Raw genomic sequence first — 72,089 nt, 5'->3', positions numbered from 1 at the left:
TCAACATTGTACTTGAAGTCCTAGCCAGAGCAATTCGACAACAAAAGGAGATCAAAGGGATACAAATTGGAAAAGATGAAGTCAAAATATCACTTTTTGCAGATGATATGATAGTATATATAAGTGACCCTAAAAATTCCACCAGAGAACTCCTAAGCCTGATAAACAGCTTCGGTGAAGTAGCTGGATATAAAATTAACTCAAACAAATCAATGGCCTTTCTCTACACAAAGAATAAACAGGCTGAGAAAGAAATTAGGGAAACAACACCCTTCTCAATAGTCACAAATAATATAAAATATCTTGGCGTGACTCTAACTAAGGAAGTGAAAGATCTGTATAATAAAAACTTCAAGTCTCTGAAGAAAGAAATTATAGAAGATCTCAGAAGATGGAAAGATCTCCCATGCTCATGGATTGGCAGGATCAACATTGTAAAAATGGCTATCTTGCCAAAAGCAATCTACAGATTCAATGCAATCCCCATCAAAATTCCAAATCAATTCTTCAACGAATTAGAAAGTGCAATCTGCAAATTCATCTGGAATAACAAAAAACCTAGGATAGCAAAAACTCTTCTCAAGGATAAAAGAACCTCTGGTGGAATCACCATGCCGGACCTAAAGCTCTACTACAGAGCAATTGTGATAAAAACTGCATAGTACTGGTATAGTGACAGACAAATAGACCAATGGAATAGAATTGAAGACCCAGAAATGAACCCACACACCTATGGTCACTTGATCTTCGACAAGGGAGCTAAAAACATCCAGTGGAAGAAAGACAGCATTTTCAACAAATGGTGCTGGCACAACTGGTTGTTAACATGTAGAAGAATGCGAATCGATCCATTCCTATCTCCTTGTACTAAGGTCAAGTCTAAGTGGATCAAGGAACTTCACATAAAACCAGAGACACTGAAACTTATAGAGGAGAAAGTGGGGAAAAGCCTTGAAGATATGGGCACAGGGGAAAAATTCCTGAATAGAACAGTAATGGCTTGTGCTGTAAGATCGAGAATTGACAAGTGGGACCTCATGAAACTACAAAGCTTCTGCAAGGCTAAAGACACCATCAATAAGACAAAAAAACCACCAACAGATTGGGAAAGGATCTTCACCTATCCTAAATCAGATAAGGGACTAATATCCAATATATATAAAGAACTCAAGAAGGTGGACTCCAGAAAGTCAAATAACCCCATTAAAAAATGGGGCTCAGAACTGAACAAAGAATTCTCACCTGAGGAATACCGAATGGCAGAGAAGCACCTGAAAAAATGTTCAACATCCTTAATCATCAGGGAAATGCAAATCAAAACAACCCTGAGATTCCACCTCACACCAGTCAGAATGGCTAAGATCAAAAATTCAGGTGACAGCAGATGCTGGCGAGGATGTGGAGAAAGAGGAACACTCCTCCATTGTTGGTGGGATTGCAAGCTTGTACAACCACTCTGGAAATCAGTCTGGCGGTTCCTCAGAAAATTGGACATAGTACTACCGGAGGATCCAGCAATACCTCTCCTGGGCATATATCCAGAAGATGTCCCAACCGGTAAAAAGGACACATGCTCCACTATGTGCATAGCAGCCCTATTTATAATAGCCAGAAGCTGGAAAGAACCCAGATGTCCCTCAACAGAGGAATGGATACAGAAATTATGGTACATTTACACAATGGAGTACTACTCAGCTATTAAAAAGAATGAATTTATGAAATTCCTAGCCAAATGGATGGACCTGGAGGGCATCATCTTGAGTGAAGTAACACAATCACAAAAGAACTCACACAATATGTATTCATTGAAAAGTGGATATTAGCCCAAAACTTAGGATACCCAAGATATAAGATACAATTTGATAAACGCATGAAACTCAAGAAGAATGAAGACCAAAGTGTGGACACTGTGCCCCTTCTTAGAATTGGGAACAAAACACCCAGGGAAGGAGTTACAGAGACAAAGTTCGTAGCTGTGATGAAAGGATGGACCATTTAGAGACTGCTGTATCCAGGGATCCGTCCCATAATCAGCTTCTAAACGCTGACACCATTGCATACACTAGCAAGATTTTGCTGAAAGGACCCAAATATAGCTGTCTCTTGTGAGATGATGCCGGGGCCTAGCAAACACAGGAGTGGATGTTCACAGTCAGCTATTGGATGTATCACAGGGCTCCCAATGGAGAAGCTAGAGAAAGTACCCAAGGAGCTAAAGGGATCTGCAACCCTATTGTTGGAACAACATGATGTACTAACCAGAACCCTGGAGCTCTTGTCTCTAGCTGCATATGTATGGAAAGATGGCCTAGTCGGCCATCAATGGAAAGAGAGGCCCATTGGACTTGCAAACTTTATATGCCCCAATATAGGGGAATGCCAGGGCCAAAAGAATGGGAATGGGTGGGTAGGGAAGTGGGGGGCCCTATGGGGGACTTTTGGGATAGTATTGGAAATGTAATTGAGGAAAATATGTAATAAAAATATTAAAAAAAAAGTCCCATTAAAGATACTACCACTGCTTGAGGTCCTAAGACCTGACACCATCACTGAGGCTATGGAGATCTCACAAAAAGGGACCTAGCATGACCACATTCCAGAAGACCCAACAAACTGCTGAAAGAGGCAGAGGCAGATAGTTGCACTCAACCAATGGACAGAAGCAGCTCACCCCTGTGGTTGAATTAGGGAAAGACTGAAAGAAGCTGAGGAGGAGGGTGACCCTGTAGGAGGACCAACAGTTTCAATTAATCTAGACCCCCGAGATCTCTCAAACACTGGACCACTAAACAGGATGCATACACTGATATGAGGCCACCAGCACACATAAAGCAGAGGAATACTAGGTCTGTGTTCATTCAGAGATGATGTACCTAACCCTCAAGAGAATGGAAGCCCCGGGGCATTTAGATATCAGGTGGCATGGGGGGGGGCATCCACATGGAGACAGGAGTGGGGAGGAGGTATGGGATGTGGAGTAGTAGAAGGGTAAATGGGGGGAGAGAAGATATGAAGTGGTAAATAAATATGTAATTTCTTTTAAAAATGAGACTACCACCCCTTAACAGTAAGGGGGAACCGGTCGATGCATCCAAGGGTCCCACAAAGGTACCAGTTTCTCAGAAAGGTGTCATATCAAGTCTGGGTGGATGTTCTATGATGATAGGGTTGGTCCTTAGGTAGTAGGAAGCCAAAGCCTTAAGGTATAGGGGGTCAAATTGTGATCATTGATGTTAGCAGTATGTACCCCATACTCCTGGGCTGTGGGAGAGCAGGAGTCAGGTTGACAATGTCCCCATGGGGTTAGAATTTCAATTATGGCCGGGCGTGGTGGCACGCACCTTTAATCCCAGCACTTGGGAGGCAGAGGCAGGCGAATTTCTGAGTTCGAGGCCAGCCTGGTCTACAGAGTGAGTTCCAGGACAGCCAGGGCTATACCGAGAAACCCTGTCTCGAAAAAAAAAAAAAAAAAAGGAAGAAGTTCAACTATGGTGAACCATGGTGAACCACTGAGGTAGGGAGAAGTCAAAGTCAGCATAGAGATAGATACCTCAGTTGGGTATTCATTGCCCCACTGCCCCACTGTACCCCTACAAGTAGAATGCCCACCATAGTTGAACTTCTAACTCCATGGAGATGTTGTCAACCTGACAGGGAAGATAATGGGGATGGAGATGGGGGAAACATCTCTATCCCCATTATCTTCCCTGAAGTTTTATTGCCATTAAAGTCCCCTACGGTGAGGTCCCTAAGTTGGATACAAGAGACCCCTTGGTTTCTATCACAAAGCAGATGGTCCCAGCGACAATTCAAATGCTGGTAATTTTAGTCTTCCCTCCCCCAGCCTGAAACCTGCTTGCTCAGGGGTGGAGCTTGCCACTCAATCATTCTGCCACACCCACTGCTGGAGCTTGCCACTTTGCTGTTCCAAAGCCATCACGTGATCACCCTGCTACTGGACCCCAAGATTATTTGGCGGGAATTGGGCCCCTTTCCCCTGCTTCATAACTGCGTGTAGAATAGTAAAATTGAGCTTTGATCAGAATGACTGTCTTAGCTGCATCTTTTTCTTGCCACCTAGCCCCTCTTCTCTTCCAGGTTTCCAAAATGCCTTTCCAGGCTAGAACCCAAACATGTGGTCGGCTGGCCAGACACAACATTTGGCGAACCAACGCGGGACTGAGAAATGGCAGAGGACATTTGAAAGAAACACTGCTGGTTTGGAGCTCCATAGAAGAAGAAAATAATTAAAGGAAATTCATACCAGAGAAGGTCGGTATGGCTAAGTTGAAACAGCGTTAAACCCGAGCGCTAATTCACTTAGATTCAGCAGTGAGGTTTATCAGGGACTAGGAACTATTAGGCGGTTAGCCGTAGCTCTCAGAAGCTACATTTTTAGGCGTGAGAAAAGAAAGGGTTTATTAAAAGGACATTTATAATCAGGCGGATTGCCTCAGTTAAAAAAAAAAAAAAACTGCATCATGCAGGAGGAAAATGTCCCAAAAAGCAGAGAGAAATTTCAGGAGTGCCATGCTTTGTTCTCTCTGGGCCTTATAGCAGAAGTACTCTGACCCTTTTGTGTCTTGTCTAATGTCTGGTGCACGAATCTGTTTTCATGTTCAATTCATGTATGTTCATGTACAGTCTGTATGAATGAATGATCTATGTTTTTTCTTGGATAATAAAGATGGTATAGCTCTTCTGGCCTGACCAGCACTGGGGTAGCTAGAGCACAGGGTCGGCTGACACCCGCCAGCTACCCACGACACCCGCCACAGGATTTTGAGACTTCTGGTGAGTGGAACACAGCTTCTGCTCCAATCCAATTGCGCACGGGACCTGAGACTGCATTAGTTAGGGAAGCAGAAAACCGGACTGAGTAGGGCCACAGGCCTCTTCCGGCCTGACCAGCACCGGGGTAGCTAGAGCACAGGGTCGGCTGACACCCACCAGCTAGCCACGACACCCACCACAGGATCTTGAGACTTCTGGTGAGTGGAACACAGCTTCTGCTCCAGTCCAATCGCGCGGGAACTGAGACTGCTTTGGTTGGGGAGGCAGAAATCCGGCCTGAGTAGGGCCACAGGCCTCGTCTGGCCTGACCAGCACCGGTGTAGCTAGAGCGCAGGGTCGACTGACACCCACCAGCTACCCACGACACCCGCCACAGGATTTTGAGACTTCGGGTGAGTGGAACACAGAGTCTGCTCCAATCTTTAAACAGTGACAACATTAACAACTAACCCCAGAGATTACCAGATGGCGAAAGGTAAACATAATAATCTTACTAACAGAAACCAAGACCACTCACCATCATCAGAACCCAGCATTCCCACTTCGCCCAGACCAGGGCACCCCAACACACCGGAAAAGCTAGACACGGATCTAAAAGCATATCTCATGATGATGGTAGAGGACATCAAGAAGGACTTTAATAACTCACTTAAAGAATTACAAGAGAACATGGCTAAAGAGTTACAAGTCCTTAAAGAAAAACAGGATAACACAATCAAACAGGTAGAAGCCCTTAAAGAAAAACAGGATAACACAATCAAACAGGTAGAAGTCCTTAAAGAAAAACAGGAAAACACATCCAAACAGGTGATGGAAATGAACAAAACCATACTAGACCTAAAAAGGGAAGTAAACACAATAAAAAAAACCCAAAATGAGGCAACACTGGAGATAGAAACCCTAGGAAAGAAATCGGGAACCATAGATACGAGCATCAGCAACAATATAAAAGAGATGGAAGAGAGAATCTCAGGTGCAGAAGATTCCATAGAGAACATCGGCACAACAATCAAGGAAAATGTAAAACGCAAAAAGATCTTAACTCAAAACATCCAAGAAATACAGGACACAATGAGAAGACCAAACCTACGGATAATAGGAGTGGATGAGAATGAAGATTTTCAACTCAAAGGACCAGCAAACATCTTCAACAAAATTATAGAAGAAAACTTCCCAAATCTAAAGAAAGAGATGCCCATGAACATACAAGAAGCCTACAGAACTCCAAATAGACTGGACCAGAAAAGAAATACCTCCCGACACATAATAATCAGAACAAATGCACTAAATAAAGATAGAATACTAAAAGCAGTAAGAGAAAAAGGCCAAGTAACATATAAAGGCAAGCCTATCAGAATTACACCAGATTTTTCACCAGAGACTATGAAAGCCAGAAGAACCTGGACAGATGTTATACAGACACTAAAAGAACACAAATTCCAGCCCAGGCTACTATACCCAGCCAAACTCTCAATTAACATAGATGGAGAAACCAAAGTATTCCACCACAAAACCAAATTCACACATTATCTCTCCACGAATCCAGCCATTCAAAGGATAATAACAGGAAAAAAACCAATACAAGGACAGGAACCACGCCCTAGAAAAAACAAGAAGGTAATCCCTCAACAAACCTAATACAGCCACAAGAACAGAATGCCAACTTTAACAACAAAAATAACAGGAAACAACAATTACTTTTCCTTAATAACTCTCAATATCAATGGACTCCCCGATAAAAAGACATAGACTAACAAGCTGGCTACACAAACAAGACCCAACATTTTGCTGCTTACAGGAAACTCATCTCAGAGAAAAAGATAGACACTACCTCAGAATGAAAGGCTGGAAAACAATTTTCCAAACAAATGGTATGAAGAAACAAGCTAATATCTGATAAGATTGACTTCCAACCAAAAGTCATCAAAAAAGACAGGGAGGGGCACTTCATACTCATCAAAGGTAAAATCCTCCAAGAGGAACTATCAATCCTGAATATCTATGCTCCAAATACAAAGGCAGCCTCATTCATTAAAGAAACTTTAGTAAATCTCAAAGCACACATTGCACCTCATACAATAATAGTGGGAGATTTCAACACACCACTTTCACCAATGGACAGATCATGGAAACAGAAACTAAACAGGGACACAGTGAAACTAACAGAAGTTATGAATCAAATGGATCTGGCAGATATCTACAGAACATTCTATCCTAAAACAAAATGATATACCTTCTTCTCAGCACCTCATGGTACCTTCTCCAAAATTGACCACATAATTGGTCACAAAACAGGCCTCAACAGATACAAAAATATTGAAATTGTCCCATGCATCCTATCAGATCACCATGGACTAAGGCTGATCTTCAATAACAAAATAAATAATAGAAAGCCAACATTCACGTGGAAACTGAACAACACTCTTCTCAATGATACCTTGGTCAAGGAAGGAATAAAGAAAGAAATTAAGGACTTTTTAGAGTTAATGAAAATGAAGCCACAACATACACAAACTTATGGGACGCAATGAAAGCATTTCTAAGAGGAAAACTCATATCTCTGAGTGCCTCCAAAAAGAAACTAGAGAGAGCACACATTAGCAGCTTGACAACACACCTAAAAGCACTAGAACAAAAGGAAGCAAATTCACCCAAGAGGAGTAGATGGCAGGAAATAATCAAACTCAGGGGCGAAATCAACCAAGTGGAAACAAGAAGAACTATTCAAAGAATCAACCAGTCAAGGATCTGGTTCTTTGAGAAAATCAATAAGATAGATAAACCCTTTGCCAGACTCACTAGAGGGCACAGGGAAAGCATCCTAATTAACAAAATCAGAAATGAAAAAGGAGACATAACAACAGATCCTGAAGACATCCAAAACACCATCAGATCCTTCTACCAAAGGCTATACTCAACAAAACTGGAGAACCTGGATGAAATGGAGAAGTTCCTAGACAGATGCCAGGTACCAAAGTTGAATCAAGATCAGGTTAATGATCTAAACAGCCCTATATCACCAAAGAAATAGAAGCAGTCATTAATAGTCTCCCAAACAAAAAAAGCCCAGGACCAGATGGGTTTAGTGCAGAGTTCTATCAGACCTTCAAAGAAGATCTAATCCCAGTTCTTCACAAACTATTCCACAAAATAGAAACAGAAGGTACTCTAGCCAACTCATTCTATGAAGCCACAATTACTCTGATACCTAAACCACAGAAAGACCCAACAAAGATAAAAAACTTCAGACCAATATCCCTTATGAATATTGATGCAAAAATCCTCAATAAAGTTCTTGCTAACCGAATCCAAGAACACATCAAAACAATCATCCATCCTGACCAAGTAGGTTTCATCCCAGGGATGCAGGGATGGTTCAATATATGGAAATCCATCAACATAATCCAGTATATAAACAAACTCAAAGACAAAAACCACATGGTCATCTCCTTAGATGCGGAAAAAGCATTTGACAAGATCCCACACCCATTCATGATAAAAGTCTTGGAAAGATCAGGAATTCAAGGCACATACCTAAACATGATAAAAAGCAATCTACAGCAAACCAGTAGCCAACATCAAAGTAAATGGTGAGAAGCTTGAAGCAATCCCTCTAAAATCAGGGACTAGACAAGGCTGTCCACTTTCTCCATACCTATTCAACATTGTACTTGAAGTCCTAGCCAGAGCAATTCGACAACAAAAGGAGATCAAAGGGATACAAATTGGAAAAGATGAAGTCAAAATATCACTTTTTGCAGATGATATGATAGTATATATAAGTGACCCTAAAAATTCAACCAGAGAACTCCTAAACCTGATAAACAGCTTCGGTGAAATAGCTGGATATAAAATTAACTCAAACAAATCAATGGCCTTTCTCTACACAAAGAATAAACAGGCTGAGAAAGAAATTAGGGAAACAACACCCTTCTCAATAGTCACAAATAATATAAAATACCTTGGCATGACTCTACCTAAGGAAGTGAAAGATCTGTATAATAAAAACTTCAAGTCTCTGAAGAAAGAAATTATAGAAGATCTCAGAAGATGGAAAGATCTCCCATGCTCATGGATTGGAAGGATCAACATTGTAAAAATGGCTATCTTGCCAAAAGCAATCTACAGATTCAATGCAATCCCCATCAAAATTCCAACTCAATTCTTCAATGAATTAAAAAAGAACCTCTGGTGGAATCACCATGCCGGACCTAAAGCTTTACTACAGAGCAATTGTGATAAAAACTGCGTGGTACTGGTATAGTGACAGACAAACAGAACAATGGAATAGAATTGAAGACCCGGAAATGAACCCACACACCTACGGTCACTTGATCTTCGACAAGGGAGCTAAAAACATCCAGTGGAAGAGAGACAGCATTTTCAACAAATGGTGCTGGCACAACTGGTTGTTAACATGTAGAAGAATGTGAATCAATCCATTCCTATCTCCTTGTACTAAGGTCAAGTCTAAGTGGATCAAGGAACTTCACATAAAACCAGAGACACTGAAACTTATAGAGGAGAAAGTGGGGGAAAGCCTTGAAGATATGGGCACAGGGGGAAAATTCTTGAATAGAACAGCAATGGCTTGTGCTGTAAGATCAAGAATTGACAAGTGGGACGTCACGAAACTGCAAAGCTTCTGCAAGGCAAAAGACACCATCAATAAGACAAAAAAAACACCAACAGATTGGGAAAGGATCTTTACCTATCCTAAATCAGATAAGGGACTAATATCCAAAATATATAAAGAACTCAAGAAAGTGGACTCCAGAAAGTCAAATAACCCCATTAAAAAATGGGGCTCAGAACTGAACAAAGAATTCTCACCTGAGGAATACCGAATGGCAGAGAAACACCTGAAAAAATGTTTAACATCCTTAATCATCAGGGAAATGCAAATCAAAACAACCCTGAGATTCCACCTCACACCAGTCAGAATGGCTAAGATCAAAAATTCAGGTGACAGCAGATGCTGGCGAGGATGTGGAGAAAGAGGAACACTCCTCCATTGTTGGTGGGATTGCAAGCTTGTACAACCACTCTGGAAATCAGTCTGGCGGTTCCTCAGAAAATTGGACATAGTACTACCGGAGGATCCAGCAATACCTCTTCTGGGCATATATCCCGAAGATGTCCCAACCGGTAAGAAGGACACATGCTCCACTATGTTCATAGCAGCCCTATTTATAATAGCCAGAAGCTGGAAAGAACCCAGATGTCTCTCAACAGAGGAATGGATACAGAAATTATGGTACATTTACACAATGGAGTACTACTCAGCTATTAAAAAGAATGAATTTATGAAATTCCTAGCCAAATGGATGGACTTGGAGGGCATCATCTTGAGTGAGGTAACACAATCACAAAGGAACTCACACAATATGTATTCACTGATAAGTGGATATTAGCCCAAAACTTAGGATACCCAAGATATAAGATACAATTTGATAAACGCATGAAACTCAAGAAGAATGAAGAACAAAGTGTAGACACTGTGCCCCTTCTTAGAATTGGGAACAAAACACCCATGGAAGGAGTTACAGAGACAAAGTTTGAAGCTGTGATGAAAGGATGGACCATCTAGAGACTGCCGTATCCAGGGATCCATCCCATAATCAGCTTCTAAACGCTGACACCATTGCATACACTAGCAAGATTTTGCTGAAAGGACCCAAATATAGCTGTCTCTTGTGAGACGATGCCGGGGCCTAGCAAACACAGGAGTGGATGCTCACAGTCAGCTATTGGATGTATCACAGGGCTCCCAATGGAGAAGCTAGAGAAAGTACCCAAGGAGCTAAAGGGATCTGCAACCCTATAGTTGGAACAACATGATGAACTAACCAGTACCCCGGAGCTCTTGTCTCTAGCTGCATATGTATCGAAAGATGGCCTAGTAGGCCATCACTGGAAAGAGAGGCCCATTGGACTTGCAAACTTTATATGCTCCAATATAGGGGAATGCCAGGGCCAAAAGAATGGGAATGGGTGTGTAGGGAAGTGGGGGGCGCTATGAGGGACTTTTGGGATAGCATTGGAAATGTAATTGAGGAAAATATGTAATAAAAAATATTAAAAATTAAAAAAAAAAGAAAAAAAAGAAAGATGGTATAAAAAAAACTTTATCTGCAAAGCCAAGAGCTGCCACATGCTTCAATCAGGAATCAGACACATGGCAGGAGGGTCCCTGCTGGAAAAACTGTTCATTTTAGGAAAAAAAGGGCGAGTCTACAGCCTCTTAGTTTCGGAGTAAAAAAGCTGATAAATTTTTCGTGATTAATGTGTTTGACAAATGATAAAGTGCCTTTTATTCTATGATTGTAGCTTGAAAAATTAATATTCTCTGATTGGTCTAAATGTAACTGCTTCATTCGGTTCTTTTTTTATTGTTAATGTGCTCTGCGTGTTTTCACAATCAGCTCATAAGTTGTTGGTTAAGATTAATAATTGTTACATTGCTACAGATGGTTAGTCTTAAAATTGATAACTCAAGTTTAGAGTCCTTCTGTCACGTGGCAGGCAGGTCAAGAGGCTGGGTTTCTAAAGATATTTCTAGTTTAGATAATAATTAATGTGGTTCTTATCCTAAAAAGTAAAATTTAAGATTTAAAGCAATGCCTCTTTATTAAAGCATTAAAGCTTACATGTATTCATAGGCATTAATTGGCAGCCAAACTTCATAATATGATAGTAATGCTTCTAATATTGATTTGATAGATGATAAATTGTTTTAAACTTGGGTTTTGCTTTCCCAAGGTTGTAGATATTATCCTAACATTGCAAAAGAAACTTGAAAATTATGGTTAAAACTGCCAGTGTTCCACTTACTGCAGCTTGCAGTTTGATTGCAAATTTAAGATATTCTACTCACCCATATATTGTTAATTAAGATTATTACAAGAGTAATCATCTTATGAGAGCACTAATACAGCTCACTTCATACAAACCTGGAACAGAGTTATCTAGCTATGTTTGTCTTTGTGCATAGATTAGACCCTCAAATAATCAGTTTGGCTATAGTTGCTGCCTGGCAGGAAACTGCAGTACAGGCAATTTTTTCACAACACTAAAGTTGTGAAGAACATTTTAACTGTAAGTCATCTTTAAAAAAGAGTATCAAAAATTAGAGGCATAGACAGTTAAATTGTTCCTCTAGAATCATTCCTTATTGCAGGAGGGCCAAGATGCTCAGATTAAAAAATATTTTACGGTTCAGTCAATGCAGGGCTCTGGGCAGCCCCAGAGTGGCTGGTGGCCTTCTTGTGTTTGGCAAACAGTGCCTGAGAAAGGTTTTCCCTGTGTTCTAGAAAATTTCTTTTTAACAGTGTTGCAGATCTATTCAGATGTTTAGAATAATGCTTATTGATTAAAAGTGCAATTAGTCACTGCCCCTTTACAGCCAAGTATTTAAAATGTTTTGTCAACAAGTTATTGATTCAAAAGATTAGATATTGTAAAACTTTAGCTTCTTAAAGACAAAAAAAGAGAAAAACTATATCCCCGTACATACAATTTAGTGCACACTATTTAAATCATACCTTTATTTTCAAAATTTGAAATTTAAATGTCAAAGAATTTAATAAATGCTTTATAGTATCTTAAAAGGATCTACTTATTGGCTTATAGATTGATCTTAAAACAGCTACCTTATTAGGAAAGGGAAAAAAATGTTCTGTCCACAGAACCTACAAAAGCATATTGGTTAATCCGTGTGACGAGCTGGCAGGTAAGTTGACTCAGTGTCCTGATTAAAATGACTAAGAAACTAAATTAGATTCATGTTTCAGATCCATCCTTGCTTACAATTTTTCCAGTTTAGACTAGCTTCTAACCTTTTAACTTTATGACAATAGTACATCAGAGACTGTATATTCTGGCTTAGTAAGATTAGTCATTTAATAGAGTCATAATGATTTTTCTCTTTTCTTCAGTGTGACCAGTCATTCTAACTCAATCTTAGAATTTAAGTCCAATATTAGAGATTCCTATATTCTTAATTACCTAGCAAGTTAATTCAGAGCACATCCCCCACTTCCAGAGAGTCTCTGGCCTTCTGGGCTTAAGAATTGCTAATTTGCAACTGAATAAAGTACCTGGACTTCCCCAAAAGAAGATTTGCATTGCTACCTTCTCGTTGTCTAGATCTTGATTTTTTTTTTAAGCAGGTCAATCAACATCCTCCAACCAGACTGCAGCAGGCGTGCATCCCCGCCCCCAAGAGCGTACAGGTGGTGACTATTATTCCAGCACATCTCATAACTTTGGGTCTGATTTGAGATTTAGGCTTAGCTAGAAAGGCAGATATTTGTAATACTAGAAGAGATTGGTTTTTATTCTGATAGACGGGCTTTGTCCCCTAGCTGGCCTCTGGTTTTCCACCCTTGGTGTTACTGCTAGGTCTCCTTAGTTCCTCAGGCTGTGGGAATAACAGAGATGAGGAGGATGACTTCCAGCTCCTATCTTAGCCACAAATCGTGGTGTTACTAATGACATAATTCTTGTCTAGGCCTTGCTAAATCTGAGGTTGACAATTCTCCTTTAGGAGCTGCACAATACTCAGAATTGTGCATACTGGTTCGTGATCATACGAATACAGTATGGGTATCACTTGGTGCAGAGATTTACTGCAGGGGAAGGTCCAACTTGACCATTTCTGGGTTCCCGGTGAGATACACCAGGTTGGATGGAGGTTGGTATCTATTTCCAGTTACAACCAAAAATATCTTTCTAAGGCTCTACCTCCCCTCCCCAAAAGATACCAAGAGCCACAGGTGTGGGTCATGACAGCACCCATGGGAGGAATTGGGTCAATTTTCACCCAAGTCAAGGTAAAAGCCCACTCATCTACGGATGAAAAAATCATTTGATCACCTCAGTTAAGCATAGCCTTATTAAACTTAATTAATAGGTGGGGAGAGAGGTTGGAGACCGTACTGTTGGAAGGACAAGCCCTTCACAGCCTTCCACCCTAAAAAAAGCCAATTGGTCTTGTACTACAGAGCCGATCTTAATCCCCTCCTCCCTGCCCCCCCCCCCGGTCATCCAAAAATACGGAGGAATATCCACTCAGTGTTATTCACAATAAAGTTCATTTCAAATTAGTACAGTCAACCTTTGCCAGGGATCCAATGCCCTACTTAAAATTCAACTAGAAAGTTACCTATTCAGTACTAATTAGCATTATAACGTCAGAGCCTACAGCTCAGGGCTTTTCTGTTAGTTGTTTACTAAGACAGAAAGGACAGTCTTATCCAGATATGGTTTACCATAAGAAAAGTTAGGAAATCCCACGGAGATGGGGTTTTTCTTTAGCCCTAAGAATTCAGGCAGAACGATTGAGCATAGATACATTTTTTTGCCTCAGGCGAGTGTGGACTACAGAAGTGAATAGCTTCTGGGACAGGTCCTGTTTCAGGCCTTCATCTTCAGCCAGGAGGCAAGTCTGAATGCCTTATTATATCTGTGCACCTTCCCTGAAAGTGGAGAGCCTGCCTGCAGAGAGTGCTCTGACCACTAAAACTCAGGAGAGAGCTAGTCTCCCAGGTCTGCTGGTAGAGAATAACAGAATCACAAGAGGAACAAGCTCTAACCAGAGACAACTATAATAACTGACTCCTATGATTACTAGATGGTGAAAGGTAGACATAAGAATCTTACTAACAGAAACCAAGACCACTCACCATCATCAGAATCCAGCACTCCCACATCAGCCAGTCCTGGGCACCCCAACACACCTGAAAACCTAGACCCGGATTAAAAGACATATCTCATGATGATGGTAGAAGACATCAAGAAGATCTTTAATAACTCACTTAAAGAAATACAGAGGAACACTGTTAAGAGTTGCAAGTCCTTAAAGAAAAACAGGAAAACACGACTCCAGCACCGGGGTTCCTGGCCTGGGGAGTCTCCGAACACCCGCAAGGACCCACACAGTATCCCCCACGGGATCCTAAGACCTCTGGTGAGTGGAACACAGCGTCTGCTCCAATCCAATCTCGTGGGACCTGAGACTGCATTAACTAGGGAAGCAGATAACCCGGCCTGATCAGGGGCACAAGTCCCTTCCAGTCCACTCCAGCACCGGGGTTCCTGGCCTGGGGAGTCTCTGGACACCCTCAAGGACCCACACAGTATCCCCCACGGGATCCTAAGACCTCTGGTGAGTGGAACACAACTTCTGCCAGGAGGCAGATTCAAACACCAGATATCCGGGCACCTTCCTGCAAGAGGAGAGCTTGCCTGAAGAGAGTACTCTGACAATTGAAACTAAGGAGAGAGCTAGTCTACCAGGTCTGCTGATAGAGACTAACATAATCACCTGAGGAACAAGCTCTAACCAGAGACAACTATAACAACTAGCTCCAGAGATTACCAGATGGCAAAAGGCAAATGAAAGAATCCTACTAACAGAAATCAAGACCACTTACCATCATCAGAACACAGCACTCCCACCCTACCTAGTCCTGGGAACACCAATACAACCAAAAAGCTAGACGTGGATTTAAAAGCATATCTCATGATGATGGTAGAGGACATCAAGAAGGACTTTAATAACTCAATTAAAGAAATACAGGAGAACACTGCTAAAGAGTTGCAAGTCCTTAAAGAAAAACAGGAAAACACATCCAAAGAGTTAGAAGTCCTTAAAGAAAAACAGGAAAACACATCCAAACAGGTGATGGAAATGAACAAAACCATACTAGACCTAAAAAGGGAAGTAAACACAATAAAGAAAACCCAAAATGAGGCAACGCTGGAGATAGAAACCCTAGTAAAGGAATCTGGAAACATAGATGTGAGCATCAGCAACAGAATACAAGAGATGGAAGAGAGAATTCCAGGTGCAGAAAAATCAATATAGAATATCGGCACAACAATCAAAGAAATTACAAAATGCAAAAGGATACTAACTCAAAACATCCAGGAAATACAGGACACAATGAGAAGACCAAACCTACGGTTAATAGGAGTTGATGAGAAAGAAGATTTTCAACTTAAAGGGCCAGCGAATACCTTCAACAAAATTATAGGAGAAAACTTCCCAAACCTAAAGAAAGAGATGCCCGTGAACATACAAGAAGCCAACAGAACTCCAAATAGACTGGACCAGAAAAGAAATACCTCCCGACACATAATGATCAGAACAACAAATGCACTAAATAAAGATAGAATATGAAAAGCAGTAAGGGAAAGGTCAAGTAACATATGAAGGCAGGCCTATCAGAATTACACCAGACTTTTCACCAGAGACTATGAAAGCCAGAAGAGCCTGGACAGATGTTGTACAGACACTAAGAAAACACAAATGCCAGCCCAGGCTACTATACCCAGCCAAACTCTCAATTAACATAGATGGAGAAACCAAAGTATTCCACAACAAAACCAAATTCACACATTATCTTTCCACGAATTCAGCCCTTCAAAGGATAATAACAGAAAAAAAAAAAAAAAAACAATACAAGAAAGGAAATCACACCCTAGAAAAAGCAGGAAAGTAATCCCTCAACAAACCAAAAACAAGACAGCCACAAGAACAGAATGCCAACTCTAACAACAAAAATAATAGGAAGCAAAAATTACTTTTCCTTAATATCTTTTAATATCAGTGTACTCAATTCCCCAATAAAAAGACATAGACTAACAGACCGGCTACACAAACAGGACCCAACATTCTGCTGCTTACAGGAAACCCATCTCAGGGAAAAAGACAGACACTACCTCAGAGTGAAAGGCTGGAAAACAATTTTCCAAGCAAATGGTCTGAAGAAACAAGCTGAAGTAGCCATTCTAATATCGAATAAAATAGACTTCCAACCCAAAGTTATCAAAAAAGACAAGGAGGGACACTTCATACCCATCAAAGGTAAAATCCTCCAAGAGGAACTCTCAATTCTGAATATCTATACTCCAAATGTAAGGGCAGCTACATTCATTAAAGAAACTTTAGTAGAGCTCAAAGCACACATTGCACCTCACACAATAATAGTGGGAGACTTCAACACACCACTTTCATCAATGGACGGATCGTGGAAACAGAAACTAAACAGGGACACGGTGAAACTAACAAAAGTTATGAAAGAAATGGGGTTAGCAAATATCTAGAGAACATTTTATCCTAAATCAAAAGGATATACCTTCTTCTCAGCCCCTCACGGGACCTTCTCCAAAATTGACCATATAATTGGTCACAAAACATGCCTCAACAGATACAAAAATATTGAAATTGTCCCATGCTTCCTATCAGACCACCAGGGACTAAGGCTGATCTTCAATAACAACATAAATAATAGAAAGCCAACATTCATGTGGAAACTGAACAACACTCTTCTCAATGATTCCTTGGTCAAGGAAGGAATAAAGAAAGAAATTAAAGACTTTTTAGAGTTTAAAGAAAATGAAGCCACAACATACCCAAACCTATGGGACACAATGAAAGCATTTCTAAGAGAAAAACTCATAGCTCTGAGTGCCTCCAAAAAGAAACTGGAGAGAGCACAAACTAGCAGCTTGACAACACATCTAAAAGCTCTAGAAAAAAAGTGAAGAAAATTCACCCAAGAGGAGTAGACAGCAGGAAATAATCAAACTCAGGGGTGAAATCAACCAAGTGGAAACAAGAAGAACTATTCAAAGAATTAACCAAAGGAGGAGTTGGTTCTTTGAGAAAATCAGCAACATAGATAAACCCTTAGCTAGACTCACTAGAGGGCACAGGGACAACATCCAAATTAACAAAATCAGAAATGAAAAGGGAGACATAACAACAGATCCTGAAGAAATCCAAAACACCATCAGATCCTTCTACAAAAGGCTATACTCAACAAACCTGGAATACCTGGATGAAATGGACAAATTTCTAGACAGATACCAGGTACCAAAGTTAAATCAGGATCAAGTTAACGATCTAAACAGTCCCATATCCCCTAAAAGAATAGAGGCAGTCATTAATAGTCTCCCAGCCAAAAAAAAAAAAAAAAAGCCCAGGACCAGATGGGTTTAGTGAAGAGTTCTAACAGACCTTCAAAGAAGATCTAATTCCAGTTCTGCACAAGCTATTCCACAAAATAAAAGAAGAGGGAACTCTACCAACTCATTTTATGAAGCCACAACTACTCTGATACCTAAACCACAGAAAGATCCAACAAAGATAGAGAACTTCAGACCAATTTCCCTTATGAATATAGATGCCAAAATCCTCAATAAAATTCTTGCTAACTGAATCCAAGAACACATTAAATCAATCATCCATCCTGACCAAGTAGGTTTTATTCCAGGGATGCAGGGATGTTTTAATATACGGAAATCCATCAACATAATCCATTATATAAACAAACTCAAACACCAAAACCACATGATCATCTCCTTAGATGCAGAAAAAGCATTCAATAAGATAGAACACCCATTCATGATAAAAGTCTTGGAAAGATCAGGAATTCAAGGCTCATACCTAAACATGATAAAAGCAACTTACAGCAAACCAGTAGCCAACATCAAAGGAAATGGAGAGAAGCTTGAAGCAATCCCACTAAAATCAGGGACTAGAAAAGGCTGCCCACTTTGTCCCTACCTATTTAACATAGTACTTGAAGTCCTAGCCAGAGCAAATCGACAACAAAAGGAGATCAAGGGGATACAAATGGGAAGAGATTAAGTTAAAATATCACTTGTTGCAGATGATATGATAGTATATATAAGTGTCCTTAAAAATTCCACCAGAGAACTTCTAAACCTGATAAACAGCTTCGGTGAAGTAGCTGGATATATAATTAACTCAAACAAGTCAATGGCCTTTCTCTACACAAAGAATAAACAGGCTGAGAAAGAAATTAGGGAAACGACACCCTTCTCAATAGTCACAAATAATATAAAATATCTTGGCGTGACTCTAACTAAGGAAGTGAAGGATCTGTATGATAAAAACTTCAAGTCTCTGAAGAAAGAAATTAAAGATCTCAGGAGATGGAAAGATCTCCCATGCTCATGATTGGCAGGATCAATATTGTAAAAATGGCTATCTTGCCAAAAGCAATCTACAGATTCAATGCAATCCCCATCAAAATTCCAACTCAATTCTTCAACGAATTAGAAAGAGCAATCTCCAAATTCATCTGGAATAACAAAAAACCTAGGATAGCAAAAACTCTTCTCAAGGGTAAAAGTACCTCTGGTGGAATCACCATGCCTGACCTAAAGCTCTACTACAGAGCAATTGTGATAAAAACTGCATGGTACTGGTATAGTGACAGACAAGTAGACCAATGGAATAGAATGGAAGACCCAGAAATAAACCCACACACCTATGGTCACTTGATCTTTGACAAGGGAGCTAAAACTTTCCAGTGGAAGAAAGACAGCATTTTCAAAAAATGGTGCTGGCACAACTGGTTGTTATCATGTAGAAGAATGCGAATCGATCCATTCCTATCTCCTTGTACTAAGGTCAAATCTAAGTGGATCAAGGAACTTCACATAAAACCAGAGACACTGAAACTTATAGAGGAGAAAGTAGGGAAAAGCCTCGAAGATATGGGCACAGGAGAAAAATTCCTGAATAGAACAGCAATGGCTTGTGCTGTAAGATCGAGGATTGACAAACGGGACCTCACGAAACTGCAAAGATTCTGCAAGGCAAAAGACACTGTCAATAAGACAAAAAGGCCACCAACAGATTGGGAAAGGATCTTTACCTATCTTAAATCAGATAGGGACTAATATCCAAAATATATATAGAACTCAAGAAGGTGGACTCCAGAAAATCAAATAACCCCATGAAAAAATGGGGCTCAGAGCTAAACAAAAAATTTTCACCTGAGGAATATCGAATGGCTGAGAAACACCTGAAAAAATGTTCAACATCCTTAATCATCAGAGAAATGCAAATCAAAACAACCCTAAGATTCCATCTCATACCAGTCAGAATGTCTAAGATCAAAATTTCAGGTGACAGCAGATGCTGGTGAGGATGTAGAGAAAGAGGAACACTCCTCCATTGTTGGTGAGATTGCAAGCTTGTACAACCACTCTGGAAATCAGTCTGGCGGTTCCTCAGAAAATTGGACATAGTACTACCGGAGGATCCCGCAATACCTCTCCTGGCCATATATACAGTTGTCCCAACCGGTAAGTTGGACACATGCTCCACTATGTTCATAGCAGCCTTATTTATAATAGCCAGAAGCTGGAAAGAACCCAGATGCCCCTCAACAGAGGAATGGATACAAAAAATGTGGTACATTTACACAATTAAGTACTACTCAGCTATTAAAAAGAAGGAATTTATGAAATTCCTAGCCAAATGGATGAACCTGGAGGCCATCATCCTAGTGAGGTAACCCAATCACAAATGAACTCACATTATATGTACTCACTGATAAGTGGATATTAGCCCAGAAACTTAGTATACCCGAGATATAAGAGACAATTTGTAAAACACATGAAACTGAAGAAGAACGAAGACCAAAGTGTGGACACTTTGCCCCTTCTTAGAATTGGAAACAATCACCCATGGAAGGAGTTACAGAGGCAAAGTTTGGAGCTGAGACAAAAGGATGGACCATCTAGAGACTGCCATACCCAGGGATCCATCCCATAATCAGCCTCCAAATGCTGACACCATTGCATACACTAGCAAGATTTTGCTGAAAGAACCCTGATATAGCTGTCTCTTGTGAGACTAGGCCGGGGCCTAGCAAACACAGAAGTGGATGCTCACAGTCCACTATTGGATAGATCACAGGGCCCCCAATGGAGGAGCTAGAGAAAGTATCCAAGGAGCTATAGAGATCTGCCACCCTGTAAGTGCAACAACATTATGAACTAACCAGTACTCAGGAGCTCTTGACTCTAGCTGCATATGTATCAAAAGATGGCCTAGTAGTCCATCACTGGAAAGAGAGGCCCATTGGACATGCAAACTTTATATGCCCCAGTACAGGGGAACGCCAGGGCCAAAAAGTGGGAATGGGTGGGTAAGGAAGTGGGGGTGGAGGGTATGAGAGACTTTTGGGATAGCATTGGAAATGTAATTGAGCAAAATACGTAATAAAAAAAATTTAAAAATAATAATAATAATAATATACGGAAATCCATCAACGTAATCCATTATATAAACAAACTTAAAGACAAAAACCACAAGATCATCTCGTTAGATGCAGAAAAAGCATTCGACAAGATCCAACACCCATTCATGATAAAAGTCTTGGAAAGATCAGGAATTCAAGGCCCATACCTAAACATGATAAAAGCAATCTACAGCAAACCAGTAGCCAACATCAAAGTAAACGGTGAAAAGCTTGAAGCAATCACACTAAAATCAGGGATTAGACAAGTCTGCCCACTTTCTCCCTACCTATTCAACATAGTACTTGAAGTCCTAGCCTAACCAAATCCAAGAACACATTAAAACATCTGGTAATCTCTGGAGTTAGTTGTTATAGTTGTCTCTGTTTAGAGATTGTTCCTCTGGTGTTTCTGTTACCCTCTATCAGCTGTCCTGGGAGACTAGCTCTCTCCTCTGAGTTTCAGTTGTCAGAGCACTCTCTGCAGGCAAGCTCTCCTCTTACAGGGAAGGTGCACAGATATCTGGCATTCGGACCTCCCTTCTGGCCGAAGATAAAGGCCCTAAAGAGGACCCTTTCCCAGAAGCTGTGTTGCTTTGGCCTGTCATAGAAGCTGTTAGATTCTGTGTGCACACTCTCACCTGTGCAGACTACTTTTTGGAGGAGTCCCGGAACCAAGATTGCTCCCGCTGATCCTGAGGCAAAAGCCTCCCAGGCTGGGCAGACACCTGTCCTCTGACCGGGAAGGTAATCGGATGTCTGGAGCCCAAAAAGGGCGCTGCCTCAGAAGCTCTGTGGCTCCCGCCTGACCCAGAATCTGTCAGCCTGTGTGTGCACACTCTCACCTGTGCAGACTACTTTTCGGCAGAGTCCCGGATTCAAGATGGCTCCCGCTGCTACTCCATGATAAAATTCTTTTTTTTTTTTTTTTTTTTTTTTGGTTTTTTGAGACAGGGTTTCTCTGTGTAGCCCTGGCTGTCCTGGAACTCACTTTGTAGACCAGGCTGGCCTCGAACTCAGAAATCCGCCTGCCTCTGCCTCCCGAGTGCTGGGATTAAAGGCGTGCGCCACCACGCCCGGCTTGAATTAGCTTTTTAGTCACTATCTTAAAAAGATCAGGAATTCAAGGCCCATACCTAAACATAATAAAAGCAATATGCAGCAAACCAGTAGCCAACATCAAACTAAATGGAGACAAACTTGTAGCAATCCCACTATGAACATGGACTAGACAAGGCTGCCCAATTTCTCCCAACCGATTCAATGTAGTACTTGAAGTCCTGTCCAGAGTAATTAGTCAACAAAAGGAGATCAGGGCCACCCATTTGCCTAGGAATTTCATATTCATTCTTTTTAATACCTGAATAGTACTCCATTGTGTAAATGTACCACATTTTCTGTATCCATTCCTCTGTTGAGGGACATCTGGGTCTTTTCCAGGTTCTGGCTATTATAAATAAGGCTGCTATGAACATAGTGGAGCATTTGTCCTTCTGATCACTTGGAACATCTTCTGGATATATGCCCAGGAGAGGTATTGTGGGATCCTCTGGTAGTACAATGTCCAATTTTCTGAGGAACCGCCAGACTGATTTCCATAGTGGTTGTACAACTTGCAAGCCCATCAACAATGGAGGAGTGTTCCTCTTTCTCCACATCCTCGCCAGCATCTGCTGTCACCTGAATTTTTTATCTTAGCCATTCTGACTGGTGTGAGATGGAATCTTACGGTTGTTTTGATTTACATTTCCCTGATGATTAAGGATGTTGTACATTTTTTCAGGTGCTTCTCAGCCATTTGCTATTCCTCAGGTGAAAATACTTTGTTTAGCTCTGAGCCCAATTTTTTAATGGGGTTATTTGATTTTCTGGAGTCCACCTTCTTGAGTTCTTTATATATACTGGATATAAGTCCCCAATCTGATTTAGGATAGGTAAAGATCCTTTCCCAATCTGTTGGTGGCCTTTTTGTCTTATTGACGATGTCTTTTGACTTGCAGAAGCTTTGCAATTTTATGAGGTCCCATTTGTCAATTCTTGATCTTACAGCACAATACATTGCTCTTCTATTCTGGAATTTTTCCCCTGTTCCATATGTTCGAAGCTTTTCCCCACTTTGTCCTCGATAAGTTTCAGTGTCTCTGGTTTTATGTGAAGTTCCTTGATCTACTTAGATTTGACCTTAGTACAAGGAGATAAGAATGGATCAATTCACATTCTTCTACATGATAACCACCAGTTGTGCCAGCACCATTTGTTGAAAATTCTGTTTTCCACTGGATGGCTTTTGCTCCCTTGTCAAAGATCAAGTGACCATAGGTGTGTGGGTTCATTTCTGGGTCTTCAATTCTATTCCATTTGTCTACTTGTCTTTCGCTATACCAGTACCATGAAGTTTTTATCACAATTGCTCTGTAGTAGAGCTTTATGTCAGGCATGGTGATTCCACCAGAGGTTCTTTTATCCTTGAGAAGAGTTTTTGCTATCCTAGGTTTTTGTTATTCCAGATGAATTTGGAGATTGCTCTTTCTAATTCGTTGAAGAATTGAGTTGGAATTTTGATGGGGATTGCATTGAACCTGTAGATTGCTTTTGGCAAGATAGCCATTTTTACAATGTTGATCCTGCCAATCCATGAGCATGGAAGATCTTTCCATCTTCTGAGATCTTCTATAATTTCTTTCTTCAGAGACTTGAAGTTTTTATCATACAGATCTTTCACTTCCTTAGAGTCATAGATTCACCATTCATGATGACCTGGATGGCATCATCCTGTGTGAGGTAACACAATCACAAAAGAACTCACATGATATGTACTCACTGATAAGTGGATATTAGCCCAGAAACTTCAAATACTCAAGATATAAGATACAATTTGCGAAATACATGAAACTCAAGAAGATCGAAGACCAAATTGTGGATACTTTGCCCCTTCTTAGAATTGGGAACAAAGCACCCATGGAAGGAGTTACAGAGACAAAGTTTGGAGCTGAGATGAAAGGATGGACCATCTAGAGACTGCCACACCCGGGGATTCATCCCATAATCAGCCTCCAAACACTGAAATCATTGCATACACTAGCAAGATTTTGCTGGAACTACCCAGATATAGCTGTCTCTTGTGAGACTATGCCGGGGTCTAGCAAACACAGAAGTGGATGTTCACAGTCAGCTATTGGATGGATCACAGGGCCCCCAATGGAGGAGCTAGAGAAAGTACCCAAGGAGCCGAAGGGGTCTGCAACCCTATAGGTGGAACAACAATATGAACTAACCAGTACCCTCTGGACCTCGTGTCTCTAGCTGCATATGTATCAGAAGATGGCCTAGTTGGCCATCAGTGGAAAGAGAGGCCCATTGGTCTTGCAAACTTTATATGCCTCAGTACAGGGGAATGCCAGGACTAAGAAGTGGGAGTGTGTGGGTGTGGGAGTGGGTGGGGCAGAGTATGGGGTACTTTTGCGATAACATTGGAAATGTAAATAAAATAAATACCTAATAAACAAAGTTGTTGCGGCCTGCCCGCAGTCCACAACACGAATGGTTCAACTGAGAATGGCAGTTCAAGCTGAAAAGAGAGGAATCTAGACGGGGCGGAAGAATGAATGGAGCTAAGACAACATTCTGATCAAAGCTCAATTTTACTATTTCCAGACACTCAGTTATAAAGGAAGGGTGAGGGAACCCGATTTCCCGCCAAGCAACTCAGGGTCCAGTAGCAGGACGAACACGTGTGTGCCTCCAGGCAGCAAAGGCAGGGTCCAGCAGTAGGCATGGCAGGACGAATGAGCAGGTAGCTCCACCCTTGAGCAAGCAGGTACCAGGCTGGGGGAAGGGAGGCCACATCTCCTCCCATTAGTTAACAAAACAAACAAACAAACAAACAAAAAAGGGCTGGCCTGAGGCAGAAAAATTATTTATGTTCAATAGTTCTGCCTGAGTTCTTAGGGCTAAAGAAAAAACCTGTTTCTGTGGGATTCCCTAACTTTTCTAATGGTAAACTGTATTTGGCTAAGACTGTCTTTATTATCCTAGTAAACCACTAACAGAATAGGCTCTGACTTTATAATGCTAATTAGTGCTGAATAGGTAACTACCTGTTTGCATTTTAAGTAGGGCGTTGGAACCCTGGCTGAGTTTAACTAAACAAATTTAGAATAACACTGAGCTAATATTCCTCTGCAATTTTGGATGGCAGGCGGGGAAACAGGGAGAAGGGGTAAGACTGGCTGGCTCCTAGTACAAGGCCAGTTGGCTTTTTTTTATTTGGGTGGGAGGCAGTGAAGGGCTTGCCCTTTCGACAGTAAGGTCTCCAACCTCTCTCCCCCCTATTAATTAAGTTTAAATAGGCAATGCTTAACAGAGGTGATCAAATGATTTTTTCATCCATAGATGAGTGGGCCTTTAACCTTGACTTGGGTGGACATTGACCTGATTCCTCCCGTGAGCATTATAACAACTCACATCTGTGGCTCTTGGTATCTTTTGGGGAGGGGAGGCAGAGCCTTAGGTATTTTTGGTTTTTAGCTGGAATCAGATACCAACCTCTTTCAAATCAGGTGTGTCGCACAGGGAACTCAGAAACGGTCAAGCTGGACCTTCCCTTCGCAGTAATCTCCTGCGCCAAGCGGTACCCATACTGTATTCATATGATTATGAATCAGTAGCGCAGTTCTGAGCTATGCGTGGTCTCTATATGAGACTTGTCAACCTCAGATTTAGCAAAGCCTAGACAAGAATTGTGTCAGTATTAACACCACTAATTTTGGTTAAAATAGGAGCTGAAAGTCTTTCCTCTTCATCTCTGTTATTCCCTAGCCTGAGGAACCAAGGACACCTTGCAGTAACAGCAAGGGTGAAAAGCCAGAGGCCAGCTAAGGGACTAAGCCCATCTCTATCAAAATAAGAACTAATCTCTGTAAATATATGAAATTTCTACTTCCCTAGCTCTCCTGGTAAATCTAAATCCTATCTCAGGCTGAAAGCCACATGCTGGGATGTCCTTGGAAGGGAGATTAGCAGTACCACCTGTTTGCTCTTAGGGGCGGAGAACCGGAGAATGTGGATTGACCTGCTTGAGAAAAGAAAGAAATCTAAACAATGAGAGGGTAGCAATGTAAATTTTCTGTTTGGAGAAGTCAAGGTACTTTATTTAGATGCAAATTGTAAAGCTAAAGCTAGTTTTTGGCCTCCTGTAGGGGATTTGGCTAGAGAGGTGAAACCTTTCATGATCACGTTGGGCCAGAGCAACAGGATTCGAAACTAAAGCTTCTCCTATTAGAGCTCTGTCAATGCGATCATTACCCTCGGCCAGAGGCCCAGGAAGACCAGAGTGAGACCGTATATGGCCAATATAAAACAGATTTTTCCGGGCAAGAATGATGTTTTGCAATTCTGAAAATAAGGATCCTGATGGCGTATTGAAGTTAAACGTGCCACAGGTTTCTAATAAGGGTACTGACTGAGCAACATATAAACTGTCAGTAAAGATATTAAAAGCCTCATGTACAGACTGAAAGACCTTTAGCACTGCTGTTAATTCGGCTAGCTGAGCCGAGAGACCAGGAGTCTCTACGATAACCTGTTGATCATTAATAAGATATCCAGCTCGCCCTTTAGAGGAGCCATCAGTAAAAATCAATAGAGCATTATTTAAAGGCTGTAAAGAAGTCATCTTAGGAAATATCATATCATGTACATTTAAAAATTTTATTAACCTATCTTGAGGGTAGTGGTTGTCTATAATTCCACTAAACCCTATTTGTGCAAGCAACCAATCTGTACTATGCTGTTTCAGCCAAGTGTCTTGACTTACGCTGTAAGGCTGAACAATGATATCTGGCTCTTTTCCGAAATAAGTCAATGCCTGCCTTCTTCCAGTGATAATCATCTGAGCCACTGCTTCGTGATATGGCAAGATACTACGTTTGGGAGAAATCCTCGAATGTATCCACATTTATCAATTTTTGAGTTAAGAAGATCTTTTTCTGAGGAGGCCTTCTCTGATAGGCACTCCTCCTGAGATACCACAAGCTCCGCCTGAGGGCAATTTAGCCCTGGAGAAGTTGCATCTTTTATAGCATCATTTACAAGCACCCAGAGGCCTAGGGTAAAATTATCTGTCTGAGCGATATTCAAGGCCTCACCAACTTTCTCCCAGGTTCCACAATCTATCATTTCTTCTTTCTTGAACCATGGACAACAGCTATCTATCTTATCTAAAAAATTTCTTACTAATTGTACTTCAAGCCTTACTCCTCTGGCCTGAAACAACTCCTGAAAACTAAAAACAACCGCCTGATCCATGACTTTAAACCCTTCCTTCTTCCACCTAAGCAGCTTTCTAAAAAGCTGCGGCACACCGCCTGTCTCCGTATCTAGTTCCGATTAATGAGCTGCTGACCCCAAGCAGAAACAGTGTTGGGTCAGCACTGATTCAAACTTGATTCGTATCCTACCGCATCCTCAGCAACACTTTACAAAACTGAAATTTTAGGCTAGCGCTAGCATGTGTACCTGTCCGTTGCTCCGATGCTCCGATACGAAGATCCTTTCCTTTCTTGTGGAGCTTCACACAGCAGTCGTTTCTCTTAGCATCCCTCTGCCATTCTTCAGGTCCCAGTTCTGGCGCCAACTGTTGCGGCCTGCCCGCAGTCCGCAACACGAACGGTTCAACTGAGAATGGCAGTTCAAGCTGAAAAGAGAGGAATCTAGACGGGGCGGAAGAATGAATGGAGCTAAGACAACATTCTGATCAAAGCTCAATTTTACTATTTCCAGACACTCAGTTATAAAGGAAGGGGGAGGGAACCCGATTTCCCGCCAAGCAACTCAGGGTCCAGTAGCAGGACGAACACGTGTATGCCTCCAGGCAGCAAAGGCAGGGTCCAGCAGTAGGCGTGGCAGGACGAATGAGCAGGTAGCTCCACCCTTGAGCAAGCAGGTTCCAGGCTGGGGGAAGGGAGGCCACACAAAGTAAAAAAAAAAAAAAAAAAAAAAAAAAAAAAAAAAAAAAAAAAAAAAGATCAGGGGAATACAGATTCGAAAGGGAGAACTCAAAATATCACTATTTGCAGATGTTATGATAGTATATATAAGTCACACTAAAAATTTCCACCAGAGAACTCCTAAACCTGATAAACAGCTTCAGTGCAGTAGCTGGATATAAAATTAACTCAAACAAATCAGTGGCCTTTCTCTATACAAAGGATAAACAGGCTGAGAAAGAAACTAGGGAAACATCACCCTTCACAATAGTCACAAATAATATGGCGTGACTCTAACTAAGGAAGTGAAAGATCTGTATGATAAAAACTTCAAGTCTTTGAAGAAAGAAATCAAAGAAGATAGAAAAATCTCTCATGCTCATGGATTGGCAGAATTAATATAGTAAAAATGGCTATTTTGCCAAAAGCAATCTACAGATTCAATGCAATTTCCATCACAATTCCAACTCAATTCTTCACAGAGTTAGAAGGAGCAATTTGCAAATTCATCTGGAATAACAAAAAACCTTGGATAACAAAAACTGTTCTCAACAATAAAAGAACCTCTGGTGGAATAACCATGCCTGACCTCAAGCTGTACACCAGAGCAATGTGATAAAAGCTTCATGGTACTGGTATAGCAAAAGACAGGTAGATCAATGAAATAGAATTGAAGACCCAGAAATGAACCAACACAACTATGGTCATTTGATCTTTGACAAAGGAGCTTAAAACCATCCAGTGGAAAACAGACAGCATATTCACCAAATAGTGCTGGTTTAACTGGCGGTTATCATGTAGATGTATAGGAATTGATCCATTCTTATCTCCTTGTATTAAGCTCAATTCTAAGTGGATCAAAGAACTTCACATAAAACCAAAGACACTAAAACTTATAGAGGAGAAAGTAGGGAAAAGCTCGAATATATGGGCACAGGGGGGAAATTCCTGAATAGAACACCAATAGCTTGTGCTGTAAGATTGAGAATCAACAAATGGGACCTCATAAAATTGCAAAGCTTATGTAAGGAAAAAGACACTGTCAATAAGACAAAAAGGCCACCAACAGATTGGGAAAGGATCTTTACCAATCCTAAACCAGATAGGGGTCTATTATCCAATATATATATATGGAGAGAGAGAGAGAGAGAGAGAGAGAGAGAGAGAGAGAGAGAGAGAGAGAGAGAGAACTCAAGAACATGGACTCCAGGAAATCAAATAACCCTATTAAAAAATGGGGTACAGAGCCAAACAAAGAATTCTCAACTGAGGAATACTGAATGGCTGAGAAGCACCTGAAAAAAAAATGTTCAACATCCTTAATCATCAGGGAAATGCAAATCAAAACAACCCTGAGATTCCACCTCACACCAGTCAGAATGGCTAAGATCAAAAATTCAGGTAACAGCAGATGCTGGTGAGGATGTGGTAAAGAGGGACACTCTTCCATTGCTGGTAGGATTGCAAGCTGGTACAACCACTCTGGAAATCAGTTTGGTGGTTCCTCAGAAAATTGGACATATTACTACCTGAGCACCCAACAATACCACTCCTAAACATATACCCAGAAGATGTTCCAACTGGTAATAAGGACACATGCTTCACTATGTTCATAGCATCCTTAATTATAATAGCCAGAAGCTGGAAAGAACCCAGATGTCCCTCTACAGAGGAATGGCTACAGAAAATGTGGCACATTTACACAATGGAGTACTACTCTACTATTAAAAACAATGAATCTATGATATTCTTAGGCAAATGGATGGATCTGGAGAGTATTGTCCTGAGTGAGGCAACCCAATCACAAAAGAACTCACATGATATGCACTCACTGTTAAGTGGATATTATCCCAGAAACTTAGAATACCCAAGATACAATTTGCAAAACACATGAAACTCAAGAAGTAGGAATACCAAAGTGTGTATACTTCGTCCCTCTTTAGAATGGGAAACAAAATACCCATGTAAGGAATTACAGAGACAAAGTTTGGAGATGAGACAGAAGGAACGATCATGCAGTGACTGCCCCATCGGGAGATCCATGCCATAATAAACCACCAAACGCAGACACAATTACATATGCCAGCAAGATTTTGCTGACAGGACCCTGATACAGCTGACTCTTGTGTGGTTATGCCAGTGCCTAGCAAATACAGAAGTGGATTCTCAGAGTCATCTATTGGAAGGAACTCATGGCCCCCCAATGAAAGAGCTAGAGAAAGTACCCAAGGAGCTAAAGGGGTCTGTAATCCTATAGGATGAACAACAATATGAACTAACTAATACCCCCTGAGCTCATGTCTCTAGATGCATATGTAACAGAAGATGGCCTAGTCGGCCATCATTGGGAGGAGAGACCTTTAAGCTTGCAAAGATTTTATGCCCTGATACAAGGGAATACCAGGGCCAGGAGGTGGGAGTGGGTGGGTTGGAGAGCAGGGTGGGGGAGGGTATAAGGGACTTTTGGGATAGCATTTGAATTGTAAATGAAGAAAATATCTAATAAAAAATCTTTCCAATGATATAGCTTCATAGGCTCTGTAAAATTACAAGCTCACTAAAAGCAAACCTTTTACAATCACCAGGATGCAAAGGAACAGTCTAAAAACCCTCCTCCAAGTCCATAATAATTCTATGTGAGTTCCCTGGAATGGTAGCTGGAGTAGGCAAGCCAGACTGTAGTTCTTTTGTAAATTCCTAATTTCATTAACTTTTCATAAATCTTAAGTTTGAACATTGTTTTGGATAGCACCTGGACAGATCTGTAATACTTTTATAATAATACTGCTTCAGCCTAGAAGTAATCCCCAGGTCCCTGTGCTCTGTCTTTAGAGTCAACAATAGAAGGAAATACTGGGACAATCAATGCTAGTTAGCTGGAGATAAGAAATTAGCAGTGATTAAGAAGAGACCAGCATCACTGAGGTGAAATCTTCCAGGAAGTATTTTCTGAAAAAAAAAAAAAAAAGGAACTATGTGGAGCTATGTTCCAGAGATAGTCAAAGTTGTACCTCATGCTTCAGCTGGATTTGTGGTTTTGAAGACATTGGGGGTATCATGAAAAACAGCTGAGGCTTGACACTGTGGGAGACCAGGAAAGGCCATTGGTGAAAGTGCAGCCTCAGTCACAGTTGATAGCCCAAGACTGAAGGGGCCATGAAAAAAAAAAAGTTGAAGTTTGGCATCATAAAGAGAGTCTATGAAAGGCTATTGATTTTTCCTAGTTACAGTGAGAAACCCCAGTGTGTTAGAGACACCATTATCATATGGTGACCACCAGGAACAGCAGCAGCATGGAGTAGATGTTGAGGCCTACTCCTTTTAACATAACTGTAGCCATTTTGTATTTTATCTCCATTTTCTCATAAGATGAAATTAAGTTTAGGGTCTCAGACTACACTTCCCAGCAGTAATTGTCCATAACTGACACTGAAAATTTCTCCCAAAAGGTCAAAATAGTATAGCTGTAATACTCAGTTTCTGCTATCTCAATGTTCTGAAATTTGCCTGTTCACCACCTGTCCACCATCCCTCTTTCCTCATTTATGATCAATCATTATAAAGGTTAGCTGATAATACTTTGTCTAGTTAGCCAATATGTAGTGTTGTCTCCACCCATGCCTTCTGAACTTCTGAGCCTGGTATTTCCTATAATAAAGTCTACCCTAAGAACAGACTGTGCCACAATTAGGCTGCCAAGTCCTTTTTTGTGGTCCTGTGTGTTCAATCTTGGCATGTCCATTCAATAAACTATTCTTACTTAGCTGTTCAAATGATTTGTGTAGCAATTTCTGAACCACAACAGTGGAGTCAATCAGACCCTGAAATGCTACAAAGGGCAGAGCTAGAGATATGACCCAAGTCCTTTGGAGGATCCCAGAAGATAATGTGTGGATCCCAGTCACTGGAATAAGAAGCTATAATGCTGATGTTGCATTGGAGACCCCAAGATGTTTGAGATGCCAGAGTTGTTGGATACCTGCTGAGAAAAGCCACTAACAGGGAGTAGAGCCAGCCAAAGAGAATTGTCTTATAGTAAATAGAAATGAAAAGAATTGAAAATCTGAAGAGCTCTTTGACATCAAATATAAAGATGCAGAGTTTGGAGTTTGCCCAGCTGGATTTTTGGTCTTGCTTTGGTCCAGTATTCTCTCACTATGAAATCTGGAATGGTAATGTGTATCCTGTGATGTTGGAGGTATGTAATCTGCTTTCTGATTTTGATTGTTATAGGGCATTACAGCTAAGTGATTGGATGAGTCTCAGTAGATACTTTGAACTTTAGACTTTTAACATTATTGAGACTGTTATAGATTATGTGACTTTTGAAGTTAGACTAAATATATTTTTCACTATACCATGAGTAGGTGTGTTCCCCATATACTCATGTGTTTGAACAAGCCAATGGGGGCCAAGGAGTGTAATGTGTTATTTTGAATATGCTTGGCTCAGAAAGTGGCACTATTAGGAGGTGTGACCTTGTTGGAGTAGGTGTGGCCTTGTTGGAGGAAGTGTGTCACTGTGGGGGTGGGCTTTGATACCCTCCTCCTAGCTTCCAGGAAACAGTCTGTTCTTGGATTCCTTTGCATGAAAATATAAAACTCAGTTCCTCCAGCACCATGCCTGGATTCCCACTACGATGATACTAGACTGAATCTTAGAACCTGTAAGCCATCCCCAATTAAATGTTGTCCTCTGTTATGGTGTCTCCTCACAGCAATGGAAATCCAAGCTAAGACACAATCAAAGAGAATTGTCATAAGGATACAGAAGTGTAGCTCTCCACAATGGATGGCTTCTGATGGGTGTGAAGTGAGGAAATCCTCAGTTTTCTTTAAGAAGCTGGCCCCAGGAGCCTGACCAATGGCAGCACAAATTAAACTTGTAATTATCATTATTAATTATTATTATCATCATCATTATTATCATTCTTCTTTGTCATCTTCCTCTTCCTCTTCCTCTTCCTCTTCCTCTTCCTCTTCCTCTTCCTCTTCCTCTTCCTCTTCCTCTTCCTCTTCCTCTTCCTCTTCTTCTTCTTCTTCTTCTTCTTCTTCTTCTTCTTCTTCTTCTTCTTCTTCTTCTTCTTCTTCTTCTTCTTCTATTGGAAGGTGTTATAGTTGGGGGAGTGGGCCTAGAAGAACTGGGAAGTGAGCGTGCTCAGAGTTCATGATATGAAGCTCCCAAATAGTAAATTAAAATATAAAACTAAAATCTTTAAATATAAAGTCCCACACTGAGCAAACGAAATCTGCAAAGAGATTTTAGTATGAACTGGATAAAAATAATAAAGAGGAAGAAGGAGATTCTGATAAAAGTATAGGAGGGAAAAAGAGTCAGAATATGGGCTTTATATAAAACATTTTATTGAAATAATGCTTATAAAACAATAAAAGCAACTAGAATTGTATGAATGGTATACCTAAATAAGGACTGTTACCCAAAATATGCACAGAATGTGAAAACTGTAAAAAAACTAACACTAAAAGCAAATACATATCAACCCATGAAAAGATGTGAAAGAAGCTTAAATGCCTATTACTATGTGAAGGGGATAATATAAAAAGAAAAACCTATTGTCTGGTCCTAAATATAATACTGGGTGAATACAAACCTGTGAAGAGACTTAAAAAGAGAAGAACCAGGCAACCTGGATATGTGAACCAGTGAAGGATGTAGGACTCCTTAGGGCAGTGAAATTATTCTGTACGCAGCAGTACTGCATACATGTCATTATACACTGACTGCAAACTACAAAACTTAAACTGGAGTTGAAGCTTAATGTGAACAAACTCTGGAATTGGTGATTCTTCTGTGTCAGCATAAGTTCATCTGTTGGAATACATATGATGCTAGTGATGTTGCCAGGGAGGAAGTCTCTCCACGAGTAGGAGTAGAAGGTATATGAGAAATCTGTGGATTTTCTATTTTTTAAGTTATCATTTTTCAAATGAAAAATACAGAGAAAAACAACATATTTTTTATTTTGTAGCATTTATAAATTAAAATAATATACATTTATGAGGTTAAATAACTTGGACAGATTCATTCATGTAGTAATTGGAGAAATTTGAATTCAAATATGAGTTATCTAGTTTAGTGAATTAAAGTAATAAAATATTTTAGAAAAGGTAATATTTGCACAAACTACATAGCTTCAAAGATGGAGCCTACAGAAGAATTTTATCAAGTCCACTTGCAGGAATTGAACTTTCAAGTCCTTCTTCAGATTATGGTACCTGCAGATGCAAATTTCAGGATGGCAGAAGCCATCATCTTTCTCTTCCCCAAGCAGGCACACATATAGCCTAAACACAGACATGAACAAGTATAAATAGACAGGTACACAGAGCATAAACATATATGTATGACTAGAATCTACTCTGCTGCTTCATGAATCTAATTCTCTTCTCAGATATCACAAGTGACACTTTTGGAACCCCAGATATCCTACTTCTTAGACTCTGCGTATCAGAAAGGTCCCCCCTCTTCTGGGAGAACTTCAGGACCAAACCTCTCAGGGCTCTGGTGTGCAAACAGACCTGGCCCCTGGGTTTCCTTTTCTGTCACCAACTCCCATGGTAGGCAGAGTCACCACATATCTGAAGCTAAATAAGCAGTTTAGAATGTTCTTTCTTCTGAGCTTCCAAATCTGGTCACTTCTACAGGTAAGCTGTCTGTAGGGTCTTTGGCGATGCTAAAAGTGGAAACATCTTGTCTTTCTCCCTTTTCTGTCCCATTTTCTCTATTCCATTGAAAAAGCAAACATGACCTTTCCCTATAAATCATATGATATTGTACCTTGATCAAATATCAGACCCTTGAGGTAACAACTCTATGAAAGACATCACCAAAGGGAAAGCCTTAAAAGGCCCATCACCTACACTACAATTCGAGTGTCCTCTGTGAAACTGGGTGATGAGACCAAGGCAGTTAAGGGAACGCAGAACTCATGACAGCCCATTCTGGAATGAACTCTGCAACACATGCCTAGTCACTTCAGTTCTCCAAACTTCATTTCTGTTCCATGGAATATGGAGTGTTGTAAAAAACTAAATCTCTCTCTCTGTTTGTGGAATTTTTAGATTATTTTCTGGCAAACACAGGAAGACAAATTTGAGCTCATGATGGGAAATCAGAGTCCTTCCCCCCAAGGAACTGGGTAGCCTTCAAAGATTCTAAGCCCATTTTCCATGTAATTGTGGGAATCAGATAATTGCAGTCATGTGAATCAAAAGTGACAGAGGTGAATAGCAGACAAATTAAATATCTGTGGCTACCAGTCAAGTAACAGTCTCTGAGAAGCCACATTGCCCTATGGTACAGAAGGCAATGTATGTTCTTTATGTGTTATCAGTAGCATTTATGAATCCTGCTGATTACAGCTAAACTGCATACACATCAATACAACTGACATCTTTCAACTTTAATTCTTTGGATAATTGAGAGTGACAGAGCCAGGCAATTAGGAAACTCGTGATAAGGAGTAGAAAAAGAAATGGAGAAGAAGGAATAAGAGTTGCTTAAAGACAGGAACATTGTGTTGGATAAGGAGTCTGATGATTTAAGGCTGCCCTGGGAAGCTTGCAAATAAAAATAAGTGGAATATAAATTTGGACAAAAAAATCCCACCTTCTATGGAGCCAAAAGACATGAGCTATGGATCTCTTCAAATACTCAGAAGAGCAAGATTTCAGTGCTGAAATGAGGACCCAGCAATATTTCTAAGCAGGATGTATCTCTTTGAAGTTGCTCTACACAATCACTGTTATAAGTGTGGAAATGATACAGACAGCTGAGACCTAATGACCCAAACCCAAGGCAAATTCAGGACAAATGATAGAACATTAGGAGTGATCAGTCTGAAGCCTTGAGGAACTCAAAAGTAAAAAAAAAAAAAAAAAAAAAAAACACCTACATATGTATATTGATACAGGCTTCATTGTCTGTGCTTGTGTATGTTTGGGAAAACTGAGGCGAATGAAACATGAAACTTAGAGCAGGGACTGCCTGTGTTTGAACATTAGGTATAAACATCATCAGCTCAGTGAATATGAACTTCAGTCTCTTTATTTAATGAATGTGGAAGTGCTGTTTCCATCATAATGTTACACTGAGAATTGCATAAGACAAGAGATAGCATAGAACCTACCCAATACATTTACTTGTCTGCATTCCTTCAAGGAGTACTGTTTATATATACCCTCATTTCATCTGTGCTGGCTACCTAAGTGTAAGAAATCCACCTTGAGAATGGAAATGTCTTTTTTTTTTTTTTTTTTTTTTGGTTTTTCGAGACAGGGTTTCTCTGTGTAGCCCTGGCTGTCCTGGCACTCACTTTGTAGACCAGGCTGGCCTCGAACTCAGAAATCCGCCTGCCTCTGCCTCCCGAGTGCTGGGATTAAAGGCGTGCACCACCACGCCCGGCGGAAATGTCTTAAAACTAGAAAATTTCTATGGAGATGTACAGAAATATTCTATGTTCCATGTCATTCATATATATGTAAAATGCTGGATTTAAGGAAATGATTTTCATTTCCTCACCTTCCCTAGCTTCTAACTGATGGTTAAAAAAAAAAAAAAAAAAACTTATCAACACTATATCATTTCCCTAGTTTTCTTTATGAACAAAAAGAATAGCCACTTGTTAGAAGAGTTTGTCAATGCCAATGCTTCACTGGATTGTCTTTGAGTCTTCAAACTGCAATGGTAAGCAAGGTAGAAACTGCATATGTGCACAACCACAGTTACCAGACCATTATCTATATGGAAGTAAAATGGAGACCAAGGCATGAGGAAATATACTGACCATATCCAGATAAAGAGAAAGCCTGATAAGATATTGCTTTTTAAAAAAACACCACAGGAAGAGAGACTTCCAGTTTAAGGATCAAAAACAACTGCATAGCTTCTGTTGACCATAGAAAATTCCAGAAGTGAAAGGAAAAATGCACAAGGTAAAATGAGTACTTCTAATAAAGCGGTGAGCTCCTCAAGTTGAGAATATATCTTATGCTTTTCAATGTTCTAATTTACCATCTCATATTTCAGAATCTACATGGTGCCATAATTCTCAAAAGTACAAAACCAAACTCACACACAGTGCAAGACACAATCTTCTCTAACAGTCTAAGAGAGACAAAAATTATGAGTGATATGACCCCAAATGTATTTATAGTGTGGATATAAATCAATAACAAGGAAAAATATGCACAATAAAAATGAAAACAATAGTGTTAAATCTAGACATTGCTCTGACCTTCTAATCTTATTTCAGAAGACTGCAACATGTACAATGCATGCATGTAACAACATGTAAGAGATCCCATTGTACAGAGCTGCATTGGTTGTTCTACAGCTTGCTTTATCAATGAACATATCATTACAGATAGTACAATAACAAAATAATCCAGTTGAGCCAGAAAAATCTAAGCTCCATCCTCAATCAGATCTGCCTGCACTCAAAACCCAGCTCTATAACTTCCAGATGCAGAGTCTGCTAAATTATTCAGCTTTGCCAAACTCTCATTTTTTGTCTATGAAAAGCAACATAACAGTGTCTTTCTCTTGGAGTTTGGAGAACTTAAAATGATTTTTTAATGAAAAGCTTTTAGTTAATTATTTGCTGTATAAATGTTAGTAGGCATTATTAGCCACTTAATATCCTTGGCATGATGTTGAACAAAAAGAATACACTATAAATTATTTAATAATTTATATAATAATTTATTTAATAATTTTTAAAATAAATCACATTTTGGTAGATATTTTAGTGATTCCAGCCTTCTACTCTTTGGTTTGTTGGTTTGTTTTGTTTGATTTGATGGGAAATGTGCCAATACAACTATATATACAAATCTTTGTTCTACACAAATGTGATTATTTCAGCAGGATAGATGTCTTAAGCAAAGTTATTGGATAAATAATGCAAGCTTCTATGTTTCTAATAAGAGACAGAAAGGGGTTGATCTGGATGGGAGAAAAAGTGGGGAGGAGAAACCATAATCAGGGTATATTACATAAGAAAAAGATCTACTTTCAATAAAAGAAGAAACAAAGGAATAATAGTCTTCCATCCCTGGTATGGAGTCTAAAAAGGGATATTCTGATTTACCCAATCATTTCCAGGTGCACTGAAAGTAATTCTGATTGATGAAAATTGTATTCAGTTTAACTGGTGTTTTCTAGTTAGCAGTGGGGATGAGCTTGTTCATTGCTAAATGTGTTGCAGGAGTTTTCTATGTTATATTTTAGTTTTGATCATGATCCCTTCCAGCACAGTGTTCAATGTTCAAAGTATAATATTCTACCATTCTTCCAGAGCTCATTTCTTGCTTCAATTAATATCCCATTGTAGAATCTCAAAAGATCCTTTTTTCTTTGGGGCTAAAACTTATTTTATGATTTATAATTTTTACTTTTAGTTTAGTTTTCTGACTTTTCTGTGTATGTATGAGTTAAATAGATAGTCTCATTTTTACAAATATTCAACTAATTGTAAAAAATAGCACTGGTGTAATTAATGTGTCATCTGTTTTATGTTGCTATGAAAGTAATCCTTATTATCTATTAAGGCTAGACCAAAATCCCTTTCCACATACAAATAAAGATACATGTAGTTCATTACATGCTTCATTTATTTTCCTCTCAGTATGCACTCACTGTTTTGTTTTATTACATGCTTAATTTGTAATTAAGAAAGTTTCTTGTTGTTATTACATTTTTTCAGAATTATCCTGTCTGTTCTCAAGCATTTACTCCACTAGGTAAACCTTAGCACAACTCTCTCAAATTCCATTAAAAATTCCCTTGGGGTCTCATTAAGAGATGCATTGAATTTTCATGATTTGAGATTTATGTTCTCAAAATCCTTTCCTTTTAAATTTATGGTATGTCCACTTATTTCAGATCTCCCAATACACTCTGTTATACTTTCTCACTCATTTCTTTCCTTTCTTCAGGCATGTTCTCAACTAATTCTATGTATTTTTATGTCATTTTGAAGTTTGCTTGAAATACACTTTTGTAATTCAGAAAGCCTGTTAATGTCTTTAGACTTATCTGAATTTGAGTGACTTGGTAAAGTCATGATGGTTACAAGTTGTTTTCCTGTGTTTTCTACATGTACGTCACATTGCCTGCAAAGGGTGGCAGATTCAACTTTTTAAAATATTTATGATCCATGTTTCTTTAGATTTCTCTTGTGTACTGTCTTACTCTGTTATTTGAGCCAGATGGCTTCATGGTACCAATAAGTGTCATTCCTGTGCCTTGTTTCCTAAATAATAGTGTGGATTGTACTTTTACACACAACACAAATGTTTAGAATGAGACTCCATAGCAGTCCTTTTAATTGCTTGATAATTTCATGCATGTGTACTGAGTTTTGGGCATTTTCACTTCCCATTTCTCTCTCCTTCCCCATAGCTTACTGAAATGTTTTCTGTTCCCAATAATCCCTCTTATCCTTTGATGTTCTTTTGTTTTTGACCCACTGAGCTGAATTGTTAGTTGCTTGTATGACCATGAGTGGAACGTTATTTACCAAAACATGAGAAAGTTATTGTCTACACCATTGAAGAAAAGGACTCCCACCCAGTAGCCATTAGCTTCAGATAATCCCTTATTAGTTACTTCCCAGTGAATAATGAAATAGCATTCTTTGTTTGGGTAACTACAGCATCATCAAAGGTACAGCGTCTGCTTTACAACTTTAAGGCATTGTTTCACTGCACGTTTCTCCAACTTTCTTTCTCCCCTATCTTCCATAGTGTTCCCTGACCTTGATAGGAATGAAATAGATGACCTGTTTAAGCCAGATCACTCCACATTCATCTAGTCTCTGTACTTTAACCAGCTGTGAGGCCTGCCCACCACAGAAAGAAGCTTCTCTGCTGATGGCTGGAAGTAACACTAATCTATAAGTCTAGTCATTAAGAAAGCAATTTGAACTTGTGATTATTTAGAAAAACAACAGTAGTAGGTTCATAAGACCTTCATAGCCACAGGCTCTTTTATTTATTTTTTATTTTTTAGATGTTTTCTTTATTTACATTACAAACTTTATCCCTTTCCTCATTTCCCCTCCAAAATCTTCCCTATCCCATTCCCCCACCCCCTGCTAACTAAACACACCCACTCCTGCTTCCCTATCCTGGCATTCCCCTACACTAGGTCATCAAGCCGTCACAAGACCAAGGGCCTCGCCTCTCATTGATGACCCACAACTCCATCCTCTGCTATATATGTAGCTGGAGACATGGGTCCCTCCATGTGTACCCTTTGATTAGTGGTTTAGTCCCGGGAGTTCTGCTGGTACTGGTTAGTTTATATTGTTGTTCCTTCTATGGAGCTGCAAACACCTTCAACTCCTTGAGTACTTTCTCTATCTCCTTCACTGGAGATTCTGTGCTCAGTCCAATGGATGGCTGTGAGCATCCACCTCTGTATTTATCAGACACTGGCACAGCCTCTCAGGAGACAGCTGCATCAGACTCTGGTCAGTTAGCATTTGTTGGCATCCACAATAGTGTCTGGGTTTGGTAACTGTATATGAGATGTATCCCCAGGTGGGACATTCACTGGATGGCCTTAACTTCAGTGTCTGCCCCAAACTTTGTCTCTGTATCTCCTCCCATGGGTATTTTGATCCCCCGTCTAAGAAGGACCAAAGTATCCACACTGTGCTCCTTCTTCTTCTTCAGTTTCATGTGGTCTGTGAATGGTAATGGGCTAATATGCACTTATCAGTGCGTGCATACACTGTGTGTTCTTTTGTGACTGGGTTACCTCACTCAGGATGATATATTCTAGTTCCATCCATATGCCTAAGAACTTCATGAATTCATCATTTTTAAGATATGAGTAGTACTCTGTTATGTCAATGTACCGCATTTTCTATATCCACTCCTCTGTTAAGGGACATCTGGGTTCTTTCCAGCTTCTGTCTATTATAAATAAGGTTGCTATGAACATAGTGGAGCATGTATCCTTATTATATGTTGGAGTATCTTCTGGGTATATGCCCAGGAGAGGTATATCTGGGTCATCAGGTAATACTATATCCAGTTTTCTGAGGAACCTCAAAACTGATTTCCAGAGTGGTTGTACAACCTTGAAACTGTACCAGCAATGGAGGAGTGTTCCTCTTTCTCCACATCCTCGCCAGCATCTGCTGTCGCCTGAGATTTTGATCTTAATCATTCTGACTTGTGTGAGGTAGAATCTCAGGGTTGTTTTGATTTGCATTTCCAAGATGACCAAAGATGTTGAACATATCCTTAGGTGCCTCACAGCCATTTGATATTCCTTGGTTGAGAATTCTGTGTTTAGCTCTGTGCCCCATTTTTTAAATAGGGATATTTGATTCTCTGGAGTCTAACTTCCTGAGTCCATTGTATATATTGGATATTAGCCCTCTATCAGATATAGGGTTGGTAAAGAACTTTTCCCAAACTGTTGGTTGCTGTCTTGTCCTATTGAGTGTCCTTTGCCTTACAGAAGCTTTGTAATTTTATGAGGTCCCATTTGTCAATTCTTGATCTTAGGGCATAAGCTCTTTGTGTTCTGTTCAGAAAATTTACCCTGTGCCATGTGCTCAAGGCCCACATTCTTTTCCATTAGTTTCAGTGTATCTGATTTTATGTGGAGGTCCTTGATCCATTTGGACTTAAGTTTTGTACAAGGAGATAAGAATGGATTGATTAGCATTCTTCTGCATGCTGACCACCATTTGAACCAGCACCATTTGTTAAAAAATGCTGTCTTTTTTCCCCCTGGATGGTTTTAGCTCCTTTGTCAAAGATCAAGTGACCATAGTTGTGTTGGTTCATTTCTGGGTCTTCAATGTTATTTCATTGATCTACCTGCCTGTCACTGTACCAATATCATTCAGTTTTGTATCAGGATTGCTCTATAGTACAGCTTGAGATCAGAGATGGTGATTGCCCCAAGTTCTTTTACTGTTGAGAATAACTTTTGCTATCCTGGGTTTTTTGTTAATCCAGATGAGTTTGGGGAAATGTTCTTTCTAACTCTGTGAAGACTTAATTTGGAATTTTGATTGGGATTGCATTGAATCTGTCGAGTGCTTTTGGCTAGGTGGCCATTTTTACTATACTTATCCTGCCAATCCATGAGCATGGGGGAATCTTTCCATCTTCTGAGATCTTCTTCAATTTCTTTCTTCAGAGACTTGAAGTTCTTATTATACAGATCTTTTACTTGCTTAGGTAGAGTCACACCAAGATATTTTATATTATTTGTGACTATTATATAAGTTGTTGTTTCCCTATTTCCTTCCTCAGTCTGTTGATCCTTTGAGTAGAGGAAGGACACTGATTTGTTTGAACTAATTTTATATCCAGTCACTTTGCTAAAGTTGTTTATCAGTTTGGAGTTCTCTGGTAGAATTTTTAAGATCACTTAAATATACTACCCTATCATCTGCAAATAGTGCTATTTTTACTTCTTCCTTTCCAACATGTATCCCTTTGATCTCCTTTTTTAGTCTAATTGCTCTGGCTAGGACTTCAAGTACTATACTGAATATGTAGGGAGAGAGTGGGTAGCCTTGTCTAGTCCTGATTTTAGTGGGATTGCTTCAAGTTTCTCTACATTTAGTTTGATGTTGTGTACTGGATTGATGTATATTGCTTTTACTATGTTTGGGTATGGGCCTAAAACTCCTGATCTTTCCAAGACGTTTATCATGAATGGGTGTTGGATTTTGTCAAATACTTTCTCAGCATCTAATGAGATTATCATAATTTTGTCTTTGAGTTTGTTTATATAATGAATTACATTGATGGATTTCTGTATATTAAACCATCCCTACATCCCTAGGATGAAGCCTACTTGATCATGATGGATGATCATTTGGATGTGTTCTTGTATTGGGTTTGGGAGAATTTTATTGAATATTTTTGCATCAATATTCATAAGGGAAATTGGTCTGAAGTTCTCTTTCTTTGTTGGGACTTTGTGTGGTTTAGGTATCAGAGTAATTGTGGCTTCGTAGAATGAATTTGGTAGTGTTCCTTCTGTTTCTATTTTGTAGAATAGTTTAAGGAGTATTCGTATTAGGTCTTCTTTCAAGGTCTGATAGAATTCTGCACTAAAGGCATCTCGTCCTGGGCAATTTTTGCTTGGGAGACTATTGATGACAGATTCTATTTCTTTAAGGGATATGGGACAGTTTGGATTGTTTATCTGATCCTGATTTAATTTAGGTACATGATATCTGTCTAGAAAATCGTCCATTTCATTCAGCTTTTCCAGGTTTGTTGAGTATAGGCTTTTGTAGTAGGATCTGATGTTTTTGGGATCTCCTCATTTAACATTATTATGTCATTTATGATTTTGTTAATTAAGATACTGTCTCTGTGCCCTCTAGTTAGTCTAGCTAAGGGCTTATCTATTTTGTTGATTTTCTCAAAGACCAGCTCCTGGTTTGGTTGATTCTTTGTATAGTTCTTTTTGTTTCTACTAGGTTGATTTCAGCCCTGAGTTTGATTATTTCCTGCCTTCTATGCCTCTTAGGTCTATTTGTTTCTTTTTGTTCTAGAGCTTCTAGGTGTGCTGTCAAGCTGCTAGTGTATGGTCTCTACAGTTTCTTTGGAGGCACTCAGAGCTATGAGTTTTTCTCTTAGCACTGCTTTCATTGTATCCCATAAGTTTGGGTATGTTGTGACTCCATTTTCATTAAACTCTAAAAATTCTTTAATTTCTTTCTTTATTTCTTCCTTGACCAAGTTATCATTGAATAGAGTATTGTTCAGCTTACATGTGTATGTGGGCTTTCTATTAGTTATGTTGTTATTGAAGACAAGCCTTAGTCTGTAGTCATCTGGTAGGATGCATGGGATAATTTAAATCTTCTTGTATCTATTGAGGCCTGTTTTGTGATTGATTATATGGTCAGTTTTAGAGAAGGTACCATGAGGTGCTGAAAAGAAGGTATATTCTTTTGTTTTAGGACAAAATGTTCTATAAATATCTGTTAAATATAGTTGGTTCATAAATTCTCTTAGTCTTACTGTGTCTCTGATTAGTTTCTGTTTCCATGATCTGTCTGTTGGTGAAAGTCGGGTGTTGAAGTCTCCAACTATTATTGTGTGAGGAGCAATGTGTGCGTTGAGCTTTAGCAAAGTTTCTTTTATGAATGTGGGTACCCTTGCATTTGGATCATAGATATTCAGAATTGAGAGTTCATCTTGATTTATTTTACATTTGATGAGTATGAAGGATCCCTCCTTGTCTTTTTTGATAACTTTCGTTTGAAAGTCGATTTTATTCGATATTAAAATGGCTACTCCAGATTGTTTCTTGGGACCATTTGCTTGGAAAATTGTTTTCCAGCCTTTTACTCTGAGGTAATGTCTGTCTTTGTCACTGAGGTGGGTTTCCTACATGCAGCAAAATATTGGGTTCTGTTTACATAACCAGTCTGTTAGTCTATGTCTTTTTATTGGGGAATTGAGTCCATTGATATTAAGAGATATTAATGAAATGTAATTGTTTCTTTCTGATATTTTGTTGTTAGAGTTGGAATTCTGTTCTTGTGGCTGTCTTCTTTTAGGTTTATTGAAGGATTACTTTGTTACTTTTTCTAGTGTGTAGTTTCCCTCCTTGTGTTAGAGTTTTCCATTTATTATCCTTTGAAGGGCTAGATTTGTGGAAAGATATTGTGAAATTTGGTTTTGTCATGAAATACTTTAGTTTCTCCATCTATGGTAATTGAGAGTTTTGCTGCATATCATAGCCTGGACTGGCATTTGCGTTCTCTTAGGGTCTGTATGACATCTGCCCAGGATCTTCTGGCTTTCAGAGAGCCTCTAGAGACAAGGCTGGTGTAATTCTGATAGGTCTGCCTTTTTATGTTACTTGACCTTTTTCCCTTACTGCTTTTAACATTCTTTCTTTGTTTTGTGCATTTGATGTTTTGATTATTATGTGACAAGAGGAATTTCTTTTCTGGTCCAAACTATTTGAAGTTCTGTAGGCTTGTTGTATATTCATGGGCATCTCTTTCTATAGATTAGGGATATTTTCTTCCATAATTTTGTTCAAAATATTTACTGGCCCTTTAAATTAGGAATCTTTGTTCTCTTCTATTATCCTTAGGTTTGGTCTTCTCATTGTGTCCTGGATTTTCTGGATGTTTTGGGTTAGAAGCTTTTTGCATTTTGCATTTTCTTTGATTGTTGTGTCAATGTTTTCTATGATATCTTCTGGGCCTGAGATTCTCTCTTATATTTCTTGTATTCTGTTGGTGATGCTTGCATCTATAGCTCCTGATCTCTTTCCTAGGTTTTCTATATCTAGGGTTGTCTCCCTTTATTGTCTCTACTTCCCTTTTTTGATCCTAGATGGTTTTGTTCAATTCCTTCACCTGTTTGGCTGTGTTTTTCTTTAATTCTTTAAGTGATTTTTGTGTTTCCTCTTTAAGGCCTGTTTCCCTGTGTTCTCCTGTATTTCTTTAAGGGAGTTATTTATGTCCTTTTTAAAGTCTTCTATCAGCATCATGAGATGTAATTTTAAATTCAAATCTTGCTTTTCTGGTTTGTCAGAATACCCATGACTTGTGTTGTGGGACAACTTGGTTCTGATAATGCCACATTGGTTTCTGTTGGTAAGGTTCTTGCACTTGCCTTTCACTATCTGGTTATCTCTGGTATTAGTTGGCTTTGCTGGCTTGAGCTTGTTCTTCCTGTGGGCCTGTAAGCCTGTGTCAGAACTCCTGGGAGACCAGCTCTCTCCTTGCAAGACCAGTGCACAGAGATCTGTGGAACAACCTCACCTCCTGGGTGAAGATGGAGGCAGGAAGGACCCTGTCTCAGCAGCTCTGCTGCGCCTGTGGCCTGTGGGGTCCTGGCTGGTCCTGCCTTAGACAGTCACTGGAGAGAAAATCACCACGTCTGGGGCAGTAGGCTGTGTACAGACAGCCTAGTCTCCAGTCAACCAAAGGTTTGGAACCCCGGGGACCATATGGGTGGTGATTTCCACCTACATGGGACTGAAGGAGTTTGATCATGTCTCCGGGGCCCCTGACTCCTGTTGAAGTTACCGCCTCCACACACCCCCTCCCCCCGCAGGATATGTGTGTGGCTATCAGTCACATAGGAGCAGCACCAAGCCTTCCCACATGCAAATAAGGTTTCCCCCAAGCTCTCAGTCCAAGCCAGTACCTCCTATAGAACCCTGAATCACCCCCAAAACTGTATATAAATCTTAACCAGTGAATTAAAGGTGTGCGAGAACTACTCCATCGTCTGAACCTTTTGTTCCCAGAACTGTAACACCTGGAAGAGATCTGCTTTCCCGAAGCCTGAGGCTTCACCTGAAGCTCTGCCACACACCTCATTGGATAGTCGGCCTCTGGACCAGACTCAGTGCAGGGCGGCTCAAACTTAATGAGTGACCCGGAAGATACCCGGGCAGAGACTTAGCCCTGCTGCTCGCACTCACTTCCCTTCACCAGAACGCTCACACCAGGCCTGGCCAGAGATCTCAGTAGAAAGCCTCTGGTATTCAGGCCCACCGCCACAAGCTCTTAATAAGTTTACGGTACAAGATGTAAGTTCTCTCCTATATAGTGGACTTTAAAACCAATCAGAGAGAAGCTGATTGCCCCTATAATAGCAGTGCCATCATTGTACTGGCAGCCAAATATTACAGGGTAGGTAATTATTGGAAGTCATGGACTCCAAGTTGAGTAGGACTATTGGTATCTCTTTTCCCAAAACAGTATGCAATGTGAAAGCTACTCAGGATGGACAAGGCTTCAATTTCAGATTGAGTTTTATTTCTCAGTGTCTTACAACTCAAGTAAGTAGTAGTATCTTCGAATAAAATGGTCTCATGATCTAGTTCTAATAGGAAATTAAGATCATTGGCAATTGTTTGTAATTCTTGAAAGGTCTCTGGGGCCTCCTTGACCCAGAGCTGGAATGGAGATATCTCATACTTGCTGCAGGAATTTTCATTTCATAATGCTTACCTTCTGGGAAGAGCATTATCCACACATTCAGTGTCTTTGTTCAAACTTTTTTAAATTATGATCTTAATAGAATCACAGAATAGGAGGGCCCCATGGGGCTTTTCATACATCCTTAGTCTTGTTTAACCTTTCTCCCACTTTTTCCTCTCCCCTATTCCTATGGCATCATTCCTGACTAAACTTATCCACTCCAAGTATTCTCCTCTCTCCAGGTTTATAACACATGTATATAAATATGTATTATAATATACAAACAATATTAAAATAAAGGCTAGTAAATTTTTCTTCTGCAGGTACAAGAAAAACTCATCTGAATTCTGTAGATTACATGGGGCATTAATGGGTTCTGATGTTCATTCACCTACATTCCTTGCTATGACCACCATCTCCAAAACTATGGCAAGAAGACCATGAATGGGAGGGCTTTACTGATGAAGATCTTTTGTAAGAAAATAAACTGTTTCAAGGGAAGTACAACTTCTTACTTTGAAAAGAAAATGAGGAGGCTAAGGACTTGGTCAAAAAACCACTTGTGACAAATGTACAGAAATGAAACTAGCTCAGGTAAATTAGGTAAGACAGACATTACTAACCTGGAGTGACAGACCTTCAGTTTGTAGTTTAGTAAATAACAGAGGTGTCACTTTGTATTTATTTGTTAGATATTCATCTAATGTATTTCTCTGTCAAATCTTAGAAAATATGCTTCAAACTCATAACAAATGGTAATAAGGGTTTTTTAAACAGACTTGGAGTTAGGGAAGAAGTTATACAGATGAAAAATTCCTCTCACATCTTTCCTACAACTTCTCCAAAATTTATCCTGAGACAGAGACATGAACAACCACAGCAGCAGCAGCAGCAGCACCTCAGACTTCATCTTGCTGGGTCTCTCTACCAATCCCTGGATGCAGAAACCCCTTTTTGGCATCTTCATCATAATGTACCTGATCACAGTGATCGGGAATGTGCTCATCATCCTGGTCATCCGCTCTGACTCCAGGCTCCATACACCCATGTATTTTTTCCTCAGCAACTTGTCATTCATGGATATCTGCTTCACAACAGTCATTGTACCCAAGATGCTAGTGAACTTGCTCTCAGAGACAAAGACTATCTCCTATGTGGGATGCCTAGTTCAGATGTACTTCTTCATGGCCTTAGGGAACACTGATAGCTACCTGCTAGCCTCCATGGCCATTGACCGACTGGTGGCCATCTGCAACCCTTTACATTATGATGTGGTGATGAGGCCACAACGCTGCCTCCTCATGTTGCTGGGTTCTTGCACCATCTCCCATCTGCATGCACTGTTCCGTGTCCTTCTCATGTCTCGCCTCTCATTCTGTGCCTCCCATGTCATTAAGCACTTTTTCTGTGATACTCAGCCTGTGCTGAAGCTATCCTGCTCTGACACATCCTCCAGCCAGATCGTGGTCATGACTGAGACCCTGGCTGTCATTGTCACCCCCTTCCTATGCATACTCTTCTCCTACATGAGAATCATTGTCACTGTGCTCAGGATTCCCTCTGCAGCTGGAAAATGGAAAGCCTTCTCTACTTGTGGCTCCCACCTCACTGTAGTGGTCCTGTTCTATGGGAGTATCATCTATGTCTACTTTAGGCCTCTGTCCATGTACTCAGTGGTGAAGGACCGGGTAGCCACTGTTATGTATACAGTAGTGACACCTATGATGAATCCTTTCATCTATAGCCTGAGGAACAAAGATATGAAGAGAGGTTTGAGGAAGTTAATGGGTAGAGTTCACCCATAGACAGATCAAACTGAGGGACTGAAGAGATGACTCAATAATTTAAAATGTGCTGTTGCAGACGAAATGTTCAGTTCCCAGTACCCATGTCAGGTGTCTCACAGGGACATGTAACAATGTCCTTCTCTGGCCTCAGCAGGTACCATCACACATATGTGCATACTCATACACAGACACACACAGACAAACAGACAGACAGACAGACAGATGCACACACACACCCACACCATAAATTTATGTTTTTAAAAAAGCAGGATATTTCATAGTTGATATATCATCTAAGACATCAATAGCCTATTCTTTCTTTCTATACATTTTTCTCATAGGTGGCATTGGATCCCAATAAGGACATTAACCTAGAAACAAAATGTTTGGTTTCTAACAATAGTTTGGGCAAAATACATGTTAATACCACATCATGTACTACTTGGTGCCCAGTATTTATCAATAGTCTAATGTCCCAGTAGTACAATAAGTATTTTGTATGAATAACAATTCAATACTTTTGACAATGCACATACTCAAGATGTTACAGATTACTGTTAGTATTCAGATGAGGAATATATGCAAATTTAGTGTAGAGTTGAAAAGGACTTCTTAGAGGAAGTAGTCAAGGAGTGAGACTTGATGTTTGACAGGGGTTGTTTCAAAAGGTAAAGAAATGATCAGAACATTTTCAGTAAAGTGAAACTCACCCAAATGTAGGATCAATAAATATTGGAGTAAAGTTTTGTAAAGTTTCTTCAATCAGCTTCTAGCTGTGTAAAAAAAAAAAAATCACAGCTAGAAAAGTATAGAAACTATTTTTAAAAAGTGTTTATTCTACTTATTAGCATCTAAGTATCAAGACACTGCAAACTCTCCATATCTAATTCTCACACCTACATTCTTAATTCTTTCTTTCTCTTCAAGTCTAGAATTGTCAACAGGATCCCTCTCATAGTCTGTAAAATACAATTTCAGGAAAAATGTGCTATGGAGCAAAACAACAACAAAAAATTGCAAAACCTTAATTCTGCACTTTACTTCAAATTTACACTGTATGTACATCATAGAAAAGCATAAAACTGATAATTATTCTGAACGGTCAAGAAATCCAAGAGTATAGTGCTAGCACTGCTAGCATACTTTCTTAGCTATTTTATTGGGTTCTTCTATCACTCTTTCAACACTATGCCACCCTAATCTCTTCCAACCTCCAATACCAGGTAGGAGAGAAAGGAAATTAGTGAGAATATAGGGAATAGACTTCCTGCAGATTACAGGCATCAGGTTTCTAGGGACAAGTCAGAATAGCAATCCAGCAATCCAGCAGTCCAGCAGTCCAGCAGTCCAGCAGTCCTGCAGTCCTGCAGTCCTGCAATCCTGCAATCCTGCAATCCTGCAATCCTGCAATCCTGCAATCCTGCAATCCTGCAATCCTGCAATCCTGCAATCCTGCAATCCTGCAAACCAGAAATCCAGAAAATGCAACAACAGAAACCAGCAGCATCAAGGAGAGCAGCAGAGGGAGCAGCAACTGCCACAGAGGACCCATGGCTTCTCAAAACACCCATAACACTCTTGTGGCTCTCATGTTTATATCCTCTCAAAAGTTCTTAGAATCCAAACTTGCAGAAAGTACCTGCAGCTTGCAAAACCATGGCACTGCTAGTGTACAAGGCAAATTACAATCACCTGCTGAGAAGAAGAATCTTATCCTACAACTGAGATTAAAACAAAAACATATTCATATAACATACCTGGGTTTTTCAAGAAACCAAATTCTACACATAACTTTGATGACCATTAGTCATCATTCTAGTCTAAAATGAGAATAGCTCTTGAAGAATTCATGCTGCCAAGTAAGTACTCTTGTGCAGAAGTAATTCAGACCATTTATGACCAGAACTTACTAGCCAGGTCATCCCAAGACTCCATCCAAATAAAGAGATCCAATGAGATCTGACTATGTTCTTATAAGGCACCAAGAAGTATTTAGTGACAATATTAATGACAATTACAGAACTGTAATAATACACAAATTCTCATTTTATTTATCATCTACGTGTCTATCATCTATCCATTTCCACCTATCTATCCATCTATTGATTCATCTCCACTCATTTATCCATCTTCTACATATTCATCCATTCATTTATTCATCTATCAGAGCATATATCCATCTACCTGTTCATCAATCTAGCTAGCCAGCCAGCTATCCATCATCTTTCTATCCATCTTTTCATGTATTCATCTATCAATCCATCCATCCATTTATCTATCTCCGTCTTTCTCAAATTCATTAAAATCTCACAAATGCCAGTTCTTCTGGATCAGAAACTTTTTTAATAGTATCACATAAGACACTTGGCATTAAAGATGTAGTAAGAAATATATGGGATGGGATGGAACACAGGAAAGGCTAAGTTGTAACATCAAGGTTCCTGCCATTGCTCTCTTTGTCATCTTCCAGTAATCAGGAAATAACCATCAAGTAAGAAATGAAATGAAACTTACACTAGCTTTCATATCTGTACAGGTTCACCTGGAATTCATTTATATCCCACCTAGCTCTTAGTTCCATAATGCCATCTATAATATTTGTACAATTCCCAGTGAAATAATGCCATCGACAAGATTTGTACAATTCCCAAGTAATCTATTAATGTGATAAATTTTTAATGCTCAGTTCAGTATGGGACATTTTAAAATGTAAGTCCTGGAATTCATCAAATAAATAAATTCTTAATCATATCTCCCATTATCTTATAAAGCTAAGCCCTTTGGCCGTCAGAACAGTAATTTATTTGTTTAGCCCAGCCTCACTCTACCATCAGTGCTAGATTTGTTTTTCTCAATAAAAGCATAGCAATTTCACAGATGAGACATGATTAATCCTAACCTCATGGAGCCATTGGATCAGTAGAGAAACAACTGGGTCGCCATCACCAGAACAAGGGATAAGGATAGCCAACATCTGATGATAAGTACCTTGGAGCATAAAACACCAGGAAAACATTAAAGAAATACTCTGATGTAGTCTTTCCCCAACAAACAAGAATGAGTAAAAGTTATAAAAATAAGGTATCTCTAGATTTGAACCTATATCCATAAAAATCAACACCTTCAATTGACAACTAGATAATGAAAATATGGTACATATATGCTATAGAATACTCCTAATTGTGAAGTCTGAAGGTAAGTTAATGGACCTAGAAAAGATAATATTGAGTGAGATAAACCAGATCTAGAAAAACAAGCACAGGTTCTCTGTCATCTAATGTTCCTAGCTCCAGTTTCTCAGATGGACATGTATAACCTGGAGTAACTGTGGAAAGCAGGAAAGTAAAATGAGAGTATGGGGTGGGAAGCAATAGAGAGAGGAATATCAAATTACAAGAGATCTGATGGGGAATGTGAATAAAAAGAGGATCAAATTAGAGATATGGAGATAAAAAACAGAAAAAAAATGGGGGAAGAGGTAAAATCACAGCCAGAATATGAAAACATTATAAAGAATACACTATCGCGTTCAAGTTACAAGATGGCGGCCCCAGGCGCTCTCTTCACCGTTCTGTAGCAGCTTCAGGCTGAGCGGATGTCTCTTCTTATCCTCAGTGTCAGACTCAGAATCACACAGAACTCAAAGTTCTGCTGATCACGAAGTCCCCGGAGCCGCTCGAAGCACAGGAATCTCCCAGCAGCGGCGACTCCCACCTGGGCCCTGCTCGCCACAGCGCCAGGACTCCAGCGTGATCTGCGGCAGCAGTCAAGGTTCACAAAAATGGCGAAGAGAGTTGTGGAGAAGGAGTTAACTGAAAGGAACTGAGATGAAGAAGACGAAGTTGAAGAGATGGGAACATTCTCAGTGGCCAGTGAGGAAGTCATGAAGAGCAGAGCCGTAAAGAAGGGAAAGTGTAGAAACGTTGGATTTGAATCTGATAGCGGAGGAGCCTTTAAAGTGGCACACGCCTTTAATCCCAGCACTTGGGAGGCAGAGGCAGGCGGATTTCTGAGTTCGAGGCTAACCTGGGCTACAGAGTGAGTTCCAGGACAGCCACGACTACACAGAGAAACCCTGTCTCAAAAAACAAAAAAAAACAAAAACAAAAACAAAAACAAAAAAAAAAAAAAAAGGGTTTCAAAGGTTTGGTTGTGCCTTCCGTAGGAGGAGGGTTTTATGGATTTGGTGGCTCTGGAGGAAAGCCTCTGGAAAGACTGACAAATGGAAAGAGCACAGACAATGCCACGCCCTTCTCCAGTGTAAAGACAGCAGCAGAGCCCAAGGCAGCCTTTGGTTCTTTTGCTGTGAATGGCCCTACTACCTTTGTGATTAAAAAGATTTCGAGTCCCAAATGCAATAGCAGCAATCAGCCACGCTCCTCTGGCCCTGCGTCTAGTACTGCCTGCACTGGGAATGCCTATCACAAGCAGCTGGCTGGCTTGAACTGCTCCATCACGGATTGGATAGTGAAGCGGTGAACACAAACCCGCTTTGTGACCTGACACCCATTTTTAAAGACTATGAGAAATACTTGGCGACGGTCCATCGAGAAACAGCTTGAGAATGGAGGTGGCAGCAGTTCTGAGAGACAGACAGACAGGGCGACGGTTGGAATGGAGCCTCCTTCCATTTTTGGTTCAACAAAACTACAGCAAGATTCACCATTTTCATTTCATGGCAACAAAGCGGAGGACACATCTGAAAAGGTGGAGTTTACAGCAGAAAAGAAATCGGACGCAGCACAAGGAGCAACAAGTGCCTCGTTTAGTTTCAGCAGTTTTGGGACGCGTTAAGCTCTGGCTCCCTAACTGGGTTTTCATTCTCTGCTGGAAACTCTAGTTTATTTGGTAAAGCTGCTGCCCAGAGTAAAGCAGCCTCTTCACCGTTCTCTGCTAAAGCATCCGAGAGTCAGGCAGGAGGCAGCAGCAGTGAGTGCAGAGATGGTGAAGAAGAAGAGAATGACGACCCACCGAAGGTAGTGGTAACGGAAGTAAAGGAAGAGGATGCTTTCTACTCCAAAAATGTAAATTATTTTACAAGAAAGACAATAAATTTAAAGAGAAGGGTGTGGGGACCCTGCATTTTTTTTCAATTTTTTTTATTTATTTTTTTTTAATTTTTAATATTTTTATTACATATTTTCCTCAATTACATTTCCAATGCTATCCCAAAAGTCCCCCATAGCGCCCCCCACTTCCCTACCCACCCATTCCCACTCTTTTGGCCCTGGCATTCCCCTATATTGGGGCATATAAAGTTTGCCCGACCAATGGGCCTCTCTTTCCATTGATGGCCGACTAGGTCATCTTTCGATACATATGCAGCTAGAGACAAGAGCTCCGGGGTTCTGGTTAGTACATCATGTTGTTCCAACAATAGGGTTGCAGATCCCTTTAGCTCCTTGGGTACTTTCTCTAGCTTCTCCATTGGGAGCCCTGTGATACATCCAATAGCTGACTGTGAACATCCACTCCTGTGTTTGCTAGGCCCCGGCATCGTCTCACAAGAGACAGCTATATTTGGGTCCTTTCAGCAAAATCTTGCTAGTGTATGCAATGGTGTCAGCGTTTAGAAGCTGATTATGGGATGGATCCCTGGATACAGCAGTCTCTAAATGGTCCATCCTTTCATCACAGTTACGAACTTTGTCTCTGTAACTCCTTCCCTAGGTGTTTTGTTCCCAATTCTAAGAAGGTACACAGTGTCCACACTTTGGTCTTCATTCTTCTTGAGTTTCATGTGTTTAGCAAATTGTATCTTATATCTTGGGTATCCTAAGTTTTGGGCTAATATCCACTTATCAGTGAATACATATTGTGTGAGTTCTTTTGTGATTGTGTTACTTCACTCAAGATGATGCCCTCCAGGTCCATCCATTTGGCTAGGAATTTCATAAATTCATTCTTTTTAATAGCTGAGTAGTACTCCATTGTGTAAATGTACCATAATATCTGTATCCATTCCTCTGTTGAGGGACATCTGGGTTCTTTCCAGCTTCTGGCTATTATAAATAGGGCTGCTATGAACATAGTGGAGCATGTGTCCTTTTTACCGGTTGGGACATCTTCTGGATATATGCCCAGGAGAGGTATTGCTGGATCCTCCGGTAGTACTATGTCCAATTTTCTGAGGAACTGCCAGACTGGTTTAGTGCAGAGTTCTATCAGACCTTCAAAGAAGATCTAATCCCAGTTCTTCACAAACTATTCCACAAAATAGAAACAGAAGGTACTCTACCCAACTCATTCTATGAAGCCACAATTACTCTGATACCTAAACCACAAAAAGACCCAACAAAGATAGAAAACTTCAGACCAATATCCCTTATGAATATTGATGCAAAAATCCTCAATAAAGTTCTTGCTAACCGAATCCAAGAACACATCAAAACAATCATCCATCCTGACCAAGTAGGTTTCATCCCAGGGATGCAGGGATGGTTCAATATACGGAAATCCATCAACGTAATCCACTATATAAACAAACTCAAAAACAAAAACCACATGGTCATCTCGTTAGATGCGGAAAAAGCATTTGACAAGATCCAACACCCATTCATGATAAAAGTCTTGGAAAGATCAGGAATTCAAGGCCCATACCTAAACATGATAAAAGCAATCTACAGCAAACCAGTAGCCAACATCAAAGTAAATGGTGAGAAGCTTGAAGCAATCCCTCTAAAATCAGGGACTAGACAAGGCTGTCCACTTTCTCCATACCTATTCAACATTGTACTTGAAGTCCTAGCCAGAGCAATTCGACAACAAAAGGAGATCAAAGGGATACAAATTGGAAAAGATGAAGTCAAAATATCACTCTTTGCAGATGATATGATAGTATATATAAGTGACCCTAAAAATTCCACCAGAGAACTCCTAAGCCTGATAAACAGCTTCGGTGAAGTAGCTGGATATAAAATTAACTCAAACAAATCAATGGCCTTTCTCTACACAAAGAATAAACAGGCTGAGAAAGAAATTAGGGAAACAACACCCTTCTCAATAGTCACAAATAATATTAAATATCTTGGCGTGACTCTAACTAAGGAAGTGAAAGATCTGTATAATAAAAACTTCAAGTCTCTGAAGAAAGAAATTATAGAAGATCTCAGAAGATGGAAAGATCTCCCATGCTCATGGATTGGCAGGATCAACATTGTAAAAATGGCTATCTTGCCAAAAGCAATCTACAGATTCAATGCAATCCCCATCAAAATTCCAAATCAATTCTTCAACGAATTAGAAAGTGCAATCTGCAAATTCATCTGGAATAACAAAAAACCTAGGATAGCAAAAACTCTTCTCAAGGATAAAAGAACCTCTGGTGGAATCACCATGCGGGACCTAAAGCTCTACTACAGAGCAATTGTGATAAAAACTGCATGGTACTGGTATAGTGACAGACAAATAGACCAATGGAATAGAATTGAAGACCCAGAAATGAACCCACACACCTACGGTCACTTGATCTTCGACAAGGGAGCTAAAAATATCCAGTGGAAGAAAGACAGCATTTTCAACAAATGGTGCTGGCACAACTGGTTGTTAACATGTAAAAGAATGCGAATCGATTCATTCCTATCTCCTTGTACTAAGGTCAAGTCTAAGTGGATCAAGGAACTTCACATAAAACCAGAGACACTGAAACTTATAGAGGAGAAAGTGGGGAAAAGCCTTGAAGATATGGGCACAGGGGAAAAATTCCTGAATAGAACAGTAATGGCTTGTGCTGTAAGATCGAGAATTGACAAGTGGGACCTCATGAAACTACAAAGCTTCTGCAAGGCTAAAGACACCATCAATAAGACAAAAAAACCACCAACAGATTGGGAAAGGATCTTCACCTATCCTAAATCAGATAAGGGACTAATATCCAATATATATAAAGAACTCAAGAAGGTGGACTCCAGAAAGTCAAATAACCCCATTAAAAAATGGGGCTCAGAACTGAACAAAGAATTCTCACCTGAGGAATACCGAATGGCAGAGAAGCACCTGAAAAAATGTTCAACATCCTTAATCATCAGGGAAATGCAAATCAAAACAACCCTGAGATTCCACCTCACACCAGTCAGAATGGCTAAGATCAAAAATTCAGGTGACAGCAGATGCTGGCGAGGATGTGGAGAAAGAGGAACGCTCCTCCATTGTTGGTGGGATTGCAAGCTTGTACAACCACTCTGGGACCCTGCATTTTAAACCCACAGCAACTCAGAAGACCCAGCTCTTGGTGCGGGCAGACACCAACCTAGGCAACGTACTGCTGAATGTTCTGATTCCACCCAATATGCCGTGTACCTGAACAGGAAAACACAATGTCCTTATCATCTGTGTCCCCACCCCCACACTTGATGAGAGGCAGCCCACTCTCCCGGTCACCATGCTGATTCGGGTGAAGACGAGCAAGGATGCCGATAAATTGCACAAGAATTTACTGCAGAAAAAGGATGCCTGAGCACTGAGGCTGACCAAGGCATGTTGCCACGTTGCTGCTTCCCCTCTGTCCCTAACTTAGTCACATTCTTTCCTCTTCTACTGTGACATTCTGAGAACTTCTAGGCAACTTGAACTTTTGTGAGGAAGATTAAGGCCAATAAATCTTTTCAGTGTGTCAAAAAAAAAAAAAAGAATACACTATCTACTTATAGTACAGATAAGTCTACATATAAATATTCACGTGTAGCTCAAATAAAAATTTCCATATGAAGACCAAAGTGTTGGTGCTTTAGTCCCTCTTAGAAAGGAGAACAAAATATTCATGGGAGCAAATACAGAGACAAAGTGTAGAGCAGAGACTGAAGGAAAGGCTATCCAGATACTTCCCCACCTGGGATCCATCTCGTATAAAGTCGCCAAACCCAGACACTATTGTGGCACCAAGAAGTGCTTGCTGACAGGAGCCTGATATAGCTGTCTCCTGAGAGGCTCTGCCAGAGCCTGACAAATATAAAGGCAGATTCTTGCAGCCAACCATTGAACTGAGCACAGGGTCCCCAATGGATGAGTTAGAGAAAGAATTGAAGGAGCTGAGGGGGTTTGCAACCCCATAGGAAGGACAACAATATCAACCAACCAGAACCCCCAGAGCTCCCAGGGATTAAACCACCAACCAAGGAGTAGACATGGAGGGACTCATGGCTCCAGCTGCATATGTAGCAGAGGATGTACTTTTCTGGTATCAATGGGAGGAGAGGCCCTTGGTCCTGAGACTCAATGTCCCAGTGTAGGGGAATTTGAGGGTAGACAGGCAGGAGTGGATGGGTGGGTGAGGTAACACCCTCATAGAAATAGGGGGCTTGGGAGTAAATCTGGAAAGGGGATAGCATATGAAATTTAAATAAAGAAAATATCCAAACTTCCCATCTGGGCGGACAATGCTCTACCCAAGACTCTCTAACAAAACTCCCAACATTGATGTGAAAAGCCTTCTTATGAGTTATTGGTCAGAGTTGTGCAAGACATCATTCATTACCCCCACAGAGATCAAAGGTATGTTTCTAATGCTAAAGACACCATGCACTTCAGATACAAGGCAAAAGGGCCTGAGCTGGATGAACCAAAAGCCTTGTCCCTGCAAATTAGTTCTTATGGTACCAGAAGACATCATGCAAGTTTTCTTAAGAAGAAAACAACCAACAGTCCTACACAGCTATTACTCCTATGAACCACAACAATAGAGAGGGGAATAAAGGAGTCCAGACTGGCATGATAACCATAGGGGTACAGTAGTGGCACACTTATCTTAGCAGTAACCAACAGCTTTATAAAGGAACTTAAGACTGACTTGTGGGGATTTGCAGGCTGGTCTCCAGTTGAGCTGAGGTCTAAACCCTGAAGGGTGATAATTCACCTACATGACAGAGTAGGTGTTCCCTTATGCTCCTGGAACTCTGACTCCTGCCTAAGTTATTGCCCCCCCACGCTCCCCCCCCCCAAGAGAAGCATGGCTAGAAGTCATGTAGGCAATGGCCCAAGCTTCTGACCTTCAGGTTAAACTCCTCCCCAGTTACCTAGCAACAGTGAAGACCATAAAAAACGTCTGTTCAGTCCCTGCTTGCTCTCTTACCTCTTACTTCTCACTCTCTTACTTGTCTCCCTCTTAACCCTCACTCTCATCCCCTCTCTCCTCTCTCTTTGTTTTCTCTCCTCTCTCCTCTCTCTTTGTCTTCTCCTCTCCTCTTTCTGCCTTACTATCTTTCTCTCTAGCCTTCTCTCTCTCTCTCCCTCCCTCCCTCCCTACCTCCCTCCCTCCCTACCTCCCTCCCTCCTCTCTTTCCTCCTGCATTTCTATAATAAAGCTCTAAAACTATAGAGTCTCTGCTCATCAAGATCTGTTGCACTCACTCTGGTCAGTATTGGGAACCTCTTCCCTCATCCCTCTCTCCTATAACCCTGGTGGCTTTAGCAAAGTAGCTCCAGGGATCCCAGGTAGGGCTGCCCCTTGGCCACCCCCTGAAGAGTGAGTCAGAGGCTTGAATGCCCACCCAGTAATGAGTGGAAGGTTGATAGAAGCCCTCCCATGCCTGACAGACCAGAGAATAGGTAAAACTCTGGTGGGGTGTGGGTCTTCCTCCCCCCTTCCCCAGGGCCCCCGTTTTTAGTTTTCAACACTGACTCATCAAGATGGAAAGAATGCCTAGTACCAGAAAGTAGCCAACTACTCTAGGCTAATATTGTCATACATTTTGTATGAGAACCCACAATATCACTTTAATAAACTAGCATAACCCCTAAATATAAATACTTATTTATTCTTTTACCCATAGATAAGCGTAGTTCTCATCCTTCAATCAAGAAAACTTCTCTTTGCAACAGATGGCAACAATTACATAAAACTACAACTGATCAAATTACACAGTTGTGGAGCCCAGTCCCAATTGGTACATCTATAACACATATCCTGTATCTAGGGAATCATTTCAGAAAGAGGAGCAATAAAGATTGAAGAGCCAGAGGAACAATAAGTTAGCTGTGAGACTATGTCACCTAGAAATGTCAGAGAAACTATACTAATGAAGTAAGTCTTACCAACATGGCTACCTAAACATGACCTGATAAAATACAACACCAATAAACATATTAACTACTGGAAGACCTACTAACTATATTAATTTCCAATATTAGCATATTTGAAGAGGAATCACTTACAATAAGACAATCCTAGCCAAAAAAAAAAAAGCTACAGGCACCTAAGGATTGTTCAGTATGGGAGAAAATAGTCTTCCACAAGGAAAGGCGCACCAGCTGGTTATCCAATACCAAATGGTCAGCCCTGAAAATGTACATAAAATAACATTATATAAACTGAGAAAATTGTGGTTAAGAATTTAGGAATGTGTGTGTAGACAAAAATTAAAGAAAAAGAGGCCATGAATTTGAATAAAGAGCAAGGGGGTACATGAGAGGTGCTAGAGAAAGAAAAGAAAGGGGGAAGTGGTGTAATTATATACTATAATCTCAAATTTTAAAAATATATGAAAATATAAAGAACACTATACTTTTAAATGTCTGCACAGAGTGTTACATAACTTCTCAGTTGATGCCATAATGTGACCATGTTCTTGTCTCTGAGGCTGTTTGATTCTCCAGGCAACCTTGTCTTACAACTTATATTAGTAAACCTCTAGATGAAGACCTTGAATCTAGAGAAACTACAAGTTTGCCCCAAATCACAGCTTCTCATTAACTGACTCAAGTCCAGGGATATCCACTCCCAGAATTTTCCTCACAGCAGTAGATATCCTTTGGCAACATCCCCAGGCCTAACCCTTTTCCGTGTACCTCAGTTTTCTTCAAAATCTCAATAACAGCAAACCACTAATTATTTGAAATGTGAAGAAACTTGTGAATCCTGAGGTTTCATGGGGTCTACTCTCATAAGTCTCCCTTCTTAATGAGATCCCTGGGGTTGGTAGATGGAAAAATTGTCTCCTTGGAGTGAGGTCATGTGAAGGGTAAATAATCTCTTTCCAGGTCCCCACCCCTTCATTCCTCATGTCTGGAGCCACATTTGAAAGATTATTACTCTAAAGGAAGAGAGAAGAGTGGTGAAAAGACAAAGATAAATGTGCTCTCTACATGTGCACACACACATGCACACACACACACACACACACACACAAACTCAAAAGGTGTCATCTCACACATCAATCCTGAAAAGCCTTTTACTTTCTGACATAAAAGCCCTGTCTTCAAATCCCCTCTTCTTGTAATCACCACTGCCAATGATACTGATGTGGAGATGCCTGAACGCTTAATTGGGCACCCTGGAGGTCATCAACCTTTATCTGAGTAAGTGTTTGTTATCTTTAACCCCACTACAACCCACAAGTTCTATAATCATGGCCTGTTATGGATGGAAATTATTTATGTTTATGATGCCCTCTTTTTACAAGTATGAAATTTGGGGCTGAACATGGCTGAACAAGCTGTTTACCTAGGCTTCCTAGATTTGAAGCATGATCCTTAATCTAATACTACAGTCTTCATACTTACATAACACATGAAGCATTTGATTTTAATAAAAGCCTCAATACGTTGTAAGAAAAATGGTAGAAGTCACAAAGATGACAGGCAAAATCCAGCTTCTCTAAGCCCAACCCTATCTACTTGTCTCTAAAACCAGAACTGCTGGGGAAAGCTCCAGATTCTCTGGCCTCATCCCAACCTCTAAACACCTTCAGAGAAACATGAACCGTGTGCTCATGCAAGAGAGAAAACTTCTGGTGAGGCTGAATTGTCATAATATTCTAAGTGATATCTTTCCTCAGGGAAATCATTCCCTCACTGAACTTCAATTTCTTTCTATTAAATTAAACATATTAATATCACCTGGCACAGTGATGCACGCCTATAATCAAGAAGAGTATCAAGAATTTGAGGATATTCTGGGCCACAAAGCAAATCTGAGGCCAGCCGAGATGGCAGCCTAAGAATCTTGCTTAAAACAGACAAAAAGCATATTATTTTAATTTTTCCTCATACTATATCTTATGTGGTCACCCAATACATGAAATATATAAATAGAATTTCCACAGTTAAAGAAAACACCTAGAACCTTTCTGTGCAGCATTTCTATCAGCCTCGTAGTCCTTCCCAGAGGCTCCCTGGGTCCCAGAGGGAGCACATTGGAAACATGAAATAGACAAGTTCTAAGATAGTTCATAATATTAGTCCAGGAGTCACATGTTATATTCTGCTCCCCATAATTTTACATTGTAACCTGAAATGCTTTACCACATGGGGAGGTTCCTCTTTGTCCCTAGTATCCTGAAATGGAGCCCAAACTTGAGTGGATTCTGGATCAATTAGCCTAAAAAAGAAGGACACCAATATCACCAGGAAGCAGTGATGTCCTCTAAGAAGAGGTTGGTTAGCTTCTGAACCCAGGCTTAGTAGGTTCCACTCTTAAATTTCAATCCATCTTATGTAGATTTCAAAGTATCAAAGGTTATGGTTTAGAAGACGGCAGACTCTCCTTACTTACCATACTTGAGCTGGATGGCTTGGTACCTCTGTTCCTGGTAGGCTGATGCTCTAAGGAACAAAATGGAAAAAGAAATCCTCTGAGTTCTATTTAAGACTTGACATTCTTTTTCTTTTTTCTATAGGAAACTTAGGGGTTTTTTTTCAGGGTTATGGTTAGGTTTATGTTTAGGGTTAGGGATAGGATTTGGGTTAGGTTTAGGGATAGGGTTAGGACTATGGTAAGGGTTAGAGTTAGAATTAGGGTTTGGGATAGAGTAAGGGTAATAGTAAAGATTAGTGTTGGGGTTAAGGATAGAGGTAGGAGTATTTCTGAAGTATAGGTGTAGAGGTTGGGGTAAAGGTAAAGGTGGGCTAGGTTTAGGTGTTGGTTAAAGTGTAGGGTTAAGGGTAGGCTTGGGATTACCTCGGGTTAGAGTTGGGGTTAGGGTAAGATTAAGTATGGGTAAGTGTTAGCATTAGGGTTAAGGTCCAGATTAGGGTTAGGTTAAGTATAAGTGTAAGGATAGGGTTAGATGCATAAGGGTATATGGGGTAGGGATAGGAACAAAGGTAAGCTTAGGAATTAGGTAGGGGTCAGTGTAAGTGCAAAGGTAATGGTAAGGCAGTTGGTAAGAAAAGCTGTAGCAGTAGAGTTAGTGGTAGGAGTAGGATTGGTGTTAGGGGTAGAAATAGAGAAAGTTATAGAAGTAGAGGTAGTGGTAGGGGTAAGAGTCTGTGTTGGGGTTAGGTTTGGGGTTGGGGTAGGTCTGGAGAAAGGGGCAGTGGAAGGGGAGGGGTAGTGTGTAACAGTAAGGTAAGGAGTAAGGGTAATTTTAAGGTTACAGGCAAGTATAGTGTAAGGGTAAGGATAAGATTAAGTAACGGTAAAGCAAGGGTAAGTATGTTATATAATCTTTTCCCTAAAACTTAATGTATTTTTATGAGCTGAATCTGCATTTAGTAACTCTACTCTGGAAGTAGCTTGGGTTTACTAATAGGACATTGTTCTTTGTTACTTTCCCACACTTTGGCATGTGTATTTTAATGAAGACACTACAGGTTCCCTGTCTCCTAAAAATTACTGTATTAGCACATGTGCACACTGACTGTCCTAATCTCCCTAATGCATGTACAAAGAAACTGCCCATGATTGTTTTAAATAGGAAACAAATGGTCTTTTATAGAGTTAGGGTTCCAGTAAGTAAGCTTATTATGGATAGGACTAGTGTTAGGGTAATGTTTAGGGTTAGGGCAAGTATAAGGGTTAGGGTCATGATTTGGGTTAGTGTTATGGTAATGGTCAGAGTAAGGTTAAGCTTAGGGGTAGGGGTTGGAGTTGACTTTGGGGTAGAGGATGTTGCGGTTGGGTTGGATTGGGGTAAGGTATATAGGTAAGGATAACAAAGGTATATAGGTAAGGATAACAATGGGTTTGTGGTAAGTATAGGGGTAAGGGAAGGTATAGATATAGAAGTAGGGGTGTGTATAGGAGGAGGGGGAGGGGTCAGGATAGCAATAGGGTAAGGTATGGGATAAGGGTGTGAGTAAATGGAAGAGTAAGATATAGGACTGGGGATAGGGTTGGGATGTGGGTTAGGTTTTGGGTAAAGATAAGGATTAGGTTTAGGGTTCGTGTAAGGAGTTGGCATTAGGAATAGGTTTAGTTTTAAGTTTAGATTTATGTTTAGGGTTAGGGTAAAGGTAAGTGTAGGTGTAGAATTTGTGGTTGGGGGTTTTTGTAGGGACAGGTGTAGGGATATAGGTAAGGATAAGGTAAAGGATAAGTTTAAAGGTAAGTGTAAGGGTCAGATTTGGGGTAAGGGTAAGGGTTAGGGTAAGGGTTAGGGAGAGTCTAAGTGAGATTATTTTTCCTATACAGACTTTGAATACAAAGAATTGAATTAGCCACATGGTACCAGTACTGTACCAGTTTAATTTTATTTGTTTCTCTCTGCTCTTGCTTACCTATGAACATGTGTATACTGGCTCCTACTACTCCTTGATTCTAATGTGTGTAATGTCCATCTACGTGCAGGTAAGGCCGTTACTGTACTTCATTTTAACTTACATGAAGCATGTTGTGCTGTGACTCTCATTCATTTCCATATTCTTTTCTCCCAAAATGTGTATTTCTTCTTAAAATCCATCATTGTTGCTCTGGGAAATTCTAGTCCATTGTTGATAAATAGCTCTGTAGTGTGGTTCTGTCACATTTATTTGCCCAGTGATAGACTGTAGCAGTAGTTGATTAATCTGCTCTACTCACCAAGTTCCTCACTACCTCCAAAATGTTGTGGATTCTCAAATCCACAGCAGCTCAATGGCAAGGCCACTCTCAAACCTCCACCCAGTTATCGCACTCTCCCCTCCAATATTCCTGAATTATTACTTACTAAAACCTATATTCCATCCTGGCCATCCTAGACTGCAGTTCTCCTAGGCCATGATCCCTGACACTTGTTGGCTATCTCCCTGTCCTGCACTCCCCGGCCTGATCTTTCTTCTTCCCCAGCATGGCAGTTCTCCTTCTCCAGTCCCATTGCCTGCAAATCCTAAAGTCCTGCCTCTGTATCCTTGCCCAGCCATTGACCACTAGCAACTTTATTTACTACTAGTCAGGACCAGCTGGGGTCAGGGACCCTCAGCATCTCACGTGTGGGATTCCTATTCAATTTTGGAAACCCATAATGTAAGCATTAAACCAAATCCACAATAGACAACTAGACTGCCTCAAACAAATGACAGCACAGAATATTTTTATCTGTGAGTTACCCTATGGCTACATCTCCCTTGAAACTACATGTAGGAGAACTTCTGGGTGAGGAAATACTGAAAGCCTATTTGGTCTTTATTACAGTGTACCAGACTACACAAAGGGTATACAGGAGTCCATACATATCCACATCCCTATCAGCCTATGTCCTTAACTTCCACACTAGTATTTACTAAGATAAATAAATAAACAAACAAATAAACAAATAAGTAAATACAGGAAAATATTGCTTATTTTAATCCACCTCTGAAATTACCTCTGAATTTGAGCATCCATTCATGTACTTGCCAACCTTTCAGCTTTCTCACACCTTCTATTGGTCTTATATTTGTCTTACTGAAGGAACGGTGATCATTGAGCTCTCTGGATATTAGCACCTCATCTGTTAAGCACTGCAAGCATCATCTAGTCTTTAATGCTTCTGTTTTATTTACTATTACATTGTAAATAACTTGGATTTTCTTTTTAGTTTTTCTTAACGATTGGGTGTGTTGTCTGAGTACCCCACCCACCACTCCTCCTACTCTTTCTTCTCCTCCTCTTCCTCCTCCTCCTCCTCTTACTCCTCTTCTCCTCCTTTTTCTTCTTTTTCTTCTTCAATATAACTCTGGCTATCCTGAAACTCGCTATGTAGACCAGGCTGGCTTCAAATTCACAGAATCCACCTGCTTTTACTTCCAGATTGCTGGTATTAAAGTCATACACCATTATGACCAGTGTTCTTTCTCTTCGAATTCATAGATCCACCGATATTTCATTTTCTGTGTGCTCTGTAGAATCCACATTGTATGTAAATCATACTCTATTTGAATTCCAACTCTATTATAACTTTAATTCTAATTATTCTTGATATAGTAAACTGTTTTTTCCAGCATACCAAAACATTACCTCTCCCAGTGGCTCCTTATAGCCATCATAAATTCTTAGATAAATGTCAGTCTTGTGTTGGCAGTGGTACATTGAGATTCTAGTTAGAGTTTGGGGATATTTAAATTACAGAAGGGAATTTTTAATTATATCTGTCTTCTTGAACATCACTCTAAAACAAGACTAAGTCAAAAACAATAAATATGGGGCTGGTTGATAGCTCAAAAATTAAAACTGATTGCTCCTATAGAGGACCCAAGTTCAATTCCTAGCACCCACATGGTAGATCGTATAACTACCTGAAACTCCATTTAGGGCTAAGGCTTTGTGAAATTCCCCATCCATGTTGGCATATCAATTAATATGATCATTATGCGGGTCTTATTTAGGTAACAATATTGATATTTTATAGGTGCAATGTTCCTTCCATATAAAGAATACTACCTTGAAGCAGACATTCTAACCCTCTGGCCCTTAAAATCGTTCTGCCCCTTTTTCAGAGATGCTCCATGATCTTTAGATGTAGGAAGTTGTGATGTAGCTGTGCTAAGTAGGACTCAATCACTTATTCTCTGCAATGACCAGTTATGCACCTCTATAGTGAATTTCACCTCTTACAAAAAGATGTTTCTTTGTTAAGGGGTAAGAGCTGCACTTATCTGTTTGTTTTGATTAGGAACCAACAGCTATTGAATTGGACTTAAGGACTCAATAGGAACCAATGCCAGACACTGTAATCCTAGCCAACATGGCTGTAAAGCTGTACACCTTACAGGAAAATCTAGTGCATTCACCCTCCTAAATCAACTCAGCTTCTAAGTGTATTCTGATCTACATTTAATCTAAATTATTCTACTTGTCTATAGTCTGTTCTTGCACTAAAGCATACTATTTCATGTTATTAAAGTCTTTGTTCATCTTAATTTCCAAAAGAAGTATTTTCTATTTATTCTTTGTTGTTGTTCAGCTTTTTGTTGCTCACTTATAACACATTTTGGCAAATCTGATGCCCTTTAATTCCTTCACTATTACCCATACTACTATTTCCCTCCTAATCCATATTTTATAAAGCTCTTTGATTTCTACATTTTTTATAATTTATGTATTCATCTATTTATTTTATGTACATTTATTGTTTGACTTACATATATGTCTGTGAGGGGGTCAGATCCACAGGAAATGAGTCATAGACAGTTGTGAGCTGCCATGTAGGTGCTGGGAATTGAACTCAGGTTCTCTGGGAGAACAGCTCTTATCTGCTGAACCATCTTCTCAGACCCACTTTCTACATTTTTTATTATAATAGATACATTGTTTTTTCTGCTTTTTACTTTTATTTTGTTTGGTTTGGTTTGTAAGGTTTCTTTTTTCATTTAGAAATTGAACCCAGAGCCTTAAGAATGCTAGACAAGCAGTCTATTATGGAGTTACATTCTGAAGCCAATTTACATTTTTATTGAAATACAAAGTCTTACTAAATTGCCTGGGCTGGCCAAGGAATTAATATAAGATCTTCTTACCGATGATGAGCACCTGGAGATACAGGCTTGCATTCATACACCTAACCTTCATTTTTGTTTCATCAGTACATAGATACTTATGGGATATTTTACCAAAAAAAAAAAAAGTACATTTATTGAGGTGTTTGCTCCTGTATACTTTCTATCTACTTTTTATGTCATTTCCCTATAAGTTATAAGGTTCTTCTTGTGCTGAGATCTTTCTCTAAGTCTTTGGAATTCTTAAGCCTTTGGCTAAGAATGCTTCTGAGGCTTCTATGCTTTGATATCTCTGTGTTAGTCTCTCAGACTCAACTTACAAATCCAGATTTTTAAAAACCCAACTTTGAGGTTATACTTTTTATCCCTAGAGGCAATGCCACATCCAATCTCCACATTCATATATTATCCCATACCTAACCCTAGGTTTGCTTTTTTCTCTGCCTCTTTTTTCTCTGCCTCTTTCCTCTCTAGCTAAGTTTGGCATTGTCCGTTCTGGAACATGAGATACCATCTGTGTGAAACACCAAGCACAATGTTAATTAGCAGAGTCCTAAAAGAAGTAGTTCTTTCCCTTCCCACTCACCTTAGATGGTTACTCACCCTGCTTGACAGGTGAACCTTCCAGAGCAAACCACTCCTACCCTAAACTTTAGCCCCACATTTTAATTTACCAAGTGAATTACATGGTATTTTTCCTCAAGAAGAGTTTGACTCAGGAACACATTTCTACAATGTGTATAGGACTTTTGCAAAGAAATCCTGGGACCCCTAATCTCTTTACAAAAGGAGAGAAAAACCCTGGTCAGAAGCATTAAGTACTGACTGATGTTACACAAAGAAGAAAGAACTGAAATAAGACAGGGCAAAGAGATGTCATAGATACACATTTGGAAATTGAACAAAATGACTATTTTCTACATACCTTTCCTATTATTGAAACAGAATGTAGTTACCATAAGTACTGTCTTCTGGACAAAGAACAAGAGTTGAAGCACTTCATTTGAGTCCACAAAATTAGTCACAAAATTGGAAGTGAACCTAAAGCACGACGATGCCAGTTCTATGAAGTCATATTACAGATTATATGGCAACCAATATCAGCAGCTTCCTTGTGCAATGCATGAACTGGAATATCTCATGAGGAATGCCCTCCATCAGGCTGAAGACTTCAAGCCAAAATGCACATCTAACATTCCTTATGTATATTTTGTTTGCAGGACAGCGATGCTCCGGGAAAATCAGAGCCACATGACAGAATTCCTCCTTTTAGGACTGACCAGCAACCCCAAACAACAGGTATGGCTTTTTGCCAGCTTCCTTGCCATGTACCTGGTCAATGTGATTGGCAACTCAGTCATCATTGCATCCATCCAGAGAGATGCCCGACTACATACTCCTATGTACTTCTTTCTCTCCAACCTGTCCCTGGTGGACATCTGCTTTACCACTGTCATCGTGCCACAGATGTTAGTGAACTTGCTGACACAGAGAAAGACAATCCTCTTTTTCCAGTGCCTCACTCAAATGTATTTCTTTGTGGCCTTTGGCATTACAGACAGTTTCCTTTTGGCTGCAATGGCCATTGACCGCTATGTTGCTATCTGCAATCCACTTCATTACAACACAGCCATGAGTCCCAGGCGCTGTCGCTTGCTGGTGGTGGCATCCTGGGCAGTGTCCCATCTTCACTCCCTCACCCACACAATTCTCATGGGTCGCCTCTCTTTCTGTGGACCCAATGTCATTCATCACTTCTTTTGTGATGTCCAGCCACTGCTGACACTCTCCTGCTCTGACACCTCTATCAATGAGCTCTTGGCCTTCACAGAGGGCTCTGTTGTAATCATGAGCCCTTTTATCTTTATTGTTGTCTCTTATATCTATATCACTCGGACTGTTCTGCGGGTCCCCTCAGGGGAAGGAAGGTACAAAGTTTTCTCTACCTGTGGGTCCCACCTCACAGTTGTAGCACTGTTCTATGGAACCATAATATCAGTGTACATTCGCCCCTCATCCACCTATTCAGTGACAAAGGACCGAGTGGTCACTGTCATCTATACAGTAGTTACCCCCATGCTGAATCCTTTCATCTACAGCCTTAGGAACAAAGACATGAAACAGGCCTTGAGAAAACTGGCTAAAAGAACAGAGTAGAATATGTATTTTTTGGGCCGGGCGTGGTGGCGCACGCCTTTAATCCCAGCACTCGGGAGGCAGAGGCAGGCGGATTTCTGAGTTCGAGGCCAGCCTGGTCTACAAAGTGAGTGCCAGGACAGCCAGGGCTACACAAAGAAATCCTGTCTCGAAAAGAAAAAAAAAAAAAAAGAATATGTATTTTTCACTACTTGTAGGAATTAAATCAACCATTCATCAACTGTGTTTGTGGCATGTCTGTTTCTAGACAATCATAGAATATTAGAGCATTGCACATGTACTAAGACAGGTTCATTCCAGAGACTCATGGGGCTATTTTGAAGAACTACTTAGAGTCTAGGGTGCTCCGATGACCAAACCTTTCTGCACCTAGTCTTTGCTACTTTGTGGGTTCTTCTTTCTCCTACCCTTTATACAATGCCCCCTACCCTGTCCACCCACTAACACTAGATAGGAAAGAAACAAGGATACAGTGGAAAGAGATTAGGAAACTCCCTGGAAGTAATTTATTTTCTTTTGTTTATTCTTTGAGTATGACTACTAACACATAGCAACCAACTTTACTAAATGAACAACAACCACCCCACCACCAACACAACTCTCACAGCCCTAGCATTTATATACCCTCTGAAAATTTCTCAGAATTTCAAACATCACAAAATTGCAGAAACTAGCTGAAGCTAGCAAAACCACGGTCTTTTTGCTCTGGTTCAAGGTCCCCTCATTGGCAAGTGAGAGGCTCAGAGTTTGTTAACCCTTTCTGAACCAGAGAGAAAAAGGGAAGGGAAGGGAAGGGAAGGGAAGGGAAGGGAAGGGAAGGGAAGGGAAGGGAAGGGAAGGGAAGGGAAGGGAAGGGAAGGGAAGGGAAGGGAAGGGAAGGGAAGGGAAGGGAAGGGAAGGGAAGGGAAGGGAAGGGAAGGGAAGGGAAGGGAAGGGAAGGGAAGGGAAGGGAAGGGAAGGGAAGGGAAGGGAAGGGAAGGGAAGGGAAGGGAAGGGAAGGGAAGGGAAGGGAAGGGAAGGGAAGGGAAGGGAAGGGAAGGGAAGGGAAGGGAAGGGAAGGGAAGGGAAGGGAAGGGAAGGGAAGGGAAGGGAAGGGAAGGGAAGGGAAGGGAAGGGAAGGGAAGGAAAGGAAAGGAAAGGAAAGGAAAGGAAAGGAAAGGAAAGGAAAGGAAAGGAAAGGAAAGGAAAGGAAAGGAAAGGAAAAGAAGAGTCACACACTCTCAGAAAAACATTCTTGATGAAACAGAGAAAAATAAACTCCAACAAACCTTCATTTCTGTTCTCAGTATTTACACTAGCTCTAAAATATTACTTCATACAACTATCAGATAGAACCATTACAACAGGATAGTTGATTACATGATTTTCTAAACACTTTCCCATTCCATAAGTTCATAGTAAGTTTAAGGCAATAGTTCATGTCATAAATTGATAAGACTTAAGGAATAATAGCATAATTATTTACACATCTCCCCATTAAGACTAGTACCTCACTAAACACTCATTGTGTTTCTAGCTCCATTAATTCATTATAAGTTTAAAGCAATAATTTTTATGTACAAGTTAGCATGGTTTTAAAAAGAGAAAATTATCTGCCTAGTGTCCTATTGTTTTAAAGTTTTGAATAAATAAACCAGTCATTAATTTATTTTCTGTTCTTGTGCCTACAATAGATTGTCCATACCCAGTTTATGACCCTTAGTTTCCAAATAATGGTCTCACTACTAAACTAGAAGGAATGTTTTCCTTGAGGATAAATTTGTTCCAAGCCTGATTTCTTTTTCTAGTGCAACTAGCCCTTGACATGTGAAGGTTTACAGAGCTCTATTTGTGGCTTTTTATAATATAGAGGGCTTGAAATTACTTGTATCAATTCAGGAATTCCATAAAGTCATTATCAGGAATTATAAAATCATCAATGTGTCTGCACAGCGTTACTATATGAAAGTATATCTTCATATTGATGCTATAGGAAATCTGCCCAATAGGGTGAGATAATACCCAGGAATCATTAGGCTATGTGATAGTGAAAGGAAAAGGCATATCAGAAGCAAGAACAAATCCTGGTATAAAGTCTCTAAGGACACTGCATCTAAAAGTTTACCCATAGTAGACCATGCAAAGGAGTGTACTATATCCAGAAAACTCACTTGCATTCCTTAGCCTTTCCTAGATGGTGTCTGGCAAGTCTCAAATCCTTCCAACTTAGATCAGGATTTACAACACTGGCTCCTCTTTTCCTCAGGCATTTAGAAATGGACTACATTGAATTATCTATGTTTCTAATGTTCAGACAATCATGACCCCATTTAGCTTCCATAATCATGTGAAGAAACCCCTCAAGATTCCCCCGTGTGTGTGTGTGTGTGTGTGTGTGTGTGTGTGTGTGTGTGTACATGTGTGTGAAAGACAGAGACAGAGACAGAGACAGAGACAGAGAGACAGAGAGAGAGAGACAGAGATTACAGTTTGGCATCTGATTCTCTGAAGGTCTTAACCAATGCCTCAAACAATGAGCTGGTGAACAATTCTACCCCTTGGCACACACTGTAAAGAAACATGAACAAGAGTACAAGAAGATTGTGGAAGATATTTACAGCATAAGCTAAACCCAGAAAATATTTTAAACTTCATTTTTTTAAAAATATTTTTATTAGGTATTTTCCTCATTTACATTTCCAATGCTATCCCAAAAGTCCCCCATACCCTCCCATCCACTCCCCTA

General features: G+C 40.1%; 2 protein-coding genes and 1 pseudogene across 2 annotated transcripts; all 3 read left to right on the top strand.

Annotated features, from left to right (window-relative positions):
- Positions 1–47,680: 47,680 nt before the first annotated feature.
- LOC110289442 (olfactory receptor 1L4-like) lies at positions 47,681–48,619 on the top strand. Its single transcript, XM_021155646.2, has one exon. It carries the CDS (start codon positions 47,681–47,683, stop codon positions 48,617–48,619), a length of 939 nt encoding a protein of 312 aa, XP_021011305.2.
- A 3,763-nt stretch (positions 48,620–52,382) lies between these two features.
- LOC110289436 (nuclear pore complex protein Nup50-like) lies at positions 52,383–57,154 on the top strand (annotated as a pseudogene).
- Positions 57,155–68,434: 11,280 nt separating this feature from the next.
- On the top strand, positions 68,435–69,364 carry LOC110289444 (olfactory receptor 1L6-like). The gene has a single exon (XM_021155648.1). The coding sequence runs from the start codon at positions 68,435–68,437 to the stop codon at positions 69,362–69,364; it is 930 nt and encodes a 309-aa protein (XP_021011307.1).
- The last annotated feature ends 2,725 nt before the right edge of the window (positions 69,365–72,089 follow it).

Source organism: Mus caroli, unplaced genomic scaffold, assembly GCF_978045245.1.
Source record: "Mus caroli unplaced genomic scaffold, Mus_caroli_1 scaffold_2, whole genome shotgun sequence".
In the NCBI taxonomy this organism is placed as follows: domain Eukaryota; kingdom Metazoa; phylum Chordata; class Mammalia; order Rodentia; family Muridae; genus Mus; species Mus caroli.
Note: the sequence above shows the minus strand (reverse complement) of the source record. Positions and strands in the feature narration are given on the sequence as shown.

Bases quoted from the DNA above. Each gene is read 5' to 3' on its own strand.
- LOC110289442 (XM_021155646.2), top strand. From the start codon at position 47,681: ATGAACAACCACAGCAGCAGCAGCAGCAGCACCTCAGACTTCATCTTG.
- LOC110289444 (XM_021155648.1), top strand. From the start codon at position 68,435: ATGCTCCGGGAAAATCAGAGCCACATGACAGAATTCCTCCTTTTAGGA.